Below are 72,089 nucleotides of genomic sequence, written 5' to 3'. Positions count from 1 at the left end.
AAAAAAAAGGAGGAAAGCATGGGTAGCTCCATTGGAACTACCCAAACTACACTTTCCTCTCTATAGTGGAAGAGAAAATGCCCTTTGGCTCTTCCCCTCCACTTTGTGAGGAATGTGGAAGGGACCTTATGTGTGTCATGTGATGGCACATGGCAGGCCCTGTCCTTGTCACGCATAAAAGCGGCAAAATAGGGCAAAAATGCCGCATGTGAAAAGATCCTGACTTTTGTCTACCCCAACCCTCAAATTTCATTTGCCAGTATTATGTAAAACTTAAATTCTGCCAACATTCCTTTCTTCCCCTCTTTCCAAAAAGCTCTTTACCTAATACTTTAATAAATAACAAACAAAATTCAACAATATTTCCAAATATTTCAAATATATGTCCATGGCAGCAGAAGGTCAAACAAAGCTGTAGACTACTTGGGTAAGCGCTTGCTAGAATTTCTGTATCTTGTGACTGCATAAAAGCAAGTTGTCTTTGACTTTGAAGCATCTAATTAGCAGAATACACATTAACTGCATTGAACTGGATTATATGGTAATATAATATATCATATAGTCCAATTCAATGCAATTAATTTTGCATTATATGAATCTGCACTGACCCATATAATGCAGTTCAAATGGCTTTATATGACTGTGCAGATGGGGCCAGAGTTGATGCAGAGACATAGGGAATCGTCTGGTCCATCTAAGTTATATATATTTGTTTTTATTGTATGTATTTTTTAAAATAAATAAAATAATACAAAGTAGAAGGAGGTGTTATTGTTGAAGCTTTTTGGACTTTTTGAAGATGCAAAAAAGTACCATAGTGCATAAAAGAGGCTGGTGTCTGACTCTTTGGTTTAAGCCTAAAGTTCAACTGAGAATGTGATTCTTTTCTCCACCCCTGCAATTGGTAGGTTACTCAAGAGTGAAGATATCTAGTTTAGGAATATCAGGGATTGTTCAGTTTATTTGGATCTGACGACATATCATCTTAAAGTGTTAGTGTAATCTTGTAACATTACACACCTGAAAACCTTTACATTACAGTTTACTCTTGCAAATGTCTGTAGGTCTTCAGGGTTCCATATTAGTTTTTTAGTTGGAGGAAAGGAAAAAGCATTTTACCAAGAGTCTCCCAGAAATAGATGTGAATAAACCCTTTGATAGTAGCCAATCTTGTTGCACTCAAGTTGCCCAACAATATTTTGATGGGGCTTTGCAAGAAGGGCCCCCAAGGAAGAAATATTCATTTCACCCAACCCTTCTAGATGAGGAGTAAGCCTTTTACACATTCCTTTCCAGTGTGGTGTGATTTTGAAAAGAATGCTCTGAGTTTGTCCTGAATCCAATGCATAACCTTCTTTAGTTCTGTATGAAGTTGATCTAAAACACTCTAGAATGTTTCCACTCATAACTGACCTCACAGTGTTCATTGTCAATCACTTTTGATATCAGGAAAATGATTTCTGCCTTTAACTTCATCTCTCATCTGAATATGTAGATTTCACTTGATTCTTTGTCTCTTCATATTCTACAAATGTATCTCTCATGCCACAAATAAAGACGCTGAAGGGAGATGGCACTATTCCTTCTGTCACAGCCTTAGAACTTGGTTCTTGGAGGATTTGTTGAAGGAAAGACTTTCAAATACTATATGCTAGAATACTGCCATTAATAATAATTCTACTTTATTTTCTTTACCAAAATGCTTCTAGTTTAATAAGTATTTAGTCTTTGGGACCAATTACAATCTTTGTTTACATTAAGAAAAACAGTTATAATAGATGTCAATACTTTATGTAGTGTCATTCATGATTGTGATACTTTTTCAAACTACTGTATCCCACCTTTCTCCATTTCCTCCTTTCCTTCCTGTGGTTCAGTGATTAACATAGTATTGAAATATCCTTCATCTATGGGTATTCCCAGAGAAAAACAAAAATCCCATAAAGCATCAAAGTATTTGGACAGTTTGATTGCACTGAGGCTATAATCCATGCTATTTTGATTTATCAGTTTCAGGGAATGATCTTCATAAGGTACAAACACAGCATGGATGTTCATACTTGTTATGCGAGCATGCAGACTTTAGTATTGACTGCTCATATTCCTTTCATTATCATCATTTGTTCCTTGCAATTATTGGTGTCAATACCATACGTCTAAATAATGCTGATGGTTTCACATAGGTTTTCTCCAGTGTGACCATCAATTGGCACAACACATAAAACTTGCTCCTTTATTTTCTGTTCAATATTGAGAAACCACATGTAGTTGTTCAGTATGAGAGATATCTGTTGCAAAGTCATCATGCTGGATCATTGAGATTCAGCATGATATAGTGGTTTGAGTGTTGGACTACAACACTGGGGACTAGGAACTTTATCCCACACTAAATTTCCCCTGTTTTCTCACAATTTTCTAATGCTGTTGTAACGGAGCTCAACAGATGATCTCAAGAGGCAGTCCTCGCACACCACATACCTGGAAAGACGCATTTCTTCCTGGTAGGTACAAATCTTTCAAGGTATCCTTTTAATCTGGAATAAACCTGAATTTGCAGATTCATTCTAGTTTAAACGGCATTAGCCTGAGGTGTCATTTGGATGCTTCAAGCTAATACACCCCCTACATCACATTATAGGATAGTGTAGCTGGGCCTGAGGATTGGCATAGGCCATTAAATGTACTGAATCTTCTAAGGTCGCCTCCATGTTCTTTGAGAGATTACACTCTTGCTATTGTTCTAGTTCTTCAGTATCACTGATAAGGGAGAAAGTTTACAGAATTATTCCTGGTCCTTCTACTTCAATGTGTCATATCCATCCAAATGTCTACCTCCTGTGTTTCAGAACTGGCCTCTGCTATAGATACCTGAGTATTTCTTATCTATGTCAGGTCTTGACCACTTCATATTGAAGAAAAGGATTTTCCTGGACTTTAAATGGCCCAGAGAGTGTCAAAAACATAGTTAAATGTTTTTAGAAGAGTAAAAAAAACAAAAACAAACAAACAAAAAAACAGGGGATATGGAATGCCAAGTTCTCTCTAATTTGGTCTTCTAATCTCATAATTGCCCACTCATGTAGTTCACATCTTCTACCCAGTACTAATCTTTGCTTTGACATGATGTTCACTGAGTAGCTTTGGAATAGTCATTGACTGATAGTCCCACAATTCCTAACAGCTGGTAAAATGGCTGGGATTTCTGAGAGATTAAGTCCAAAATACCTGGAGGTGCACAGTTTGAGAAACACTGCTTTAGAGAAAAGGGTAAATATAAATATAGTACAATGTGAACAATAAAAACAAAAAGTGTAGATTATGATATGACTAGGTTTTTAACATTAGCATTTACTTGTGGCTGCAACCAACTTGTTAATACCCTCATGATAAAAAGACATATGACTGACCAGTACAATTTCTTTGGTGATGTTTTCATTTAAGGTTATACTATATAACAGGGGTCCCCAAACTACGGCCCGTGGGCCGTACGCGGCCCGCCGTGGACATTTCTCCAGCCCGCGCAGCCTGGCCTGGCCATGCCCACCCGGCACCACCAAACCCTTCCAGTATTTTCAGTTGGTCATGGGAGAAATGTGTGCCAAGTTTGGTTCAATTCCATCATTGGTGGGGTTCAAAATGCTCTGTATTGTAGTTGAACTATAAATCCCAGCAACTACAACTCCCAAATGACAAAATCAATGTTTTGTGTGAAGGACATACATTGGGTTGTTAGGTGTCTTGTGTCCAAAATTGGTGTCAATTCGTCCAGTGGTTTTTGAGTTCTGTTAAACCCACAAACGAACATTACATGTTTATTTATATAGAAGTGTGGGTTTTTGTTATTTTATTTGGGGGGGGGGGGTTGCACTGCAAATAATATATGTGCAGAGTGCATAGGAATTCATTCACTTTTTTTCAAATTATAATCCAACAGTTTGCAGGACTGTGACCCGGCCCTCTGTTCAAAAAGTTTGGGGACCCCTGCTATATAACAAGTTAATGGGCTCTTGAGAAAACAGAATCTGGCAACAGTGAAACATGATGATATTCAATTTTTTCTCATCCCAATATGTCATCCTTCTCCATATGTGAATTATAGAGCAACTACTGTTATGCATCTTTATCCTAACCAAAAAGCTCCTCTGCACCAGCTAGAACTTCAGCACATAAAAACCATAAAGAAAGCAAAATTATTAAAAATCTAGGCCACTGTGATTTGTAAGACATGAAAAAAATCCTAAAGAGGTGATGATAAGTGGGAATATGATTTGATCTACAAGTATTTGAATTGCATAGACTCTGGGGAGTGGAAGAGGATTGTTTAGAGTAGGTCAAGAGGAAAAAACCAAGTAATAATAGGATGAAAATCCGCTAAGGGAAATGTAGGATTTACATTAGGAAATACTTCCTGTGCAGTCTATTAGCCTACAGTTATCTCCCTGAGGAGGAATTGTAAGTCTGTTGCTTGAATTATGTAATACTACACTGGATAAACCACTGGAAACTATACTTCAGGGAACCATCCTGCAAAGACTTATTACAAAGTAGGGCTAGAATATGTTGCAGACATGCCCCACAGAGCCATTTCATTGGATTCCTTGACAGAGCAGGCTGGAGGTACTATCTTCTTATCAGAGACTGGTGACTTTGTATAAGACCAAATTAGCCATTAACCTTCCTACATGTCATGTTTTCCAATGACTGTTCAAAGGCATCTACAAAGTGTATCAAACAAATATTTAGCCAATAGTCATATATAGTAACTGAGATGGTGATAATTCTATTTTGAATCCTCTCCTATGTTCCTCACCACTTATTCATTCTCTTACTTTGGCAGAACCAGTGTAATAATAATAATAATAATATTTATTTATTTGATCAGTCATATGACCATTTCAAAATAGAACACGAGTAAAAAAACAAGGCAACAAGGTGATAAGTCAGAACCTTATTTTCCTGGTTCTTTCAGGAAATCTGCTCTTTTCTTAATAGCTTTCAGAATAAAAAGGCTTACTCTGATGATGCTGGATCTTTCCTGCCCTTGCAAGAGGGATGTCAGAATATCATTTCTGTTGGGGGACCAGCAGTTGGATAATATTGGATGTAAATATCTGTCTCGCAGTTCAGTGTATACTGGACAGTCAATTAAGAAATGTTCAATGTCTTCCACTGTTTGTTCTCCCCAGATGCAGAATCTCTCATTTCTTGGGATGTTACAGTAAAGCCCGGTTTGCACCATAGTACCGAGTTGTTCAAACCTAACCCTAGTATATATTCTTCTTAAGGGTAGAGGAAGTGGAATAGTTAGGTAGTGCTCTAAATGAATATTCCTTTTGTGGGAAGCTAAAAACCTTGTGGCTGAAGACCTACCTATGCTCTCTAGGTCCAGCTGTGCATAGACATCCCTAATGCGCCGCTTGAGCACTTGCCCTGCCCCCGGACCCAGAACACCCAGAAATTGCAAAGGCAGACAGAATCCAGCCAGCTCATTATTCAGAGCCACCATCCACGATGACTTCTGGTCATGCTGGACTTGATCCTCTAGACATAGACGAGGAAGTCTACTGGGATCCATAGAGTTTACTTTTGACCAGTAATTAAACTGTCTCATTAGAATTTGAGCTTTTACTGGGAGTATTCCTAGCTCAGCCCTTACTGCCGCCGTCAGCATTGTTCTGGAAAGGCCCAGGAATGTGCAAAGCTGCTTCACTTGGAAGGCTTCAATCCTAGCCAGATTGACGTGCCCCCAAATTTCAGCCCCAAATATAAGTGCTGGCATTATTTTTGTTTTAAAGACTTAGCAGAACCAGTGTACTAGTGGGAACAAACCATGGAGAGGTTTCTTGTTTCCATGTTCTCTTTTGCAGAACATGAAAATGTTACTTTGTGGACTACATTTCTCAGAAGCCCCCTACCAGCATGGCTCTTGGCCATGCTGGCTACATGATTCTGGAATTTACACATGAGAATATTTCTCTCCAAACTGTGTCTCTTTGTGACTCTTTTAGAGACCTCTGTCTATAAGGTTTAGAAATGACAGAGTGGGACAAGTAGCTTTGGTCCTCCTGTTCCTCATCCTAGAAAGCACTTTTTCAGATAGAAATAAATGTTCATTTTCACTTCTATGTAAGAAGCAAAAGGAGTAATCTCAATTTCTAAAAAACAGAGTCTTGGCTCAAAAAAGCATAGTTGAGTGCAAACAGTTCAAAACTGTCATGGCTCAGTTCTATCAAATCATGAGAATTGTAGTTTGGTGAGGTGCTAGTACTCTGACAGAGAATGCCAAAGACCTTGTAAATTGTAAGCCACGGCAGTTAAAGAGTAGCATTAAGCCATGGCAGTTATTAAACTGCATTAATTGCAGTATAGATGCACTTCAGGAAACCTGAGGCCATATTTAAGCCAGGATATTGCTTGTTATCTTAAACCTACTACCATCAACTCTGAATAGATTGCTCTCCTCTTTGCAAGGCAAGAAAGAAGAATTAAATAGGGGAAACCTGAAAACACAAGCAAATTAAAAGAGTGCTGGAATACAGTCAATTAACTAAATTACTATTGATATCTGTCATTACAAAGTTCCTACGGCTGTTTAAACCCCCAAACACAGAAATAAGCAACTAAGGAACATATATTTCTACAAGCCCCAGTGGAGGAACTGAGATTATACATGCTCTCTCTAATTTAAAGAGGGACTTGCACAGTGGGATGTATTGGGGAAAAATGAGAATATTTAAATAAAAAGCAATTTGCTCTTCCTGTAATTGTACTCCCCTTGCTATTACCACTAATTACTGAAGATAGTCAAGCTTGAACTGAATTCTCTTTTTCAAACAACTTGCATGTTTTAGTATCAACCTTTCAGGCATCCAATTGAATCCATAGCATTGGCATACTATTAGTCATGCCAGCCTTAGACCTTGGCAATGTTGCATACAAAGCAGTCAGGAAGCTAACATTGATACAGTTGAAGCAAAATACCCCAGTTTTGGGACAGGAGGTTTTCAAAGAAGCAACAATGGAGCAAATTACTGAGGAGAATGATATTACATACCAAAGCATACATTCCACTTTTCTTCTTTTTCTACAACTGATAATAGAGTAGTAAAAATTACAATGGTGCAATGGTATTATCATCTTTTTCAGAGAAGTTGAAATTTCTGGGGAGAATAAGTAGCCCATTACATATACCAACCTAAGGAAACTATGGTGTTGTTGGTAGCAGTGTGATATAAGCATCATTATCGGTCTTAGTTTTGTTTACCTTTTAAGCATTCTGTTTGATTTATAACAAACCACACTGCCACCCTTGTACCATAGAAATGACATCCTTACTTTGTTGGGATTCCAAGGGCAGGCAAATAAAGTAATGTTGAAACTGAAAGCTTGTAGTTAATTTCCCCCCCTTTAGTTTCCACTTTAGCAGACTAATTGAAATGTGTAGTGTTAGCTCACTAAGAAGTTGCATTCATTTCAATGGATCTACTCCAATTGGGACTCAACAGATTAGTTTATATTGCATAATGTACTTAAAATGCACTCTCAAAGTGGCTTAAATCAATTATAAAATACAGCTTACACGCTCTCTCTCTCTATACACACACACACATATAAATCTTCACCTTATGGGATGACTGTACAAAGCCATAGTGTGGATGGAAGAGTTCTGTATCTGTTTACATGTACATCAAAAATACCTGGCATGTTGTTACAGTGAAAATGAATTTATTTAATACAATTGCATCCTAGTTTTGTTCAAATAGTATGAAGAAACATAGGATATATACATCACTGGCTGTCAATATAACCATGACTTTCCCCATAAAATATATGGATTCAGAAGTTAATGACTGCAAGTTCACTCCAGGCTTTAAAACTTATATAAGAGTTTGTCAAAAGCAGGAAGCCAAAATACGCCAAAGGGCAGATTTGATTAAGTGTCAGTCTTTCTTTTACTGTTTTTTATTAAGTGTACCAAACCTGTGCAGCAAGGTAATTTACAGCTTGTTGGGGTGCTATTGACAAGGTTGTAACCATTCTTGCAGATATTACTTCTAGGCGTAATTGACCAGCAGGGCAGTCTAGTGAAACCTGTGGGCAGAGGTCTCAGGGAAATTAGTGGAAGTGCATAAGAAGGGCCAAGAGACTCCTGAACAGCTGTCAGTGGGGCTCGTATTTGATTATGGCAATGACTCAGACTCCGAGCTGCTCTCAGTGTGACTCTGGACAAACACATTGAAATTCATACTAGATGCTGGAGTCCACCAACAGCCTAGAGCTTCATAGCAGTTCATCTTTACTTCGGATGCTTCCTTGTGGTGCTGTGTTTGAACAAAGGTTAGTATATAAAGGGAAAAAAGCACATGCCACTTGTGATCACCAAATATACTTTGAGAAAACAAACAAGATTTTGTCTCTGTTTCTAGAAACAGTGGTAAAGACATTTTACAACCTAGTGACTAGGAATATCACTAGCTCAAATACCCCCTGTTCCCTTTCCTCATTAAAAATATTTACTTCTCTCTGTGTGTGTTTCTTGATGTTGTAAAAGTAATTATTTTTATTATTTATTTGCCATATTTATTATTATTATTATTTATTATTATTATTATTATTATTAATAATAATAATAATAATAATAATTTGCCATATTTATATCACGCCCTTCTCACCCTGAAGAGGACTCAGACCAGCGCACATAAAGGCACAATTTGATGCCATACAACACACATCCAGCAAATAAACAAATTCATCAAAACAACTGCTAAAACCATTTCAACAATTGAAATCATTAAAATAACGTAATCCAATATCATAGTTCAGGGCATTCCAATTATCATTGCACCATTCCAAATTCATATATTGCACTGATAGATTATGCAAAACCTTGACACCCACATTTTCAGTTTTTTTCCTGAAGATCAGGAGGGATGGATCTGATCTGATATCACTAGGGAGGGAGTTCCACAACCAAGCAGCCACCAATGAGAAGGCCCTGTCTCTTGCCCCACCAATCATACCTGCAAATGAGGTGGGACCGAAAGCAGGGCCTTCCCAAATTATCTTAATCTCTGAGATGTTTCATAGAGGGAGATACATTTGGAGACGTAAGCTGGGCCAGACTGTTTAGGGCAGGGATCCTCAAACTAAAGCCTGAGGGCCAGATACGGCCTCCAAGGTCATTTACCTCATAGAATCATAGAATCATAGAATCAAAGAGTTGGAAGAGACCTCATGGGCCATCCAGTCCAACCCCCTGCCAAGAAGCAGGAATATTGCATTCAAATCACCCCTGACAGATGGCCATCCAGCCTCTGTTTAAAAGCTTCCAAAGAAGGAGCCTCCACCACACTCCGGGGCAGAGAGTTCCACTGCCGAACGGCTCTCACAGTCAGGAAGTTCTTCCTCATGTTCAGATGGAATCTCCTTTCTTGTAGTTTGAAGCCATTGTTCCGCGTCCTAATCTCCAGGGAAGCAGAAAACAAGCTTGCTCCCTCCTCCCTGTGGCTTCCTTTCACATATTTATACATGGCTATCATATCCCCTCTCAGCCTTCTCTTCTTCAGGCTAAACATGCCCAGCTCATTAAGCTGCTCCTCATAGGGCTTGTTCTCCAGACCTTTTATCATTTTAGTCGCTCTCCTCTGGACACATTCCAGCCCTCGCTCAGGTCAACCTAAGTCTGAAATGACTTGAAAGCACACAACAACAATCCTATCTCATCAGCCAAAAGCAGGCCCACACTTCCCATTGAAATACTAATAAGTTTATATTTGTTAAAATTGTTCTTCATTTTAATTATTGTATTGATTTTAAGTGGTTTTTTGCACTACAAATAAGATATGTGCAGTGTGCATAGGAATTCATTCATTTTTTTTTCAAATTCTAATCTGGCCCTTCAAAAGTTTGAGGGCTTGTGACCTGGCCCTGTGTTTAAAAAGCTTAAGGACCCCTGGTTTAAGGCTTTATAGGCTAAAGCCAGCACTTTGAATTATGCTCAGCAGCAGACTGGCTGCCATTGGAGCTGACGTAGCAGGGGGGTTGTATGCTCCCTGAATCCCGCTCCAATCTGGCCGCCGCCCGTTGGACTACTTAAACCTTCCAAACAGTCTTTAAACCCCATGTAGATCATGTTGCAGTGATCTTTTCGGGATGTAACAAGAGTGTGAACTATCATGGCCACGTCTGACTTCCCAAGGTACAGGCATAACTGGTGTACAAGTTTTAATTGTGCAAATGCTCCCCTGGCCACCACTGAAATCTGGGGTTCCAGACTCAGCAGCAAATGCTGATGTTGTATCAGTGCCTGTATGTATATGTGTTCATAACTGTGTAGGTTTTAAAAGTGAGGACTCTATAAAATGGATGACTAAGTGGGTGTGGTGGAGGAAAAGGAGGGCTACTTATCTGGTGTGTTTTTTCTAACTTTGCTAAAATAAAAATGTTATATATATATCAACATAAGGACTTTCTTTTTCTTTTTACTTAAGTGGGAACTTTTCAGGATCCCCAAGCAGCACAGCTTTCCTATTGCCTCTAAAATGCACCTAGCAGACCTTCCCACAATCTGTTTGCGATTCTACTCTATATTTTTTCTTCATTGCGGTCTGTAGATTGCAACTGCTTTTGGTTTTTCAGCTGACAGGTGAAGACTGATAATGGATTGTTAGTCAAGGACTGACAGGTTAACCTGGCCCAGCCAAAGAGTGGAAAATGAAATTGCCTTCTGAGTCATCAATATTACAATTTATTAGTGAACAATTCATTTTTGCCACTTGATCTTTCCGTTTATAAAATCACATTGATAATCATTTTCAAAGGAAAGATGGCATTTTTATTAAATCTGAGTCGGAATCATTGCAATCAAGCAAGGTTCATGATCTAGCATGTACTTGAAAGTGGAATATCCAAATCCCTCTTCTCCCTTCCTCCTCTTCCCTCTCCTTTTATTTTCATCTATTGAGCTGAGGATGGTTGCAGACAGATAAAATGTGCCTTTTGCTGAAATTGACTAAAGCTCAAGCAGTAATAGGGAACTGCTGATTAAGACAGGGTTTGACATACAGCTGAGCTTTGACCTGTAAAATCTACACATATACATGTTGTGTACCTGCTTCCTGTTTTCCCAATTAAGGTTATAATTATATTTTAAATTATATTAAACATATTTACCAAAAAGGATGCCTTATTAACATAAGTATGAACAGGCACCTTGTATAAAATTCAGCAAAATATTGCTCAATATATTATGCAAACAAGATAAGAGGAAAAGGGGGAAAGACTCTTCCTATTCTCATTAGTGGTATTCATTAAATTTGTTAAGATAACTACAGTTCTGTTAAAGGGGAGAGATGGGGTGCATCCTTTTCTCTTTATTTTGAGCTCTCTGTAGCAAAACTTTAAACTTTGCCACTTTGGTGTTACAGATGTGTAAAGCAACAACTCTGATAATGCCCTTCGATTGATATTACAAACTGTAGATCACAAATTCCTAAAAGATGGTCTTTTAAAACAATTTACCTTGCTGTCTGGTGCTGTGTATATCAATACTCTATCACCACGGCTAGTTAAAGGTGTAAAAAAAAATCTTAGTTGGTTTTACTGTACTAAGGCTATTAAGCAGATTATAAGATAGAGTTCCTATAGCTTTAGCTGTTCCTCAATTAGGAAGTCTTACTATAAAGTTTTGCCAAGGGGAACTATGTCAGTCTTTCTTCCCTTGATCCCTCAACTCACCTTTAAACTGATGAAGCTCTACTGGCACAAGTATCTACTGACTGGTTGAAAACAGAGAAGGTGGTGATGTGTCCTTCTCCTTGGTCTTGAAGGATGCCTGATGCCAGTCATTCAGCTAAGAAACAGAGTAGACACTTCTCTTTTGTTGCCACATCATCCCAAGACTCTGCTTTGTACCAGCCATTAAGCAGATTTGGGAAGGTGGGGACAGTATAGCAGCTAAAACACTTGGGGAGGTGGAGGAGAGCTGCTACATTTCCTCCTGACATAAGTTTAGAATAAGCCTTACTGACTGAGGATGAGCAAAATGTTAAAATAATCAGAGTGTTTTATTGTATTTAATCTGACCACTTTACATTGTAAGTATAGACGCATATCATAAAGAAAAAAAGATTTTTTCCTTTATAAAAATGAATGATGAATGATGTTTATCACAAATGTATTACTTTTTATTTATTATAAAACATTTCATTGCACTGCGCTAGGATATAACAGAACATATTATGCAAGTGACATTGTGTACTTGATAAAATGTCTTAGTATCTTGATGACCAGTATTTGACTTCTTTTCCACCAAGGGAGAATTGGACTGGCAGTAGAGTGGTTCAACTCAGTATTAGAAAACATGCATTGAAATGTGCAAGATTTCAGGTCACATTTTGCTAACACAGACCATATCTTTTGTCAGGGCTGTGAAAAACCAGGGTCTAAGGTTCTGGATGCAGCCAGTCAAATTAGTATTAAATGAACATGATGCCAAATGGCCCAATACAGTATAGGTCAATTTCACGTCTAATTCCAGCTACTTCCACAGACCCCATTTGGGTTGAAAGATCCTGGAGAATTACTTTGAAAAAGAATATTATGATATACTGAATTTATCCATAACAGATCATAAGAATCCAATGGGATCACCAAAAGCCCAGAATGATGAACATCTGATGATTGCTCTGTATATAATTATTGGGCTTATTACTAGACATACCAATTTCTATATTTAGGGTACAATAAATGATAAAAAAAACCCCCTGAGGTTTCTGGTTTATTCCCATGGCTCATTTCTATAGGCTATACACTGTATTTCAATGAGCCTTCCAGCATGTAGAGTCATGTTAGTAAACTTGATGGATGTTTATTAAGAATGATGTGAATAACGCCAGCAGTATTCCAAAATCAGTCCTGATAGATCTTGCATCGAACTACCCGCTCTCAATTTAGCTACCTGTATAGATTTCCTTACTTGGTTGTTTTTCTGGTTTCTCTCTAATCTCATTAGCACATCTCATTGGTTTTTTATTCCTCCGGCAAAAATAATATATCTCCAATTTGGCACTTGCACAAAAAGTGTTGGTGAACTAAATATCATTTCCTGTTATATTTAAAAGAGGGGGGGAACTTGAACAGTAGGATGCCTAGGCATTTCAGTAAATAAAAGGGGAAAAGACAGAAAGTTTTATCACCACTGGAGGAGGGGGAAGCAAGAACTATGTGCTGAGTTTTATATTGCAGTTCATTCCACAAGCAGATATTCTAGCTATCCAGCTGAGTCAAAGATTGAAAATAAAATGAAATGTAATTGAGTTTTTTTTTGTTTTAGATACTGAAAAGCACAACCTTCTTGTGTTTATATACTCTCAGAGAAGAAGAGAGCTGTGAGATGTGCAAGTGCATGTGTGTTTATTTCACTTATTTATTAAAATATAAATGTCCTTCTCTAGATCTAAACATCTCAGGAAGGGAAACGAGCAGTAAAAGGTTGCATAATTTAAAACAATTAAGATTGCATACAGCTCTGTATCACTCTTCCTGTATATAATGCTGTATAATAATTTATAATTCATTTTGTAAATATCTCTTTATATGCAAAAGATAGTATGGATAAGGAACATCAGTCTTTGATATTGGGAGGTAATGTATTTAATCCATACTATATTAACAGAACTTTATTTCCAGTTAAATCTATGTGTCTTAAGGCAAGTCATGAATAATACTGATGACAGTGAGATGTAAAGCTAACTAACATGAGTGCAAAACCCTACACGTATCCTAAATAAACTGCTGGCTGTTTTCATGGTGCACAGGGCTTCTGGTGAGTATTGTGGGGTTTTTTGGTTCAAAGGGATTTCCTGCAAACTTTGGAGTATTCCCTGACTTCTCCAAGCTTTTCAAAATATGTACGAGAATAACATAAAAGAACAAGATTTAAAATAATATTGAATAAAACAAAAGGCTAAGTTTGGTAATTCTAAAGGAATGAGATTTGTTTGGGAATGAGATTTGAAAATAAAAATAGATGAAAACAAATATAACTCAGTTTGGGAAAACTTACCTTGGAAGTCAGCATCAGCTTGAATTCCAGATAACATGTTGAAAACGATCCATAAATAGTATTGTTAGCTACTCAAGATACACAGGATTAATAATGGAGTATCAAACTAATACCGGAAAGAATGTGTGTAGTATTAGGACATTGGAATGATATATGGTTGTTATGTTGGAAGATACTCACATTTTGTGAAGAGGTCTTAACCTGGATAAGATGACTAATTGGAGGAAAAGTCCACTTTGGAGGGGGCATTACTGATTATCTTCTTATCTGGACAGAAATGGGAATCTACCACATGTCTGGTATATGCTGCAAGGATAGAGACAGTCAGTATGGAAAACAGAGAAAATTTATTGATACAGAATTGGTTAAATAGAATATGAGCCATAACTTTATCGGAAAAATTAACATACAAAGTAAAATTAGAGAGAGGAGAACTGCAAGATAATTTGTTCAAAGATATATGGAAATCAATTATCTTCTATATGTGCCAGAGTAATAGCAAATTTAAATCACCTTCAGATCAAGTAAAATTCTGGATAAATGATTAGTGGAAAATATGACTATTATTAATAAAATTAGACAATAGAGTAGAGCATAATTTATTAGTAAGAAGACTGACAAGATCCTCAGGAAGTAGTATATAAATGTCTGTAACTTGGGGAAGTCAGGGAGGGTAGGGGGATAAGGCAAGATTTTAGACTGTGATTCATTGCTATGCTGTAATACTATATACCGTTTATGTGAGAAATGTAATACAAATTTAGAAATCAAAATTACAGAAAAGAAGAAAAAACATCACCAGGCTGAACATGCTCTTCTTTCAACCTTTCCTTACATGTTTTGTTCTCTATGCCTCTTATCATTCTTGTTGCCTTTCTTCGGACCTGCTCCAACTTTGCTTGTACATGACACCATCTACTAAACTAGTGACCTGATTAGAACAAAATATATGATTCCTTTGGTAGGTTTTTTTCTTGAAAAACTCATGGTGATTCATACTGATGAGTCAATTGTCCTCAAGATACCTGCATGTAGTTTCTTATATCGCTATTCTACTATTTTTCTTTGTACTGCTTAACTGGGCTGATATTTCCTGAATTTTGTTTTATCCATTTTTGAAAAGCTTGAAAATGTTTGCAATTCTCCAGTTCCCTAGCACCTCACTTGATCTCCAAGACTTCTCCAAAAGGAGAATAGTTGTTCAGAGAGTACAGGCAGTCTCTGAGTTACAAACATCTGACTTACAAATGACTCCTTGTTAAGAACAGGGATGAGACAATAGGAAGTGAGAGAAATTTACCCCTAGGAAGGGAAATTCACTCCTGAAAAAGTTACCATGGGGAAAATGTGTCTCCACTGAAGCTTTCTCACCAATTCTTGTTTCCACAACAAGCAAAATTTCTCAAAAGTGAAGTTAAATCGTCTGAACAGGGGCACAGGCCACACAACAAACACAACAAACACCTTATGCTATCCAAAGCGCTCTCTCTCTCTCTCTCTCTCTCTCGCGCTCTCTCTCTCTCTCTCTCCACACACACACACACACACACACACACACACACACACACTTTTGAATGGAGTTAAACTTTAAAAATGTACTTGTTCCAACTTACATAAAAATTCAAAATAATTACAGGACCCATCTTGCTCATAGCTTGTGGATTGCCTATATATTAGCAAGTGCCTTCAATATTCTGGGATGCAGTTCATTTGGAATTTTGAACTCATTTAGATTAGTAAGGTGATACCTGGTTGTTTCCCTATCCATCTGGATTTGCAATCCAGATCTCTAGCCAACATTTCTGCTGCTGCATGGAAGCTCAAAGTCCCCCCCCCCTTTTTTTAAAAAAAAAAGAAAACCGAGGCAAAATATTTATTTACTAGTTCTGTCTTTTTGTTGTGCTCTATTAGCATTTTGTCCATATAGAACATTGACCCTAGTATCTTCCTAGTCATTCTCTTGCCTCAAATATATCTTTAAAAGCTGCTTTTGTTTTGCTCCTTGCTTGTCTAGCTAGTCTCAGCTCATTCTGAGATTTAGCTTTCCTTATGCTATTACTTCAAATTATAGTTTTCTTTGGTGATTTGTCCTTCCAGTACTTATACACAGTATTTTCTTTTTCTTTTCCTCCTTGAATTTGCTCTTCAGTCCCATGGCCTTTTTCAGATCTTTCCCACTTTTCTTCTTCCATGAGATTGTGCTTTTTGAAAACCGTTCTTCAAGTATCCCAGCCTTTTCTGTGTGCCCATTTTTCTTTGGCATGCCTAGCCATGGGACTCCATCCAGCATTTCCCTAAACTGGTTAAAATAGGTTTTCCTGAAATCCAGGGTTTGAATCTGATTATATTTTTGCAGTACTGTCCCAAAACTATAAGTTGTGGCAGTACTCCCCATGGTACTGATCAGTACCTCCCATGTTACTGATTGTTTTGATTTCAGTGATCAACTCTTCCCTATTAGTTAGGATGAATTGCTGAGTCCCTTGTTTCTTCCTCTAACATTTGGAAGAGAAAATTATCTGCATGGCACATAAGGAATTTGCTGGAGAACCTATGCTTGGCAGGGTTAGTCTCTCAGTACTTTCCTATCCAAAGTCTCATAGTCAGACGTTATCTTTTCAAATGCGTTCTTGCAGTCTGTTGGTGCCCACGTGAATAAGGAGAAAGGGGGTACTGATCTATGTTTTAAATGAGTTTTAGCAAGTTGTCAGTGACATTTAAGATATGTGCACCAGAAAGACAGCACATTTCCTAACTCATTTTGTCAGACTGGCACAAAGATGTCTCTGTAATCCTGAGCAATGAGTCTCCAAACAGCAACACCTTTATTTTCTTCTTGTTGTGGTTTGGCAATTACTTTGACTCCTTCCTCCACATGCAGTGTCCCTTGTTGCTAGTTTTCTGTTTGAACATCTTTATTGCTGCTATCTTCATGATGTTGTTGGAAGTGATTGCTTGCTTGGAGAGGTTCTAAATCATCTCTCTATGACCTGCTCCTGACAGTGACTGTCCTCCAGGGTGTTTCCTCACTGTTGTACACCACTTTTTTTCCTTGGCAGTTTCTTCCTCTTGGTTGTGAAGGATCAATTCTCTCTGTGTTCTATCTAGGTAGGTCTCATGTTCTCTGACATATTGAAGGGACTTGCTATGTAGCTGTTCCACAATGATCTTCTCTTCCATTAGAGCTCCAATTTGTACTTGCTGTAGGTTTTGTTAGTAAGGTTTTCTGGCAACAAGAAGAACATTCACATGCATTGCAACAGGCATCTATGGATCCTCCTGCCTCCATCTCTGTTTTTATGGAATATATGCAATATGAATGTGCAATTCAAAGTGCTGGCTTTAGCCCTAAATCCTAAACAGTTCTGGCCCAATTTACCTGTCCGAATGCATCATCCCTTATGAACCTGCTAGGACTTTAAGATCATCCGGGGAGGCCCTGCTCTCAATCCCGCCTGCATCACAAACACATTTGATGAGGACGAGAGACCGGGCTTTCTCAGTGGTGGCCCCTCGGCTATGGAATGCCCTTCCTGGGGACATTAGATTGCACCCCTTCCTCTTAACATTTCAGAAAAGAGTCATGACTTGGTTGTTTGAACAAGCTTTTGAAAATGCAAGGTAAATGACATAGGAATTGGAATGACTGGATGACGAGATTGGACAATATTTTTATTAGACGTAGTTGATGTATGTTTTTAATACTATTGTTATGGTTTTATATTATGTGTTCAAGTTTTTAAGTGTTTTATGGTGTATTGGGCATCAAATCGTTGCCTCTGTAAACCGCCCCGAGTCGCCTGAGGGCTGAGAAGGGCAGTATACAAATACAGTAAATAAATAAATGTGTCATTCTCTTAGAGAGATTAGAACATAGATTTATCCAAAGAAGGACTTATGACCTTTACATCCAGATGGGCAGTCCTCCTCTGACAGTTGTAAATAGCTAGGATAGACCTAGATCTAAGATACAGCCTGCAGTCCTCACTTCTCCAGATAACTCAACATAGAAGAACAAACTAAACCCCATCCATCAACACTGGACAAGTACATGCTTCAGTTACTTCCTGAGAGTACATCTTTAATAAGAAGTTCAACATTAGAATTTGTGTGAGCAAACTGTTCTATGCAAAGAGATGGAAAAATATGGATCTCCCTACAAAGACTAACTGGTTAACAAAATTCTGTGACCCAGCAGAGATGGCTAAATTAACTAATCAAATTAAAGAAAAAATATTAGAAAAAAATAGAAAATAGTGAAGGACTATAGGAAGCAAAATTGTGGAACAGAAGTAGCCTTAGGCTTTGTTGGCTAATGAAATTCAAGTAGATTAAGGTGTTAAAATGATAGAAGTTAAATAATATTTAAAAAGTGATGTAGAAGAAGAAGATATAGTAGATTGTTATACAATCATAATCTGGAAAGTCATTTATGTAGTTCGTCTGTTGTAGTTAGTTGTTAGTTGAGTATGTATGTTGTTTATATTTTTGTTTGTGTTATATGTAGTTTCCCTCATATGGTATGAATGTTTATAATACTAACTGTATTCCGATTAATTAGTTTTTCAAACAAAAAAGAATGAGTGTGAATATTTTATTTAAACAATTTTGGTAACTTCATTAAAGCATGTTCCTACAAGACAGCTTTTCTTTTATTATAAGAAATAACTGTGCCGAAGGAGATGGTGCCAATGCAACAGGCAAAGAAAAATCAGATCAGCTCTGTAGGAACTCAGTGACTGTTAGAAAAGGTAGAGATTACTTCAATCGTAGCCAAATAACTGCTGTTGGTCTGCCAACTGTTTTTCTGAGATGAAACAAGGAGATGCATCAAGTGCTAAGGATCCAAGACAGAAACATTTTTGCCTTTTCCAGTTAGTTAAACCTTTCCAGTAACTACTTGTTTTAGTCATTTCATTTTATTGTAATCAAATAATAATAATAATAATAATAATAATAATAATAATACAAAGAGTAAATACTATAAAAACACAATCCAGAGCAGAAGAGAAAACTGGCAAAAGAAGGCTCTCTGTGGACAGTTACTAGCAAAATTGAGAGCCAAATTGACAAAGAAAAAACATGCCTGTGGCTCACAAATGGAACTTTGAAAAAGGAGACGGAGGGCCTGATTCTGGCAGCCCAAGAACAAACAATTAGAACAAATGCCATCAAAGCCAGAACTGAAAAGTTGACGACAGATCCCAAGTGTAGACTTTGCAAGGAAGCAGATGAAACAATAGATCACATCCTCAGCTGCTGCAAGAAGATCGCACAGACAGACTACAAGCAGAGGCATAAACCATTGCTCAAATTATTCATTGGAACTTTTGCCACAAATACCATCTGACTTCAACAAAGAACTGGTGGGATCACAAGCCAGAAAAAGTTACAGAAAATGAACACGTCAAACTCCTCTGGGACAATCCCGGATTCAGACTTATAGAGCTGTCTGGGCTGAAAAATGCGGTATACAAAAAAAGCAAATAAATAAATAAATAAATAAATAGAGGTCTGGAGCACAATACACGCTGACCTCACAATCATGTTAAAAAAAACAAAATATGGATTGTTGATGTTGCACTCCCAGGTGACAGCAGTATTGAAGAGAAACAGCTGGAAAAGCTGACACGATATGAGTATTTAAAGATTGAACTGCAAAGACTCTGACACAAGCCAGTCAAGATGGTCCCAGTAGTGATCAGCACAATGGGTGCAGTTCCTAAAGACCCTGTCCTGCACTTAAACACAGTTGGCGCTGACAAAATTACCATCTGCCAGCTGCAAAAGACCACCTTACTGGGATCTGCACGCATTATTCACCGATACATCACACAGTGCTAAACACTTGGGACACATGTGATCCAATTCAACAGACAGCAGAGTGATCTTGTCTGCTGTGGACTCATCTTGTTGTGTTTCAAATCATCATCATCATCTATACATTATTTTGATTTCTGGTATGCAAGAAGGAGAGAAAGGTTTTCTATAGCAGCATTTCATATAGTTACATTTATCTCTGCATCTTTTTTATTATGTTCACATATAGGCTTATAAAATGAGGAAAAAAGAAAAAATGGGTTTATTCACTTCAATGGACAAGAGAAACAAAAAACATGTTTCAGTGTATTCAATAGTAGTTATTGTTTTTCCCCTATAAAATCAATTCTTCTTTAATGAATCATGTCATCTCATGCTTTGTTCAAAGCATTGTAACATCAGTTTAGTCATTTTCTAATGAGAATCCAGGCGTCCTTTGCTCTAAGTCACATTCATTTGTCTTTTGGGCAGTCCACAGTATTTTCAGAAGACTTCTCCAGTGCATTTCAAATGAATTAAAAAATGATCAGCTTATTTGGCCCACCTATGGGTCCCCTGGTGGCATAGCAGTTTAAACCGCTATGCTGCTGAAGTTGCTGACTGAAAAGTTCGAATGTGGGGAGCGGGGTGAGCTCCCACTGTTAGGCCCAGCTTCTGCCAACTTAGCATGCAAATGTGAATAGTTCAATAGGTACCTCTTCTGCGGGAAGGTAACAGAGTGCTCCATGCAGTCATGCTGGCCACATGTTGTCTTACCTTTTTTACTGGCCCAACTTGGCCTATTTTTTTTTCATGTCAGGAGCGACCTGAGAACTGTGAATCGCTTCTGGTGTGAGAGAATTGGTCATCTGCAAGGGTGCTGCCCAGGGGACACCCCTATGTGATATTTAGATAAAATTCAATGGTATATAGATGTATCTGGGATAAAGGGGAAGCGGCTGCCTGAAAAATAATGTTGTGATATTTCACTTTTAGGACAAGTTTTCTTTTGGAAATAATATAGCAGTAACTTTTTTCTAGGTAATGAATACTATTTATTTGTTACCTTGGTTCTATTTCAGGGGAATTTGGGGGTTCTGCAACTATTTACATAATTACTTTTAAAAAGTAACTTTCAAAGGTCTGCTTCAATCAAAACTGGTTTCTATTTCTTTTTTAAAAAATTACTGTTCAAGAATCTCTAGCAATGGAGTGTCCTACAATGCAGTCTATTCTATTGTCAAATGCTTTATATTGTCAAGAGACACTTCTAAATGTTTAGACGAAATCTTATAATTTGAACAGTATGATTTGTGTACCCTCAAGAAACATCTAAAAACAAATTTCCTCTATCATTTGTGTGATAGCCCTTCGGATATTTGAAGATGGCTCTTACATTGCCTCTCAATCATCTCTTTATCACACTAAACATACCTGTTTCATTTGTTCTTTGTAGAAACTGTTGTGTTGGCCTCCCACCATATCTGTCATCCACTTCTGAACAGATCCAGTTTTTGATAACCAGAACTGAATGTAATATTCCTAAAGCATTCTATCTAAAGCAAAATAGGCTCTAATGCTGTGTTCCTGTTGAGATAGCTTACAAATACATTAGCCATTTTAGCTGTTCACTTGTATTTCTGACTCATGTTCAATTTGCGGTTTGCTAAAAAAAACAAACCCTCTATATATCAGTTACTGAGTAACATATGAGAGAAGGCACTGTTGCAATTACGTCCTGCTTATGGGCCTGGTTGGTGACTGTATTGGATTAAATAGATCAGGGGTATAAAACTCATTTTTATCAAGGGCCACAATAGCCTTATAGTTTCCTTCAAAGGGCCACTTAATCTATGGATGGACAATCTGTAGATAAAGAGGACCAATAATATACTTTTAAAAATCTTAATGGCCAGTACTCTTTAGTTTTTACTCAGTGTGGGTTCCCAGAAGTGATTGAACAACAACTCCAATCACTTCTGATTGTCCACAATGTGGACTGAGGATGATGGGTATGGTAATCCAATAGCACTTGTGGCTCAGAGGTTGGAGAAAGAACATTTTAAAGTCAGACATCATGTCTTCAAACCTTGTATCTAAATTCAAACACCACTATCCCAACTAAACAGAATAAATATCCAGATGTTACTATATCACAACTCCTGTCAGCTCTAGTCATGATGTCTAATAATGAGGAATATGGGAGATATAGTCCAGCATTGGGGGGGGGGGGGTTAACATAAAATGACACATAGGCCAGATTCGCCCTATGGGCCTTGAGTTTCACATGTGTGACATAGATCTTTAGTCTGATCCTACAGGGCACTTATGGTGGTTTTATATTTGATTATTTTTTTCCATGTGTTGCTGTTAAGACAGCTGTCACCCATTCTGCATTGGTGCATTTGACTTTGTATACCTAAATAAAATACTTCATAGTAATCTATCAATTCTTATTGTTGACCAGCCATGAACTAATGAGGCCAGGCACAGAAGACATTTATTTAACTTGGAACCTATATAAATTGTTTTAGAAGGAGCAAGGGGGAGGAGCAACTTAGTATGGAGTCAGGTGAGGTAGACACCATTCTTTAACTTCCCCCTCAGCCTTTTCCTGGTTGAAACTTCTGTGGTCCCTTCTACACTGCCATATAAAATCCAGGTTATCTGATTTGAACTGGATTATATGGCAGTATAGACTTGTATAATCCAGTTCAATGCAGATAAAGTGGATTCTGTGGTAGTGTAGAAGGAGTCCAAACAATGAGGGCAACACAATAACTTTGGGGGCAACTGAGGCAGCTATCACCCCTCAGCCTTGCCCTGGTCAAAACACATGAACTTTAATGGCAACACACCTGGCTATTTACTGGAAGGCAGACTCAAAGAACTCCACCCCCAAGTCAATAGGACAAGTGAAAGCAAAACACCCAAGCCAGCCTCAAGGATCTCTATCTCATGGGTCTCAGGACCTATAGAGGCAGTTCTTTAGGTTTCACCTTCACCAATAGGAGACCAAGGTTTACCCTGTATGTTTTATTTCTCTACCCACCCATTATGGTCAAAAGACAACAGTCTTCTTAGTCCTTGGACCTCTTCACATGGGGCTAAATACCCCTTTTTGGTGCATTTGCCCACCCACATTCCTCCCAAAGTGGAAGGAAAGCATCAGAAGGCACTTCCTCCTCCACCGTGGGAAGGAAACAGAAATAAAATTATCAAAGGTTTGGAGACTATACTCTTTGAGGGGCATCTTAAAGAGCTGGATATGTTTAGCCTGCAGAAGAGAAAGTTGAGAGAAGACATGATTGTCATGTTTAAGTATTTGAAGGGATTTTATGGGGAAGAGGGAGTACTCATTTTCTGCTGCTGAAGACTAGAACTAGGGGCAATGGGTTCAAATTACAGGAAAGAGATTACATCTGAACATTAGGATGAAGTTCCTGACTGTAAGAGCTGTTTAGCAGTGGGACTCTCTGTCTCAGAATGTAGTAGAGGCTCCTTCCTTCAAGGCTGGATGGCCATCTGTCAGAGGTGCTTTGATTGTGCTTTCCCTGCATAGCAGGGGGTTGGATTAGATGACCCATGTAGTCTTTTCCAACTCTATGATTTTATGGTTCTATCACTTCATTTGTTGTTGCCCTCAAATATAGGACTTTTAAAAATGGTAAAGAGGAGGCCTCTGGGAACATAAGGGTAAAGGAAATCCCAAAACTATCTTTATATTTGAAGTTTGATATCTTTCAGGACAACTGAAATGCTGTTTGCAAGAAAAGCAATTACTTTCTGCACAGCTGTGAACATTTCCCCCTCTCCCTTGGTAAAGAAGTATTCACAAGTAAATAGAAATATGAGGTGTATATGGGAATATGAGAAAAAGAGGGTTTTTTTTTTACTGAAACCTCTTGGTTTTTCTTTAGCACAGTTAATGAATGATAAACTTGTTCTCAGCATCCACCCATGGTTAATATTACTCCCCCTTTTTGGTAAACAGATTCATACAACATACAAAGCCAAATCGAACCCATGAATTGTGACCTACCGGATGCTTGACAACCTTATGTTATTACTGCCCCAGGCAGATAGCAAAGTCAGGAAGTGTATTGCGTCTCTGGTGAGCCACTATACCTGGCTGATAGGCTATGTTCAGCTTGACAGGTCACACATGTTGCTGGCTTACTTATAAATAATGAAAAGTAGAATAAAGTGTTTGTATACAGAGATGATCAATTTGCTTACAATCTTGTCAGTCATAGCTGAAACTGTACATCTTATAAAGATACTTTCCATCCTTTCTGCCTCTCTCTCTCTCTCTCTTTAGTCTTGGTCTTGCTTCATACAAAGTTGTCAGCCATTTTCTAAACTAAAACTGTACATTGCTTCTACAACTATCTACAAAGCACCGAGTCTGGCATGTGCATGCTTGGATCTCTGAACAACTGATTTCTCAGTTCCTCTGAGCCCTTACTTTAGTTAAAAATATCAGTCAATATTGGATGAAAGTCGTAAGGGATTCATCAAGGCATGCTTCAAGGTGGTTTGAATGTATTGCTACTACTTAGAGAAAACTTACACTGATCAATGGCTTATGCATCAGAGTGTTAGGCTACCAGTAACTTTTGTAACTGTCCCATTGATTTTAACGAAGTGTGCTGGGAAAATAGTTCTAACATTTGGCTTTCTGTTAAGACATACTACATTGAAAAAGCTTTCCCACTGTCCCCTTCTGGACAAGGCAATGGCAGCAAGTTGGAACAGTCCTAATATATGGTATCCATTGATAACATAACACATGGTGGGTGCCACGTTTTGAACAAACATAACAGTTACATGGATAACCAGAACCAGATGGAGACAGAAGAAGTTGAAAGACTTTTCTGTTCATCTGGGTTTTGAGGCATTGTCTTGACTGCTAAGGACAGGGCTTTATGTACTAGGTTTGCTTATTATTGCTTCCATTGAACAATTGTAAAAAAAGTATTAATTCACTTGTGTTCTGCCTTATTTTAATATAATTTATTGACTTAAATCCAATTGCTAGTCTCAACTATAATGGACCAATGGAATAAGTGGGTTTTATTGATTTGTATATTCACTTATTTATTCAATGGCTGTCATGTTGTGGGAACTCACAACTGAATTTTAGGTTGAAGTTGTTATTGTGGGTCCACTCCAACTGAGACTAATAATTGGACTTAGACCTCAATATTTCCATTTGTTCTGTTAACTAAAATTATTTGACTTTGATCCCAGTACTAGTGAAAAGGGAATATATAAATCCATAGATCTCAAAAATGTTGGTAAAAAGCTAAGTTTTATTCGCAGTAAGCTTTATACGCAGACGTTTGGAGACCAGGGTATTACAGAATTTGACTTCAACAGCCTCAATAATGACTATGGATTAATTAGTAAGTATGAAATCAAGACTTGTATGTGTTTTTAATCTGCTTTATTGTTCTATGTTTTAGTTGCTTATGTGTTTTAACTGTTTTATAGTTTTATAGGGTACTCTTTTATTATTTTTATTGTTAAGTCTATATGCGGCATTTAATTTTGCCAGAGTCTGTAAGCCGCCTTGAGTCCCCTGTGGGGTGAGAAAAGCAGGGTATAAATGAAGTAAATAAATAAATGTATTTGTTTATTTGATATGGTAGCAAAATGAGGTGAACATGGGCACCAAATGGCCCATGAGGAAGAAGCACTCTTTTTAGTAGTTGTTGGGTATGTGTTTGTGCTTTGATAAAATATTGGCTTCAATATTTTTCAGCATATATGTGTGTGCTTTGGGGGAGTGCTCTTCATAAAACAGGAGAATATTCTTATATCACATGAAAGGGAACATTAAGATGAGAGACATGAAAGGGCTGAGAGTTGCAGGCATTCTGTATTTTTTAATTCTCTGAAACTACAAATGCAAGGTGGTAGTGAGAGGGTCCTCCAGTTTTTTCTTGTTGTTGGAAATATTATCGTTTTTCTCTACTTTGAAAGTGCAGTCACTCCTTTGGATGTAGCACCAGTGGTAAATGGAGTCACTATTTAATGTTGCGCTTAATCACCACTGAGCATGAGCCTCTTGAGACCTTAAAATGGAATGCAGAGAGAAGCTGGGAAACAAACAATAGTAAAATGCACAAATAACCTTTCTACTTAGCAGCATTGTGGTTCTCTTTAATTTAATTATGTATTCTTTATGTCAGCTTCATTACAAAATAGTTTAGTCCATGCCAATACTCATCTTCAGTCTTTAATTGATTCTTCCAACTGTGGGCATTCAAATCAATTAAAGATCTTCATTGAACTGTGCCCTTCTGCTTTATGTCTTTCATCTCATCCCATAAATCCTCTTCTTTGTGACAACTTCATGCATATTTATATGTGCTTGCTTGAATCCTAATTTAGTTCATTTTTGGGCTGATACTCAGGGTTGAGCTATGCAGCAGAATGAAATGTGAAGAAACTAGATGTGGTAGAATGACTAAAACCATTTCCAATGGCATATGGGTAGGAGGATCCTATTCTGGAATGTTATCTATGTTGCAATAATAATAATAATAATAATAATAATAATAATAATAATAATAATAATAACTATTATTATTTGAAACAAAATAAGATGAGTCAACAGCAAACAAGATCACTCTGCTGTCTGTTGTATTGGATCACACGTCGGACACTTCCCAAGTGTCTAGCACTGTGTGATGTATTGGCAAATAATGTGTGCAGATCCCAATAAGGTGGCCTTTTGCAGCTGGCAGATGGTAATTTTGTCAGTGCCGATTGTGTTTAAGTGCAGGCCAAGCTCTTTAGGCAGTGCACCCAGTATGCCGATCACCACTGGGACCACCTTTACTGGTTTGTGCCAGAGTCTTTGCAGTTCAATTTTTCAATCCTCATATTGTGTCAACTTTTCCAGTTGTTTCTCTTCAAGTCTGCTGTCACCTGGAATTGCAACATCAACGATCCATACTTTGTTTTTTAACACAATCGTGAGGTCAGGAGTATTGTGCTCCAAAACTCTGTCTGTCTGAATACGGAAGTTCAAGAGTAGTTTGACATGTTCATTTTCTGTAACTTTTTCTGGCTTGTGATCCCACCAGTTCTTTGTCACAGGCAGGTGGTATTTGTGACACAAATTTCAATGAATCATCTGAGCAATGGTGTTATGCCTCTGCTTGTAGTTTGTGTGCGCAATCTTCTTGCAGCAGCTGAGGAGGTGATCTATTGTTTCATCTGCTTCATTGCAAAGTCTACACTTGGGATCTGTCATCAACTTTTCAATTCTGGCTTTGATGGCATTTGTTCTAATGGCTTGTTCTTGAGTCTTCTTTTGCCAGCTTTCTCTTCTGCTCTGCATTGTGTTTTTATGGTATCAACTCTTTTTCTTTTGCAGTTTAAGCAGTTTAATACTATTGACTTCCCTCAATGTTGGTTCTTGACTGCCTTTCCCATAATCTGCCAGTGTATGTTTCTCTTCTTCTACCATTTGTTTCACTTGAAGAAGCCCTCAGCCTCCTGATGCTCTTGACAGGTAAAGTCTGTCGACATCACTACGCGGGTGTAATGAGTAGTGGATTGTCATTAGTTTTCTTGTTTTTCTGTCCAGATCATCCAGCTCTGCTTGTGTCCAGTTCACAATTCCAGCAGTGTATCTAATGATGGGGTTGGCACAGGTGTTGATAGCCTTGATTGTATTTCCACCATTTAATTTGCTTTTCAAAACCTGTCTGACTCTTTGGAGATATTCTTTGTTGACCACATTTTTCACATGCCCATGCTTGATATTGTCCAACTGTAGTATGCCCAGATATTTATAGGCATATTATAAATATCTATATTTATATTTATATTTATAAATAAATTATATGTATAAATTATATATTATAATATAAATTATTATATAATTATAATTATTATATAAATTATATAAATTTATAAATAAATATTTATATTTATTTACATTTATAATATCTATTATTATTATTTTATGTCTTACTTAAGGCATATTATAACAAAGAGAGTAGTGACATGACTACTTTCATGTGTTTATTAAAATAATATTTCAAAAACTATCCTTCATGAGGGTCTTCAACCCCACCCCTCCACCCCCAGAGCCTGAGGCTTTGCCTGCCAGTTGTGGGTAGGCCAATTTGGTTGCAGTTCTGGAGGGATTCTTAATTTTTGCTTCTCATAGACTTAGCATGGGGATTTGGTTAACCAGTTGAACCCGTAACCCCACCACCACCACCACCACCGCACCTTGGTTATGGGCTTGAACCCAAGGAAGATTTAAAATTTATTTTAGTAATTTCTCATTTTAAATGACTCATTTTAAATTATATATAATGGCATTAGAAGAATAATGTGTTTATCTAGTATATCTTTAACCCAAAAGAGAAATTGTCAGTGAAAAGAAGCTGTTACAGAATCGGTGAACTGGTGTGGGTCTCAAGCAGTGATCCTTGCTATGGAAAGATAGATGCAAGGAGCAGATGAACACTCCATCTCTTCTCTGTGAAATGTTGGCTTAGATGTGACTTATGCGCTTACTTGTTGATCATGAAATCCCCAAAGTGTCCCTGACTTCTTTAATATGGAAAAGACTAAACTTCAGGAATGTTGAGCTAAATCACTTTTCAATTTGCTTTTGTTTTGGCACTCACTACTTTAAAACTCTTCCTCCTGGGTATATGTAAGACTATGCAAATGACTCTTCTGCTCCTTTGTCTTTCTATGTTTCCTTTATAATTATTGAGCTGGTCAACAAATAATTCTCTACTTCTGTGTGTGTTTTCCCCCCTCAGCTGCTCTTTGTCATGAAGTTATGGTGCCTCAGTGGAAACAACAAAGAAGCCAATAAACCCTAAATTACTCAGATAGAAAATGTGCAGCAGTATATTTACATGTTTCTGTTTTAAAAGGGTATAAACAAAACTCCAATGCTTTGATGTTATTAGTGCAACGATGCCCCTCTTTGGTGAATAAACTCAATTCCTGCTTATATGCATTAAGTTGTTCAAAATTGAATACTGAAGACTTCCTACATAAATTGTCTACATAGAAGACCACATAAAATGTAATTTTAAATGTGTCTTTACATTTAATGTGCAGATTTGAAATAATGTGAAGAGCAATGTGAAGAGCAACACTTGGGAGGGGTTGGGAGGGCTAATTATTAGAATCACAGCAATTGTAGGGGAAAATTTTAATCATTTCTCTCCTTTCTGTGATGAAAATCATTTCTTTGAAGATGCTATTTGACTGGAGTAAAGGAAGGGAACATAACATCCTTAGTCTGGCTCCAAAATATACAGAATTTCACATGTGACTGTTTATTTGTAGCCTGTGACCTTGTGGGAGGAAAGAGAAGGGTGTCCACATTTGACACAGCAGAGAAAAAGTATTGAATTCTTCACACCTCCAATATTTCCATCCTGGTTGTGGGAAGAACCAGGATGGTTAGTGTCTGGATGAAAAAAGTACAAGACAAGGAGCATGCAAACTACTTCACATTTCTTTTGCTAAGGAATTTATTTACATTCTCTACATAACCTAAGTAGTATCTACCTTTTTCTGTTTGACTGGTTATTCTTCTATGCATTACTTTGTGTCCAGTTCACATATCATGATTGCCTCCTGCTTCCACTTCTACCACCTAAATCTTAGCATTTTAGCTACATATATGTTGTTGTTTATTCGTTCAGTCACTTCTGACTCTTTGTGACCTCATGGACCAGCTCATGCCAAAGCTCCCTGTTGGCCATGGCCACCCCCAGTTCCTTCAAAGTCAAGCCAGTCTTGCCCTTTGTCTGCCCCTCTTCCTTTTTCCTTCCATTTTCCCCAGCATCATTGTCTTCTCCAAGCTTTTTTTGTCTTCTCATTATTTGTCCAAAGTACTTCATCTTTGCCTCTAATGTTCTTCCCTCCAGTGAGGAGTTGAGCTTTATTTCTTGGAGTATGGACTGGTTTGATCTTCTTGAAGTCCAAGGCACTCTCAGAATTTTTCCTCCAGCACCACAGTTCAAAAGCATCTATCTTCCTTCACTCATACATGCATGTGTGCATATACTTCAGAGATGAGATAGGCCCACTCATGGGATATCACAGGTCAGTGCCTATCAGTGAAGTGGATCTGCATACTCTGAGATATGAAAAGTAAAGAATCCACTTGATGCATTTCAAATTGTGTCCTGGAGTGCTTAATTAACTATGTTTGAGAGATATGCACTTGAGACGTGACTGGGTAATAGATGTCACCTTTGCTCAATAAAAATGCTTTCCTGCTAGAAAGGCTTAATTTTAAAGAGGTTTGTCAGCATTTGTACAAAAGCATTTCCTCCTTCTAATGGCCTGATGTTAATAGCCAAGGAAGACAAAACATGTCCTCCATTGAGCTATTAAGAATATCATGAGGTTTATTTGCTATTGTTTCTAAAGGTATGATGAAGTTCTTTGGCCAGGATATAGAGTTTGACATGGCAGATGGCATTTATAATTCCTTCCAGTCTAAGTTAATTGAACTCTCATTCTTGAACATTTGCATCTATCTCCCTTCTCTGCCAATTAAATGCAAGTGGCACATTTTTATGGTTACTAAGAACCTGCAAATTAATACCAACATGGGACCCAGTATTGTGATTCTCTAACAGAGGTTGCAATACCATTTTCACTCAGTTAAAAAAAAGTTGAAAATGGATAAAACACTGTTTGGTTATTTATTAAATAAAATATTTATATCTCCTATTTCAGAAATGAATTCGGGGAAGGGTAATTACTCTTAGTTACTCTTCCTTATCTTGAAAGCTAAGCAGGGTCAACTTTTGTTAGATGGGAGACTGCCAAGGAATACAAGGTACTGTAAGCTGTATTTCAAAGACAAGAACTGGCAAAAACACCCCTGAAATTCTCACTCTGTCAGATTTAGAGGAAGGCAATGGCAAACATCCTCTGAATAAATTTTGACATGTCACAATCGGGTTGGTATAATTTGGAGTTGACTTGAAGGCAGAATAGTCAATTTCATTTTTGCTGCATTCATAGTAGCAATCAAATTCTTTGTTAATTGTGTTCCTTTCATTCTTTTTTTGCATAGAAAACCCCATTTTCAATACTATAAAGTTTCTGTACAGATCTTGTAATGTATTTCTTAAAGGTTTCTCCATTAGCAAAACCTACAGAACCTATGTTGTTTGTAACTTGAGGACTGTCTGTATACTGAAGGACCTGCTTATTGTTATTTCACATTTTTCTCATTACTGAAATCCCAGAAACAATGTCACTTCCCTCTTGAGTGCATGGAGAAATTGGTATGCTTACTATTAATAATTACTCCATTAATAATTACAGCTATGCAGTATGCTTTTCAGTTTCATTGCTAAAATTAGCATATCAACACAAATTATTAAATTTAATATTCACTTTGACAAACAAATGTTTATAGCTTCTGTCCATTGTTTCCTTTGTTTGGAACCTCTTTTCTCCATCCCCTTCACTTTTTGGTCTCATTTGCTTTCTCTGCTATTTAAAAGTAATTGGCCACAATGTCTCTACGTGATATATTCACAAGGGCCTGTTGTGTAAACTAGGCCTGGGTAACAACACAAAAATTTGTTTCTAAAATCGATCTGTAATTGGGTTTTTTTTTTGTTTCGATATTTAAAATAATTACAAAACTTTCCCAAAAAAAAGTTTCGGTATTTACGAAATTTCGTAAATATTTACAAAACATTTTGTAAAGATGGCGCCCTTTTTTTTCCCAATATTTTTTAAATATTTTTTAAATTTAATTATTAATTTAGTAGAATAGGGATTAATTATTATTAATTATTATTAAGGAGGGAAGGCAGGCACTCACTCTGGCGGGCCCTCTCGCTCTCCGCTCGCTCGCCGCTCGCTATTATTATTAATAGGCAATGCTAAGCAAGCTGGCCAATTGCAACATTCAGGCAGGAAGCAGCCAGACCATGAAGCTGCAAGGCCATTCGATGCTCATCAAGCTGGCCAGCTGCAACATTCACGCTTGCCTCCAGCAGACAAGAGTTCTTCCTCCCACCCTGAACATTATTCCACAGATATATCAACCCCACTTGCCTAGTTTCCAACAGACCTCACAACCTCTGAGGATGCCTGCCATAGATGTGGGTGAAATGTCAGGAGAGAGTGCTTCCGCCCCTCTCGCTCGCCGCTCGCTCGCCCCTCTCGCTCGCCGCTCGCTCGCCCCTCTCGCTCGCCCCTCTCAGCAAGCATCGGCAGGCGGCCATCTTACGTATTTCCGAAATGGACGGAAATACAAAATTTTTTGGCGCCTGCCGTTTCGATATTTAAAAACACTTCCAGGTTAAAAAAAATGTTTTGTAATCGTTTCGTAATTCAAAAATTAACGAATTTTTTAACGAATTACAAATTAACGAAACGAATTGACCAGCCCTAGTGTAAACTCATGAGCACCATGATGTCTTGTGAACATTGCATGGGTCATCAGAGTTGTTTAGACTGGATAACAGTGAGACTAAAGGTTTTTATGTTACACTGCTTAGCCAAAGATATTTTTATGCTTCTAATGATTACATTGATATCAATTCTCTTCATTGCATCTCAGGAGCTACTCTTTGTCAATGCAGTTCCATTTTTAGTTACTAAATCTAATGTATTCATGCTGGGATGCCCGTTCTCTGCATTTTATATTTTTGCACAGAGTACACACTGAGTTCCCTTCTGTGTCAACAGCAGCAACAACAACAACAGCAGCAGCAACAACAGCAGATATCTGTTTCTTCTACAGGGTATGTCATAAGAAAATCCACCCTTGCTAATGTTAGTAGGAGAGAAATTGGTTTGTCTCAGCAGTGCCTGAGGTAGGTATGGGGTGTCACTTTTTATAATAGGGTTCTGAAAGAATGACAGGTCAAAGGCTTGGTTTTCAAAGTACTTATGCAGAGTGTCAATCATTTGCTCATTGCTAGTTCAAAATGCACAAGCTTCCAGGTATATCTTTAAGGGATATTCATGACTTTTCATCAAAAATTCTCTCTTTCTCTTTTCTCCAGCTCTTAGGATCTCCTACTAATGACTCTAATTTGAAACCAGAACATTGACAGATTTGAAAGTCGGGTCATTCTATATACGTTTTTATGCAAAAACCATTCGACTATAATTGGTGTCTCGTTCTCTCTTTCCCCTATACCCTTTTACCCAGTTTTCATTTACTATATTTTTAACCTTTCAATCTGTGTGCCAATGGGGACAGTTTCATAACACATATTTTCCAAGAGAAATTATTTTGGGGGGCCCAGTTCATGGTTTCAGTTACTAAAATTTGCATCTGCAGAAATACAGTTCTCTGGCTCTGCAGATGAACACTTCTCAAGCCCTTACTTATGTTATAAGGCTCTTTCATGCTACTCTTTTATAGTGCTATAGTTCCACTTTAACTGCTATGGCAACAGTTGGGATATGAAGTTTGAGGGAAGAGTATTTTTTTAAAAAGTTGACCAAGAAGCTTCTCTAGTGCCACATCAAACTACAAATCCCCAAATGCCTTGCTTCCAGAGTCTTTAAATTGCAATCTAAGTGCTTTAACTGTGATGTATGAAAGGACTCATGTTCAAGAATTTGCCCAAATTCTAAGAGTTGTAAAGTAGAAACTCTTGTTCATTTAACCCTCTCTTAACTTCTAAAATTTGAACATTGAATAGATAGGGATTTGGAAAGCAGAGTATCTCTTTAAGATGAAGGACAGATTTAAAGACCCCCAAAAGTCTGACTTATATAAACAGGCAAAGCTTTGGAATGGCATTGTACATGTGCCATTTTGCTTTTTTCCAACACCACTGAGGACTAAACTGCAAGAAAAAGTAATTAACAAACTATTATTGGCAGTGCATAGTCAGAATCTTCAGAATGGGAATTGTGCATGTGGCAACATTACCCAAATTAGAAATTTCAGCCTCCCACCTGGACTTGTGGTTTTGCCACTTCACCTTGATCCAAGATTAACCTTTGGACCCTAGTGCAGAAAATATGAGATTAATGGGCAACTGGAGCTGCCCATTACATAAATATTGGTTAAACAAGTGTTTCTTAACCTAGGGCTTCTGTAAATAAAGATTGCCTAAGCCAGGGTTTTTTCCATTGCAACACCTTTCCACCGGATAATATTTTATGTGATCCTGGATATATAGGTATATAAAATAGGTAAGGACTTCATCACTAAGGCCAATGGTTTTGTCATGCAAATCCATGGGGTCCCGGCAGGGTGTGTGGAGACCTCGTTACTCTATGATCCACATCATCTGTGTTACTTTGACCCCCATCCCACAGGGAGATGTATCACTGCCCGGTTTCCCCCCATTGCTCCTAAGGCAACATAGGAAGGCTCCCGTGTTACCGCTGCCATGGCGTACGCTGCTTGCTTTCCTCTTTCATCATGGACCCCGGCCAGAAGTACACATGGCGCACAATGGCCAAAGTAGCCCAACTGATCAAGTCATAACAAAAAATACTGAGGATGACTGGAAACCTCTATTTTGGAGGATCTTGTTTGAAGGTGGTTAGAAATAGCTGTAAGACTGGAATGCATTCACTTCCAAAGTTAAAAGCCAGGATGACTGATTGACTATTCCATTTTCTAAGCATCATAGCTGATATTTACGAGAGTTTTTTTGTTTGTTCATAACAATCACACAGCAAATGACTAATCACCAATCTTTTATGATGAAACTAGCATTGTCAATTCTTTTAAGGCAATATGCAATTATTAGGCAAGCAAACAATGGCCTACAAGTGCCCTCTCCCAATTAAAACAGCAGATAAGTGCCTGTTGTTTCTGAGAGCGTTTTATATGGGAATTATTTATAACTAGATTCCACAGTCATAGTTCAAATTAGACATTAGCAATTTGTTTCCCTTTTATTACATCCTGTTTAATCAATACCATTTAAGTCAGAGGGTGATGGTAGGACTACACTTTAAATAGTAATAACTCCTCAGCAGGCCCAACCTTGTCTCCTTCTCCCATCAGTTTTTTTGCAGACAGAATGCCTTGCAATATAACCACAATATCTTAAAAGTACTGTTCGTTATGTTTATACTTAACAATTTCCTAATTGAAGAGCAATTTTTGACTACAAGCCCCAGAATCTTCCAGTTGTCATGGTCAATATATGTTTGCTTGCATTAAAAAGGTGTTCTTCAACTACCAAATATCTAATTGCCAGAAAAGTTGGAAATTGAAAGTAAAAAATGTAATAAATGAAAAGAACCATTGAACCACACACATATGGAGACATACCATAGATACATGCACTCCCTATACAAACAGATAAATGTTAATGTAAATATACAAGAACATACTTAAAATAAGAAAACAAATACATTTTCTTAGTAATTCTGTGACTTTAATATGCCTTTCAAATGTATTGCCTGCCAACCCCCGAAATAACGAGGCCAGACAACAGTATTTGGATTTAACTATGGACAATGAAGGAGGTTTGAGAGTCTGCTGCCCTTTACTGCAACCTTTACTGCAACCTAAGGGGTTTTTTAAAACTAGAAAGCTAAACAATTTCCGTCTTTCCTTGTGCATTTAATATTTATTTTCAGTCAGATCTCCACATTTATCAGGATTAGGGTACACCACGAAAAAGAGGAAGCAGGCTTGTTTTTTGCTGTCTTGGAGACTAGGACACGGAGCAATGGGTTCAAGTTACAAGAAAGAAGATTCCATCTTCCTGATCATGAGAGCTATTCAACAGTACAGCTCTCTGCCTCGGAGTGTGGTGGAGGCTCCTTCTTTGGAGGCTTTTAAACAGAGGCTGGATGGCCATTTGTCAGAGGTTCTTTGAGGGTAGGGGGTTGGACTGGATGGCCTGTACAGTCTCTTCCAATTCTATGATTCTATGAAAATGAAAAAGGATTAAAAAATAAAGAAGGAAAGTTACCTCCACAAAAATAATTAAAATTTTGGACAGATGATATGTAAAAGCTGTGGCTTGGGAGGGGGGAGGGGAGCACAGCGGTGAGGGATAGATAATATGTATAAGCAGAAAAATAACACTAGATGCCAAAAGTATGGTAGGTTGTATCGAATAATATGTATCTGCTGTAAAACAAACAATGTATAACAAATGTAAAAAAACAGAAAATAAAGAAAATAAAAATGTGTAAAAAACAGAAATTGCTCTTTTACTTGTGAGAACACCTTACACCTTGGCACCCCTCCATACTGGGGTGAAGGGGGAAATTTAGGTTAATCTCTCTAGGCTCTATGGCTTTGGGGGGGGGGTTCCCCAAAATATCTCCCGTAGGGCTTCCCTTGGTGGGGGTTTGCCTCTCTCGTATGGGGCTTTATGGTCTAGCGGGGGGGGGGGGGGGGAGGGTTCCCAGGGACAGCCTTCCAGTAATGACTGGCTGGGATGGCAAATCATCAATCTGGAGTGCCCCTGGGGTCAGTTGTTTCGCCCAGTGGTTGGTTTGGCAGGTGGTCCCAAAAAGATACCTGGCCTCACACCATTACCCATGTCACAGTGCTGCCCCCACAATTAGCCAATTAGCTCAATTAACATTTTCTAATTAGGTCAATAAATGGCCCATTTCTTTCTCCACATCTTGTGTCTGGTTTCTTTATTTCATGGTGGGGATTCAACACCTCTTTGGGAATGTCTAGGTCTTCCAGCATGGCTCAATGGTCAACTTCTACTGGAAGCTGACCACAGAATCATAGTGGACGACCTATACATTCCTACTGAGGCACTCTCTCTAGAAATCTCTCTGCCCTTCAGCATGACTGGAGAAAGTTTATAACTCACTCACACTGGAAGACCTAGAGATTCCAAGAGAGAGCATTTTAATCAAATCCACAAATAATCAAATCTGAAATAGTCAAAACTGCAACTGTTGGGAGAACAATTATACATATTTACAGGGCCCAAACTGCCATCAACAGTTGATTAGATTCCTAGATGACAGGCACTAGCAGCAATGTATGCTTGCATGTGCATGTGTGTGAGAGAGACAGAGAGTGACTGAGAGATAACACTACAGATTTGTCACCCTTTCTCACCTACTGCCCAATTTTTCAACCTGTAGCAGAGATCTGATACCAGACAATACTGCAAACCAGAGCACTTTTGTAAACTACAGCTATCATCATCATGAGTCAGCTCTAGTTGTTGAGTATGATTGTCTTCCAGAAGCAGAGTCTTGGCGGTGGGTCATGGATTTGTTTTATGTGTTGAGAGTACTGCACAGCTACCAACACACAGTCTTTACAGAAAGGGGTTTTTGATCTAATTGTATGGTTAATATGATTACCAATGGTTTCTTATCTGTTGAAGCCTGCATCCACTGTCATAACCATTGTAACATGTACCATATAATAATTCACCTGCTCCACCATTGAGGTCTTGTTCCTTCAGACCGTGCTTCATCTGGTTACTCTTCTGTGATCTTGCCACAATGGGAGACTCTTCTGGGAATATATGACTCTCGGTGGCTTCACTCACTAGTTCACTGGAATTGTCACCTTGCATGGTGAGGGGTCTTGCGTGTTCCAGTGAACCTGTAGGCATAACCACCAGAGTCATGCACTCCCAGGAGGGCCACAGGGGAGGTCCAGGCTGAGCACAATATGAAGACCTCACATCAAATCAGGTGGAAGATAACATGGTAAATGTTACAATGACTGTGAAGGTGGAAGAAAGTTGCAACAGATTGAGAAACCACCGTCATTATGTTAACCATGCCACTGGTTGGGACCTTCACTCTGTGAAGACTGTGTGTTGATTGGCTGTGCCCCGACCTTCACATATTAAAAAAAACTCATGTACAGGCATTTTCCAAGAACTTGGAGGGCCATCATATTTGGACAATGAGGGATCACCTAAGTGAAGTCACTGGAACATCCAACCCCCTCACCACAACTAGGTGACAATCCAGTGAGGAAGCTACAACCTTCAATATCCAGTGTGAAAAAAAATATTGGAACTGTTGTGAGCAGCTCCTCCTCAGCTTTCCATTTTGTAACATAGAGAAGTAGTTACATTTCCTTTTGGATTGCAATAACAAGGCTATTTTTAAATGCTTAATGGCAGATAATAAGATGGTTTTCTCTGTTCTTATATGTGGATATGACTTTTCCTCATCTTCTGTTTTTTTTCTCTTTCCCCCTAAGAATGTAAAGGGGGGGGGGGAGGAGGAAATAAGTTGAGCAAAAAGGAAGAGAAGCATGATCATTACTTGCTCTTTCTCTTTGGCCTCTTTGTACTCCTTGCCTTTCTTTTAGCTAAACCTCTTTCACTAGAATAGGTATCCTATTCTGCCAGTTTATCAGTAGTCTTGTGAACTGCTACAGCACCACCAATTAATTCAATTTGGTCCCATCACACTAATTTTCTACTCCAGTTGAGTGAATGTTCAGTGCTTTCTAAGCATGCTCTGTCCATGTTGTCCTGTTTTTAGCCCTGGACAAGTACCTTTGACACCCCCAACCTTTAACTTCCGCCAAGCATAGTAATGCAAATGCTTTCTCTTGTGCATATGCTGTGCGGTTTCAGCAAGATCAAGATTATCACTCATTCCTGAATTTTACATATAGATGACAAAGAAGATAGGAAACAAACAAAAATGAACAACAGTTTGCAGATTCTATGGTGTTTTATTCTACTAGTCTTGTTTCAATTCAAGAGACAAAAGAGACCTACTTAAGGATTTATACTCTGAGCATCTCTACTTAAGCATTAGAATATTAAAATCTAAAAAAATGAACTTAAATAAAAATCAACCTGGGGGAAAAACGCACACACACATACATTGATGAGCAAACTCTCCTGCTTGTTTAAGTTTCTTCCCAACAAAATAGAATACTTTGTTCATATAACTGACCTGCAGAGAGGATACAGTTGTACATTTGGGTGCATTTTTAGCTATATAGTTATTTCCAGATTGATTTTGTGTGATATAGTTAATTTAAAAGTTGGAGCACATCTCTAAGAAATATATGCGGATTTGAATTGTTGTTATGCATCATATGTTCTGTTAGCTTCACAGTGCCACATGAAAACTTCCTTCTTTGTGTTTTAGGTGAAATGATCTCAAATCTGCTTAAACAGGTTTAGTAATATGTCCTTTGATTTTGAACATTTCTTCTTACTATATATTTTTAAAATCATGTATTGAATGGACCACATTTGTTTGAGTGCCTGGCTTTATAGCTTTTAAGCAGATCCTTGCAAGAGTGCAAACTGCTTTTACTTTTTTAGAAGTTCAAAAAAAATCTTGCAGAAAGATGAACGCAAAATAGCATGATTGTGGTCAGAGTTGGTGACTGATCAGGTTTCACGGGCTTCTCTATGGATGCATTGTCTTGGTATGGAATTTGCTCCATTTATTCCACATAAACAAATGTATATTTTTTCCAAATAGATTTCAAACTTAGTTTGTAGCTGGTTACAGGATAGTTTGTATTAAGTGCAATGTATCAACAATACTGCTTCATTCATTATTGTGTTATTTACAAACATGACCTAACTGATTTTCCCCCTTAGCTTTGAGTTAATGTCTGCTAGTTATTATGTTGATAAAACTCAGGTGACAGCTTTTTCCCTTCTTTATTTTTTCCATAACTTTACATAAGTTAATGAGATTGGCAGTTACCTTTTCTGTTCAGAATACAGATTTCACTAGTATAAAGTTTCACAACACCAAGAAGTTCCTCTGCGAAATCTTACATGAAAACTTTAGAAGACCAGTGCCTGCATGTTCATTTCAACAGTGCTTGTGTCTCTATGTAGTGTCCTTCTGGATTGTTTTCCAAGGGCCTCATCACAAAGGCCATAGATTCACCATGGGCTTCTGGTGAAAGGTAGGAAGAACCCATTGCTCCATGCCCCCTATCATGCAACTTGCCTTTGACCTTTTCCCATGGAGGGAAGCATCACCACCACCTTGTTGGTAAGGCAACATGTGAATGCTCCTATGTGGCCCCGGAGGTGGCATGCACTGCTTTATCTTCCCTTTCTGGATGGAGCCCAGCTGGAATTCTACATTGTGTAATGGGCTCCATTCTGAAAGGGGAAAACAAATAGCATACAATGGCCTGTCTGATGAGGTTGTAAGTCTCTAAACCAGACTCTACCTGAAACCTTTTAACTCCAGATGTTTATTTCAAGACTTGATTTGTATAGATAATTCTCTTCATTACTGTGCTCTGTTAGATTAGCCATAGTTGTTGCTAGCTTTGATCTTATGAAATATACATGCCTTTCTATTTTTATTTATCATTCTGGCTCAGTTCTGCATATGAAAAACATCATGGTGCCTCTTAAGTATTTCTCTCATTCATTTGTCCCAAGAAGCAGAAAATTTAGTCTTACACACATTGAAAAGCTGAGTGAGGGCAGCTCTGTTTACACCTACATTAAGATGGAGATCCTAAATGTCTTCTGCTTTGGAGACTAAACACACATTGGGAAATATAAGTGGTATGAATGGTCTAAATTCTATAGTAATTCCAACAATTAAATCACTAAATCACTAGGAATACCATAAGTGTTACCAAAGAGGACCCATTTATTAAGAGAGTTCAGTCTAATTGGGACTAGGCCACTTTTTTCCAGACTATAGCAATCACTGTGCAAGAAGTGCTTATGTCTGAAATCAAATAATGAACGCTTGTACTTTATAATAATTTCAAATATCTTTTTTTCCTTAAGAAGTTGCCACAATGGAAGCATAAGCATAATGTTATTTGGCAATTCCATATCCTTATTGTTCTTTTTTCTCTATGTGCATCCCACTTACTATTTCTACATTTCCCCTCTCAATTCAAGGTATTGGTTTCTTAGCCTTATGTCCTTTACTACCACAGAAGCACAATTCTGGCAGGTCTAGACCACAATACCCATGCTGAAAATGTGAATTTTCTATTTTTTAAAGAAATAACTTATTTACATGCTTTAATAAAACTCAGGAAGGGAGGACTCCAACCCCTACCTCTAGTGAGTCTTTCATTCTCTCTGTATGGATACAGATAGCAGCCAATAGGGTCATTCTGCACTTGCCCTCATAGCGTGTTTTCCACATTACCACATCAACCACCTAGACGTGTGGTTAACTACCTTTCCTCAAATGTGGAAATGAACCACTGGTGGCAAAGAGTTTTACAATATTTCAGGTTTTCAGATAAGGGAGCCTCAACCTGTGTCACCCATTTTTTGCACTGAGAAATAAAACTTAGTACAACTTTTTCTTGCTCTTTTTTCTATCTATTCTCTTTTTTCTTTTTTTCCTTTTTGGACATAGATCAATGATGCATGTAGTCTTAGATCTCAACTACAAACTGCAGATAAATGTGTTTGATGGTTGAATTAGCAATATTTAAAATTTCCCTTAAAATGACTGCATATTTTATTTTCTCAGCAAACAACAACAACAATAATATTTTTTCTTCCTATCTGCCTCTTATTATGCATCAAGGCAAGGTACAACATTGTTAAAACACAGATAAAACATAAAACCATAAAATGCATAGATTAAAAAATATCCAGCACATATTACAACACCAATACTAATACAATTACCTAATACAATTATTTTTTAAATACTTTTTAATTGTGTTTTAAATTTTGACAGTTCATTTAGCTGTCAAATCTCTTCTGGCAGGTCATTCCACAGTCTAAGGGCAAACAATGAAAAGGTCCTCTGACCATTGCCAGTCAGGGACTCAAACCATGTATGGCTTTAAAGGTCAAAACCAACACTTTGTACTTTGCCTGGAGACTAATTGGCAATCAGTGGAGTAAGTTTAGTATACATGTTATATGCTCACTCCTAATTGTGCCAATAACTTATCTGGTCACCATATTTTGAATTAATTTGATTTTCCACACTTGATACCAATAGTCCAGTATACTGTGCATTTTTTAAAAAATGTATTTTTATTCAAAGATACAAGGAAAAATAAAAATAAAAATATGGGATTACAAAACAGGAAAAGATGAAAAAGGCCAAATAAGAGTACAAGAAACGAACAAACAAACAAAGTAGAAACCACCAAATTCTTCTTTTCCATGGCCTCAATTTTCTGCTTTATCTCTCTTCCATGATAATTATGTGTCTTTGTAAAGAAATATAATAACTGGTACACTTAGGGTGCATCTACTCTGTAGAATTAGTTCAGTTTGGCACATGTTAGCTACCATTGCTTAATACTATGGAAGGTCATTATTAGCATACTTTGATAAAGGGTCTCTGTGCCTCACAAGTCTCATGATTCATAGATTGAGCCATGACAGTTAAACTGATGTCAAACTGCATTATTTCTACAGTGTGAATGCACCCCTAGCCTTTTTAAGATAGATAAATAACCATGGGAGAATTTATATATGTGTGTTGGAGGGCAATAGAGCCCTACATGACTCACTGGTTCAAAGAAAGGTGTGAAACCTATAATTCCAGAAGTTTAAGAGAAAGCACTCGTTCATCCTCGCTTATGACCTCGTAGTTGAAGATACTTATAAACGTGAACTTCCCACTCCAGATAGATTGGTATTTGGTCTTATTCCCATGGGTCAGTATAAAATATCATTTTTTTTGTTGACAGTTTGACTAAAAGGTCTTTGAATGTTTTTCCCCCTCAGAATTTTGCCCAGCTTGTCAATGTCAAACAGATTGACCTTTTGTGATTGTGTCTAAGAATCCTAATTGAAGCAGTTTTCCAGTAAGAGAAGGAAAGATGATTCTTCCATGAAGCCCTAATAGGTTTAAAGTGGCTGGTGCTTTATTTGGTCTCTAGCCCGTGCTTTTCCCCTGTTCAAGGATCAATGGTCCAAACTGTACAGTTCAACCACAGTCAATAAACTTTTAGCTGGAAGACTAATGAGGACATAGAGTGTTCTTGCCTCTGACTGCCATATCTATGTTCTTAGCAACTGTACAAAGTGGTAGGATGTACCTATGCAGTCACACTCACAACTGGAAAAAGAAAACACAATTAGTTTTGTTCATGCTTAGAATGGAGCTTTGCTTCTTTTGCTGCTGGTTTTGAAACATGCTCTATATTATCACTGAAGATGGAACAACCAGGAGAGCAGAAAGGAAGCTTACTGTGTCTTCTTGTATTTTGTGACAAAGAGTTGTGGGGTGAGATTCTGAGGATTGTCATCCAAAAATATATAATCCCTAAATTCTACCCTGATTTCTGCAAAAGTTTTTAGACTAGATTTTTACTTGGATGGACAAGGGGATCCTAAGATGTTTCACACAATGGCTTTTCTTTTCTTTTCTTTTTAAAAAACAACTCTTAAGCTTTTCACTAGACTGCAAAGCTTGTGACCCATTCAGCTGAATTTGCAGTGTCCACTTCAGTCTTTATCAGTATGATTATAATTGAGCAAAGACATTTGCCTTAGTGTAGTCTGTTCAGTAAAGACAATAGCAAAGAACAAAACCATACTCTAGGGACCATCTGCAGTGGCCACTTAATGCAGTTTCAAACCAGTATTGAAGAAATTGGTTTTGATGTGCAGATGATTTCATAGGAAATCCTGAAACCAGTTTGAAGCCTGGATGATTATTACACAAACCACAGAGCAGGGTTTACTTTCACACACTTTCATGGGAAATTATTGGCTGACTGCAGAGAGAGGCTAACTTTGAACTGCATTAAATGTTTAGTGTAGATGGGGTATTTGATTTAATCAAAGAAATGATGGCCCTGTGTTTGCAAATTTAAACAAGACTATTAATAATTAGATCTCTTAGAGGCCTGACATTTGTAGGGATAGTATAAGGTAAACAGAATCTGATGGCACATTAACAAAAGCAAATATTCAAATTTGGCCAATCATTGAGATGAGTTCCCATATTTTCCATTACAAGTATGAGGCATGGTGAGATTTGGGCCAGGAATTCACTTTTTTTTACATCCATATGATATAGATGAGATACTTCTGCTTTTAGATTTAAACTAATTCCAGTTCCCTATAATATATAAGTGAAGGGAACTATGTTGTTGTTGTTTTGTGTTTTCCACTCATTTCCAATTTATGCTGGATCTACTAGACGTTTTTGTGGGGTAAGATTTATTCAGAGGAGGCTTGCCATAGCTTTCTCATTTAGGATATTTATTATTTATTATTATTATTTATTTCAAGGTTTTATATACCGACCCTCTCACCTTCAAAGAGGGATTCAGACCAGTTCACAACATGTGTTAACATACAAAGATTATACAATAACAACACAATGCCACTTCATAACACAATTAAAATATCAGAACTATACACATTAAAACATTATCATGAGGATGAGAAAGTGTGATTTGCCCTAGGCCACATGGTGGGTTTCCATGTCCAAATGAGGATTCAATATTCTCTCTCTCTCTCTCTTTCCTACTCTCCCTCCCTAGCTCCCCCTCTCTTTCTCTCATCTGTTTAAAGTGCACTTTATGAGAACAAGCAATCAACTTTTTCTACAATACAACAAAGTTTATTTTTCAACCCACTACCTCATATGAAAGAATGAGATGGAACAATTTGTGAGCATTAGCTCTCAATGGCATTTGTTGTAGAAAAGCTGCCCTGTTGTTTTCTTGTCAAGTGTGATGCCAAAAGAAAGTTCTTCACTGACTTGCCAAGCTGGCTAGATGTAGTGTCCTAAACTCCAGATCTTGTCTGCTTAGTGGCCCAACAGGGACTCTCTAAGCTACTTCAGAGGTGGCATGGAATCCTTACTGCTTAGTTTCAATGAACATGGTTTGTCCTTACTGGGCAGCCACCAAAATTACACACACTCCTCTCATATCACAGCTATTGCCCATCATGACACCCCAATGTACCTGAGTCTTGGGGCACGCTGGCAGCTGGGAGGAGGAAGAAGGAAGGCACTCCCTGCTCAGCCATCTTTGCACTGTCAGGCTGAGGGCAGTCAGATCACCTAGAAGAAGGAAATGGTGGTGTCGCAGCTGGGGACAGCCATGGAAGGAGATAGGAGGGACCCCAGGGAGTGTGTGGTGGCTGTCAAGATAGCTGAAGCTGCTTCAGATCAGGAACTGGCCCACCTTGATACCCACTAACTTGCAGGACAACTAGAATCATGGCTCAGGATTTGAGTTTTCACCTGATTAATCTAGATCAGACTTGTATAGCATTTAGCCCTGTGTAGCTGATCCTAGATCACACTAATTTAAATATTCAATATGGATGTGCCCTTAGATTCTATCTTCAAACCCACAACAACCACTGATACGTTTGAGACATGTACCAGTTGATGTAGATATTCTATTTCACAATAAGAGCTGAATAATTATGGTTGGATGAATATGGATATCAGTAATTGTGCAACATGCTCCCTTTTCAAAAGCAGAACGTTTTCTTTAAGCAGTATATTGCTGATCTAAATAATCATTGCTCCTCCACCAATAAATATTGTCAAATAGGCAGCCTGTTTGGAATATATATATATGACAACAAATATGCTATGGCACAATGAGAATGGAAAATCATTCAAACCATTGATATTAGCATGGCTGCCATAGACCATGTCAGCATTCCTTGACTTTTGTGGATTTTACAAGGTTTGTGATGAAGAACTTCCAGATATATAATTCTCTTTCTCTTGATATATCTAAAACTAAATTGTAGGTGTAAAAAATAGACACATCATCTCTCTAGAGTAAAGAAAGGACAGAAAGTGACATTCATGAATATTTGAGAAAGGAAATATCTTTGACCAGCTAATTAAAAGTTAAAGAGTTCATGATTTTGCTTCCTCTGCAATTTGTAGAGTTGACTTTAGAGTTGGCTCTGGTGGACAACATGACATTATGTGACAGCTTATGTCAGAATAGAAAGCAGGCTTCGAAGTCATCAAATATTCCAGCACAAAAGCATAGGGTTATGCCAAAGGGGGAAAAATGTATTTGACGGAAGGTTGGCATAACACATCTCCCTATAAGACAATGAGTACAGATTATGATCTTTAAAGAACATGAAATAAGGATTTTTTTTTAAAAAAAAATCTAACCTGCCTCTAGAGGATGGGATATAAAGCTCTTAAATGCTTTATGCTTCTTAATTCATTGCACTACACAAATAACATGTCATAAAAATGTCCCGTAGATACTCTGAATTTTCAAGGACAGAGTGATTTCTGTGAAATTCACAAAAGAAACAAGGGATATATCTCAAGATAGTTTATTATTGGCAGAGAAATCTGATGTGTTTCATCCTATGTATACTCTTAAGACCTCTTTCAGGGGGTAAGGACCACACCTCAGACACTTCTGGACCCAAAATTTGTCCACAGATGGTTCAAGAATCCCTGTCCCAGAAATTTCTGACGTTTGATTTTAAACCACTAAAGAAGGCTTTATGAGTACACACTGCCTTAGAATACTTGGACTTTTCTACAAACAAACAACTATATTTGTTCATCTTGAAATGATGCAACTGTTTGGTTTGCCCCGCCTCACTGGTTTAAAAATCTTTGAGTACCCAATTAGGGATGATCTATCTGTTGTTAGTGAAGCATGGAGCAGGTGAGGAACTGTGTACCACGAAACAGCGAGTTACTGCTTAGAATAGATGTAAATTATCTCTACATTTCTGTTTTCTAGGCTTGATTATCTGGAGGCAAATACTTAACCGCTTTAGTATTCTTTTCAAATTCATCTCCAGAGCTAACCATCCATGTTTAATCATTGCACATAATGAGATTCGTATACTTTTAAAAAATTCCTCAACTTAAGCATCATGAATAAGCCTCTGCATAAAACTGAGAGTGAAAAAAAACAAGACTATGCCATGTATAAAAGAGGGATTAGAATGTCCTCTGCTGTTGAGGAAATAATATGCCAATGGCCTTAATTTTTAGTAGAAAGGATACTGTCAGTGGTCCAAGGTATTGAGTAGTTTGAGAATGGAGCTGGAGAGAATGGTGAAAATAAAACTCCAGTTTGCGAATAACATCTGACCAATTGTATATTAGTCAATAGGGCAAGCTTGTTAATAGGTTCTTCCATAGTCACTTAAGACAAAAGCAAGACATATTTCCAGGTGCAATGTCTCCAGAAGCTGTCCTTTCATAATAAAATTCATTTTACTTTGGAAAACCTTGAAAAGCCATGAACTCAATGAAACAGGTAGCAACTTCATCATTGTTCATTGCAACTATTTCAGATCATGATTGTGATAATACCTGATTTGAAGGATTCCTTACTTTGTGACCAACATGTTGATGATGTGCCTCTTTGTTCTTAGGTAGACTATTCTTCAAATGTTAGGCAATATTTCACCAAAGCTTTCCTCTGGGCCAAAAATACCCTAGCTAGAACTCCATTGGTATAACCTTAGAAAGACCAGGATTGTTGGAACTCAGATGCCTTTAAAGAACCAGACACAGTATTGTAAACAATCAACAGTTTATTAAATCAAAGAAAACAGAGTTCAGAGACACTTCCTTCAGTGTTCCTGGCTAAAACTCAAAGTTTGCAGCTTAAAAACCAAAACAAGCAAATATACTGGCAAAAAATCTGGGTTAAACAAGAGTTTAAGCAAAATGCACCAAAATAACACAATTCAAAGATAAGGTCAAAACAAAACACTGGGAAGAAAAGCTGTTGTCCAAAATCAGTCCAAGGTCAAAGAAATCCCAGTTGTAGATAACAGAATCCAAAAGCAGCGTTGTCGTCAGTAAACAGTCCGTGGTCAAGGAGGGGGGAAATCCACACTTACGAGAGTTCAAGCCGGTCAGCACAGGAAGAATACAGCAACCTGCAGTTCCAGGACCCAAGCCCAACAAGAGAAATGACAGCAGCAAAACCCAAGACACATAACCAACACTTTACCTACTGCAAAGTTCCAAACTTTCAGTGCCTTCATTTATCCTACAACTCATCATCTGTTGATGAGCTGTCCTCCGCCCTTTCTTCATTGCTATCAGCTGTCTTACCCATTAAAGCTGAGCTCCAACACCCATCTCTCCAACTCTTCCACCTCCTGTCAAGACTTCAGTCTCCCCATGAATCCCTGGTATCTCCAGACTGCCAATCCCCAGAAAAACCCTCAAATGTATCACTGGATGTGGGTTGCATGCACACATTCCTGACTTCTTGTACTTGAGTCCAATCTAATGGCTGTTCTTCATCCTCACTACTCCCAGAAACATTACTTCCAGTAAAGCCAATGAAATCCTCATCTTCAGTGGGAGCATTAAGTATGTCATGGATCCTTTTCCACTGACGCTTTTTGTTAGACTCCTGCTCACGAGTAATCCATTTGACACCTCTACTCCCATCTCCCTCTTCCTCCTCATACATTTCACTCTGTGAGAAGCCTTCGAAAGAGTCTTCATCTGTGGGAGATATAAGTATCTCCCGGATACGCTAACTTTGTTGCTCTTCCTCAAGCACCTGAGCACACGTTTGTCTCCTCTACTACTCCCACTAGTAGTAGTATCATTGCCAGCAGACTCTACTATAACAAGGACCATATCCACACAAACAGACAGACAAAACGCAGAATTTGCAAGCTTGGTAGTTGATTAAATGTCCTTTGACCAGTAGCTGGCCACTTGGAGTGCCTCTGGTGTTGCTGCAAGGAGGTCCTCCATTGTGCATGTAGCAGGGCTCAGGTTGCATTGCAGTAGGTGGTCTGTAGTTTGCTCTTCTCCACACTCGCATGTCGTGGATTCCACTTTGTAGCCTCATTTCTTAAGATTGGCTCTGCATGTCCTGGTGCCAGAGCGCAGTCTGTTCAGCGCCTTCCAAGTCTCCCAGTTTTCTGCGTGCCCAGGGGTGAGTCTCTCATTTGGTATCAGCCATTGATTGAATTTATTGAAAGGAAGAATAAAGGTGAAATTAAAAGCAAACTGCTGTGTCACCATTGGCACAATTTAGGAGTAATTGGCATGGGTTCTGGATTTGATTTCGCCTTTTACCCTCCCATGATCTCCTGGGATGGATTCTTCCAACCTTGTGTCTGGGGCACATCTGCTCTTGGAGCTAGGAATGGCATTGAATGGTGCCTGCACAGTGCCCCCTCTTGTTGGTTTCCATCTCTGTTTGGCTGTGGTCATTAGAACTCATGCATTGGCCTCTTTCTCCTTAGTGTCGTCAGCCCAGCAGGCAGGCTAATTGATGACAGGACCCAGGACTCATATATGACTCCCAACTCCACTTTGACTGTAACCAATAAATCAAGTTGTGACCTTTGCTATTCTAACTGGATTTTCTTTTTTGGGCTAGGGGGCTCATTGCATTGCACACACAAATACTTTTAAGCATGCTATTATACAGCACAGAAGAACAAATAATATAAAAATACAGAAACAATGCAGCTAATTAGAAGTAGTAGTAATAAAACTAATATCAGTATTTGGACTGGATAAAAGAAGTACCGTGCATTTGCTCTGGAACCAAGAGCAAGGTTTCAAGTTAAAATGAAAAGGTTATACTAGTGTGTCACCACAAAAAAGGTGCAGTTCCTGGTTATCTTAAAGAGAAGCTTGCAGAGAAAAACTAAGGTGGGCTTATAAAGGAGCACATGGTCCTTTGGAAAATTGGAGAGGCACCTACACTGTAGAATTAATGCAGTTTGACACCACTTTTATTCCCTATGAACCATCTAGATGCTTAAGATCGTCTGGAAAGGCCCTGCTCTCAGTCCCTCCTTCTTCACAGATCCGATTGGCAGGAACGAGAGACAGGGCCTTCTCAGCGGTGGCCCTCCAGCTATGGAATGCCCTCCCTAGGGATATTAGATTGGCCCCCTCCCTCCTAACATTTCAAAAGAGTTAAAACCTGGCTGTTTGAGCAGGCATTTGCAGACACAATATAACTGATTAATTGAGACTTATGGACGATGCAACGGAAAATGATTTTAACGATGAGATGCTGAGGACTTGTACTTTATGGTTTTAATTGTTTTATTGCTTTTATATGGTCTATATTATATGTAATGTTTTTGATTGTATTTATTTTGCGGGGCATTGATTGCCAAATGTGAACCTCCTCAAGTCGCCTCCGGGCTGAGAGGGACAGTATATAAATGCCGTAAATAAATAAATAATAAATAAATACTCCCATGTCTGAAGACTATGGATTCAGAGGAGTCATATTTTAATGAGTGACTAGCATAAGCCACTAAAGATATTGTGAAGTTACAACTTCTATGATTGTGCATTAATTGTACAGGGTAGATGTACATGCTGTAATCAGGGGCTGTGGAGGACTTTTCTGTGATGATTTTATTGCAGGGAGTTGGCAAACTAGCAACAGGTCTTGCACTGGTTTCCACCTCTGTGCAACCAGTCTTGTGTTGATTTCCACCTCTGTGTTATGTAGCAATCTAAAGTAAGACAGTATGTTTTGCTTTTAGAGAAAAGAACATAATGATGACCAAACTACTGGGAGGGGGGAGGGACGTGTAGGCAAGCTGCTTTTGTGAAATTATTTGCATACCTTCAAAATTTCAGAAAAGCAATGATCATACATCCCTAGAAAGCCTGTTTTCAGTGGCTCAAGTTCTAGGCCATTTGGTGATAAATGCTGACTATCAGATGGCTTTAATGGACTAGTAAACATTTTCATCTGTATGTGTCTTACATTAGAGTCAACATGTTGAGCTGGGTTCATAATATAATTAGCCAGATCTAGATGACAAATAGCATATTCTAAAACTAGGCCTGGAGATATTAATCAGTTTCACTATTAGAACAAGGAATGAATTCATCAACAGCAGATTAAAATGTGCATTTTAAATTTGCCAACACATTTATGCTTATTTGCCAAACACATCTTTTATATAAATTAATTGAGAGCAACTGATTATTGCTAAATAACCCAAATATAATTTATCTTGCAATGCCGCAATATTTATTTCAATCACTTAACTATGCCAGCATTTTTCAGTCTTGTTTCCTTTAGCATTTGTAGAGGACATTGGGACACAATGTTGGGCACATACTAACTTTGCATGGGGTGCATATCTTCCAACATTTCTCAGATGAAACCTAGGATGCTTATAGACAAGTAACATCAGAGTGTTGTCAAGATGGAAATATTTAATAATAAGGAAGAAAGATAAACTAGGAGAGACTGAAGCAGTTTGCTTTTGTCCAAGTCCTCTTGAAAGGACAAGATCCCACTCCCCCCCCCCTTCCTGTGCAACTAAACTTTTTTTTTTCATGTCAGGAGCGACTTGAGAAACTGCAAGTTGCTTCTGGTGTGAGAAAATTGGCCATCTGCAAGGACATTGCCCAGGGACATCTGGGTGTTTGATGTTTTACCATCCTTGTAAGAGGTTTCTCTCATGTCCCTGCATGGGGAGCTGGAGCTGACAGAGGGAGCTCATCCACACTCTCCCTGGATTCAAACTTACAACCTGTCAGTCTTAATTCCTGCCAGGACAAGGGTTTAACCCATTAAACCTGGTTTTTCATTTAACTCAGTTTGCAGAAATTAAAGTAAGCTGAGGAAAAAGTAGAAAAATGGGAGGAGAAGGAAAAGCAAACTGGGACATTTTGGAATCAGCTGAAAAAATGGTAGAGAAGAGGATTGATAGCAGGCATGTAGCCGGGGGGGGGGGGCACTTTGGGGGCTTCAGCCCCCCCAAAATTCTCATGGTGGTCTGCAAAAAGGCCTTACTGGTACATTATTTAAACTGTTATGTTTATTCATATCATGATCTGATCACCATACTCAATATATCTCATATGCAGGGGGGTATTGGGGTAATGATACAAAAAGTTTGCTAGGGTAGACCCTCTTTCACTCAGACTCAGCCCCGCCTCCCCCGAATCAAAATCCTGGCTACGGGCCTAATTGAAGGTAATTCTTCCAACCAAACTGGAGCATTTGGAAGTAATCAAGGCAGTGATCAGCGGTTCTCCCTATTTACCACATATCTAATTTAAGAGAACTGCAGAATCCTATACAATCCACCAGGAAAGTTTGTCTGCTATTGCAAATATCTTTACTGATGAACAGCTGGTAACTTTCGCTGCAGTTTTAAGATTCCCAGAAAGACAGAAACCACTAAATGAAACAATTTGCTAAATGCAAGAAAATATGTCTACTCAAAGAATGTTACCAGTTAACAAACAGCAAGCCAGTTTTTTGATTTTATGTTTATGTTTTAATTCCCTTTATTATTTCAGATCTTTGCAGTCAAGAGACACGGAATCTTAGTTGGTGGGTGGGAGATGAACAGAATCAATCAATCAATCAATCAGTCAACCAATCAGTCAGTCAGTTGGTGAATTGTAAAAACCAATTGGGGCTTTGGGCGAATGACAAGGCTATTTATTTTTATTTAATAAAATATTTTAATCTCATTCTTTATGCTGAAGTCTCAATAGGGTACGCAAACAAAACAATTGAAAACACTTCCAGATTCAAAATAATGGAACACTGTAAATAAGAATATATATTGAACAAGTTGCAACAGTTTAAAAGCTTAAAAACATGTATATGTCAAGTTGAAATGTAGATTTAGTTGCCAAAGATTCTAATATAATGTCATCGAATGCCTCCATTTTCACACAATTCTAAGACTTTTCAGGAGGAAAGTGCAATGGAGCCCTTTCCACAACTGGTGGAAACAAGAGAAAACAGGGGGAAAATACATGGGATGGAAGCTGTCAGATTCCCCATACCATTTCCATTCAGTGATGTGAAGCAATAGGCATTCCCATGGGCAGTCTCATAGTAAGCATTGACAATTAACTCCCCAAATTCTGCTTCCTGAACTTGGCATGGTAATTTTAAAATTAATTTAAAATTAATACTGAAGTTTCAAGGTATCACCATTCTGTTTTTCCTGTCATTTCTCCATCATGGTAATTTTGGCTTTCAAAATTGCACGACTGTTAGCTTTTCAACAGTAAAGTTGTAAAACAAAATGATATATTTTAAAACAGAAAGGGGGGGGTTATATTTTGCAAAGAAGATTATTCCCCCCTCCTTCTTTTTGTAACACATCTAATGAAGTCCTTGGTGCTGGAAAGAAAGTGTGCTAGTGAAACTGACTATTACGACCCTTTTTTGGTTCATCTGATTAATAACCTATTGTGCTGGTACGGCTGTACCAGGAGCTCCAACTTTATTTTCTTTCTGTTAAAGTTTGCAATCATAGGGCAGGGCTCCTGTCCATCATAATTAAGCTCTGGTTCCGCCCCTTGTTCTGGGCTCTGGGAGGGAAAGGAGCCATTTTTTTGGGCAGTCTCACACAAGGTAGTTAAGTTATAGGACGTAGACCAGCTCATCCCATAGAAAAGCTTTCTTTCTTAAGAGCATCCAAGGAAAAGGAACATCCGGGGAAACAGAAACAGAAATTCCAGGGAAAAGGTCCCAAAAACTCTGGCTGAGAGCTCATAGCCTCTCAGCCTCACAGCAAGCAGAGGGAAAACAGCCCTGAAGTTCTCAAAGAATTCTCGGAGGGAGGACAACATTACAGATCCACTGAACTCCAGCTGAAATATCTTCAAGCCTCGGTTGGTAGGTAGGTCAATACCCAGACACATTTGGAATCGGTAGTAGCACCCACACCGAAGAGGCATAGATAGAAGGCAGCCTGGGAGAGGTTTTTTTTTTATCGTGTCATCAGCAACCATACCATTTTGTTACAATTCTAACAGAACAAAAAAACACACAGATTAAAAAAAACAAAGCAAAACACAGATTTTGCAAACTTGGTAGTTGGTTAAATGTCCTTTGACCAGTATCTGGCCACTTGGAGTGCCCCTGGTGTTGCCGCAAGAAGATCCTCCATTGTGCATGTGGCAGGGCTCAGGTTGCATTGCAGCAGGTGGTCTGTGGTTTGTTCTTCTCCGCACTCGCATGCCGGGGATTCCACCCTGTAGCCCAATTTCTTAAGATTGGCTCTGAATCTCGTGGTGCCAGAGCACAGTCTGTTCAGCGCCTTCCAAGTCGCCCAGTCTTCTGTGTGCCCAGGGGGGAGTCTCTCATCTGGGAGAGGTTAAAAAGGGTTTTTCCTACAGAGAAAGTTTAGTTAATCAAAGTCAGGTGCAAGTCCATTGAGGACTAGACTAAGAAAGCCTTGAAGTGTTGTTTGAACCTTTGAAGATTTGTTGTTTGTTCCATAATAAAGACTTTGTTGTATCATTAAAGACTTCAGACATCACTTCAGAAAAATTCCCTGGCTTCCTGCTGGGCTTAAAGTATACGTCCTATAGAAAAGTACAACGGTTACAGGCCCAGCACGTGACAGAACACCTATTCCTGGAGAAAGACAAGAGAATAGCTGTTCTGTTGATTTCCCAGGATCTCTTGGTGGCTTTTGACAGCATTGATCTTGGTAACTTGTTGGACTGGATCCGCAGGGGTGCACGTTTATTATTGGGACCTTTCTACTCTCCCAAGGCATATATCAGAGCACTTCCCACTGACAAAATGAGGATATTGTCTTAATTATTGTATCCATGTACACCAGAATTATGTGAGTAATTAGCAGTATTAAATCAACAATGATACATCCAAATCCCAATAAAAATCTGCCACAGCCAAACTTTAAAAATTGATTTTAAAAAAGCATAGCTATAAAATATGATTTCACTTTGATGTAACTTGGATACTAAAAAAGGGACAGTTCTCAGATAATCACAAATGCACAGATGTTAATTTATGATTTGGGTATCATATACTTGTAGTTTTTGGTAAACATAGTTTTAACTACATCGAATTTTCATTAGTGAAAAGCAGATAAATAATGTGGCGGCACTGTGGCTAAAATTTCTAGGAAATCCACATGGACCTCATTCTAGATTGTGATTATTGTTATACTTAGTATTCACATGATAAGAAGGCATAATTAAATTGTGCATTTATTATTTGAATCCACTGATGCTGGTACCCATGCAAGCATACACTAATGCATAAAAGAAAATAGCCAAGGCAAAAAGAAATCCACCAGAAAAAGCATTACGAAAATACAGGGCCGTTTAGTTCAGTAGATCTTACTCTGGGATAAATGGTACTTTGTGGGTATTTGTATAAATAAGAAGAGCTCAGACTGGGATCTATTCTACAATGTGAAACTGCAGTACTCTAAGAGCTTGTCTGCATGAGCCTCAAACATCATACTCACAATGAATGGACCATTGGACCAATGATATACAGCTCCTTCCAACAAGCATTGTGGGCTTTTCTGGCTTAAACCAACTTTGCCCCACTTTTTGGGCAAAATGGGTAATATTCCAGAGCATTTGGGCAGTTTAGACAGTAGGGTCAGGTTTGTTTGAGCTGTCACCCTTCCCTACACTCATCAGCACAAGGATTTATATTTATTTATTTATCTTGTCAGAAGTGAACTGAGAATACAATTATAATGCATAAAAAGCACAAGGTTAAAAATTTGGCACAGGGATAAGGAATGCATCATGCCCATGTCACTGCCATTCTTAGTCAACCATGCTGCTCTGAGTGAACTCCTAACAGTCACAGCTACCTTGGCAGATGTAAAAACAGGGCACAGACACAACCAGCAAAAAAAAGGGGAGATAATGCATCCATGTAACTAGTTAGGAGCAGTAACAACAGCAACATGGAGGTGGAGACAATGGGATGGATGCTATCCCAGGGCATCTGGACAATAGCATTGGATGCAGCATGAACCCAGGGCTGCTTTGGGGTAGATTTACATCAGATTAAACTGTCAGGTGTAGATAAGTCCTAAATGTTTTTAGACTACAACTCTCATCAATCTTTGTGAACATAGTCAAGGTGCAGGCATTGAGGAGCTGCAGTTAAAACGATTTGAAGGACCACACTTGTCCATAAATTGGCCACAGAGAAGCACCCAAGTTGCTGAACTCTGCAGGTCAGCATTCTGTGATTGGATCATTGCTGGGTCAGATGCTTCTGGGGAAGGACATAATCTGGCTTAAAGGAAACCTTTGACTTTGCTCTCTGGCCCAGCATGTGTGTCATTCTCTGCTTCATTGTCTAACTAGGGAGCCCATGATCAGGGAAAGAAGATGGCTGCAGATGTCTACCTGCAAGAACCTTCTCTTCTTGACTTAAAAGGGTGAACCATCTTTCCACTTAATCAGGCACTTTGAACACCAAGCAGTATTTTTCTGTGTACGTCATATGGATTATCTCTTTGCACTATAATTTCCAAAATCCCACAGCCAGCATGGTCCCTAAAAATATTGACTGGGGATTCTGAGAGCTATAATCAAAAAGTAACTTTCCCTTGCTTTGGTGTGTGTCTATATGTCTATGACCAACAGACATGGAGTAGAAAAATACAAGAGAGAATATTGAAGTGTGTATGTGTTCCCTATATATGTGTGTGTGTTTGAATTAATTCATGGATAGGTTTGAATATATGAAAAAGAGAAGAAGAAAATAATGTGGGATGGTAGCAATTTCTTTGTCCTTGACAAAGAAAAAGAAAACAAAAATGTCCTCACTTCTAACTTAGAACAAGAAACAACAAAGTGCAAAAGGCCTCTGTGAATGCTTTAGTAGTGCATCCATACACCGTGTATATGCATGAGGGAGAGATTTGAATTACTATATAGATTTCTGTTCAAAAACATCACTTTCATCTCAGAGAGGCTCCCTGCCTTCATGTAATTTAAATGCTACATGTCCCATTTTTAGAACACACTCCCATGGTTTCTGAGCGGTCTCAAATATAGCAGTGACAGGTGGTAGTGCATTTGCAGGAAGCCTTGGCTGTTTGGACGTCTGGCATTTGGCTTTGCATTCTTTGAATCTTCCCTTGACACAGATGGTGCTTTATTTTGCCCCTCAAAGCTTTTACCTCTGAAAGTGTATTCTTATTTATTTTTTGACAAGCATACCTTCAGGCAATAGCGGCAGGGAGGTGAGGTGGGCAAATCCTTTAATTTTCACTGTCAAAACTGGCCTGCTGTAAGGAATTCTTTCATGCCTCTTTTGATGAATTGTTCAACAGGTCTGTGCTTGCATCTGCCTAAATGGCTAATGTAGACCCAGGAAATGGGCTGGTGGAAGTGGCAACACCTTTGGCCCCATCTACGCAGCCCTAAAATGCAGGCAGGGGAATGGATTAGCCTGAGGCGTCCAGATGATGTTTCAGTCTAATCCATCTAAAACTAGAGTAAACCAGATTTTGTAAATTACATCCAAGTTTAGAAAATACTCTAAAGGATATTTGCAGGTAAGGGGCCTGTGAAACAGACGCCTGGGATCATCTTCCAGGATCACAGTGTCTGTTTCCACAGCCATTTCTCCTCCCCAGACTTGGGCAGCTTGGAGAAGAGAATTAGCACTGCCAGCACTCCTCCCTGCCCCCCATATTCCCTTCAATTTTCTGGAGGAAGGCTCCAATTGATGTCTGGAGCCTTTTTCTTTCTCCCTCCTGCCTTGAACAGCTAATAGAGGGCATTAGAGGAGGAATCCTTCTCCCCAAAGCCCTCTGTTGCCCTTTTGGGAGATGAGAGAGAGAGGAAAAAAGGGTTCAGGCCTCAATTGGAGGTTTCATCTCATAAATGGGAGGGAATGGGGGGCAGGGAGGGGAGGCTGGCAGAGTCTTTGCCCAACTGTGCTGATCTCAGATCAGCACGGGAGGGAATGTCACCACACCCTGCAAAATCCTGTGGTTTGGGTGAGGAAAACCACCTGTTTAGAAGGGCCCTTTGTGGGTGGGAATGAAAAAGGTGGGAATTTGGAGCAGTTGTTGTTGGGTGGAAGAGTGGAAGAATCGGGGATTTTGTGAAAACCAGGAAGCCCATAAATATTCACATCACAGAGCACAGGGAAATGGAGGGCACTTTCAGGAGTTTGGTGCTTCCTGACTCTCAAAAGGAGAGGCCAAAATGAAGCGGGGTAGAAGTGGGGAAAGGACGTGGGATGGCCGCTATTCCTGAACATGGAAAGGCATGGGACCTGGTGGTAGGGAATGAAAGAAGATGGTTCCCTCAGTTTTTCCCCACTTTCCCTGCTTTCATGGGATGAGGTCCTAAATGTAATGAGACAAGAAAAGTACAATATAGGAATAAAAAATATAATAATTGATGGGATTACTGGAAAATAAACCAGAACAAAAAAATGTTGTTTGGGTCTCAGAAATAATAAACAATATGCACAGCAAATAAAACTACCATCTCCAAATACATTTGGTCAGTCCCAATAAGTCCCTATTTTGTAAAACAGAGAAATCTGATTTTTATATTGACATTCTTTTTTAATAAGAAAAAGAAACAAAACAAATGATGCTTAGTTTTTGAATGGTGTACAAATAAAAGTGGTATGTTTTTACCTTAACACAGAATTGGTGTTTTCTGATTTCTGCTCCAAAAATGTAACGTTTTCTGGCAATGGTACTTGGTCTGTGCTGCAAACTGTAACCTAAAACTTATGTCACTGTTGAAGTTGACAAGAAAATAAATACCTTTTTAACGTGGAGAGCAGCATTATTTCCTCCCAATGTAGCAATGCTGCTACTAGGCTTGTTTGATCAAGGAAAAAAATGGTTCAAAACTTGTTTCGGATATAGGGGACACTGACAATTTGCTTTAGAAATCATTTCCAAATTTTTCTGAAAAAAACCCCCAGAATTTTCTGAAATTTCCGAATTGCTTTGTTAATGGTGGACGCGATTGTGCAATACACGAAAAGCTGCAAATGGAACAGGGAAAACATCTGGGTATTCCCTCTCCCTCATTTTTTGACCACTACTGACAAAACTTGCCACTGGTAGAAAATATCCTCCTCTGTCAGCATACTAAAATTCAACATGTTTAGATGATCCATGGGTTTTAGACAATTTTTAAAGTAATTTCAGTAATCTAATAAGATGAATCTAGTAATCTGACTGTTTGTGCAAGGAACGTATTAAGAGACAAGGGGATTTCTGGTATCCCAAAGTACAAAGTCTAACCCAAAGGGAAAGGGAGGGTATTCAAAGTTGAATGTGCAAGGAAACTATTAGGAGAAAAGTGTATTTTGGTACCCCAAAGTTCAAAGTGTAACCCAAAGGTAAAGGAAGGGTTTCCGAAGCACAAACTATTAGGAGAAAAGTGGATTTCTGGTATCCCAAAGTACTAAGTCTAACCCAAAAGGAAAGGAAGGGTATTCAAAGTTAAAAGCACTGCTTCTAAAAGGGAAATTGCCAGTGGCAGGCAAGAGAACACTTTTCCCAGCTGCCCTTGTGTGCTGCCCTGCCCTGCCCTTCTTCCCTCCCCACACACAAGCGGAAAGGCAAAAAAAAGCCTCGCAGGCAACAAGCCTGCTAAAAGCCGTTCTCCTCTGTTGTTCCCTTCCAAAAAATGTTTGTTCTTTTCCCTAACCCTGTTGTTCCCTTCCCAAGCAGTGGCACCTTTCCCACCCAAGCTCCCTCCGCGTTCGCTTCCCGGGCTTGCAATGACCCGCTGAGGCACGTGCAGCCCTTTTTAAAGTGCAATGGCTGCCTTGCTGAGACCCCGCCCCTTTCCACATGGTTCCCACTCATTGGCTGGAGGCAAACATCCAGCATGCAAGCTGCTGCTTGCCTCCAAACACTGAGTCATTTCCGATTCACTTCCTGAGTCGGAACAAAGATGGCAACAGTGGCTTCAAAAGGACAAGGATACTTCTGGGTTATGAAATCGCTTTGAAATTGCTTCAAAAAGGAATTTGATCTGAATTTGATCTGAATTACGAGAGTTCCAACCGGACCTAAACATGCCTAGTTGCTACTCTCTGGGTGATGACAGGTCAGGAATAGCCCTTTAGGGTTTAGACTGCTGTTGGATAAGTAAACTCTGGAGACTTATGTTTTTTTTTTGTGAGACTTGTTTTCATGTGCAAATAGTCTAGCATATCACATGCAAGCAGAATAGGACTGCTGAGTGGTTTGAGGAGGCTCTCTTGTGGGTCACATATTTTAGATGGTTCCACAGGATATTTGAGGACACAGTCTGTGAACTGTGAATTTTACTTAAATGTGCATTTGTCAGTGAATTGTAGCCTGCATTTTAATTCTGTGTACATTGTATTTTAATAGTGTTTTCTCTCTTTGTTTTAACGATATTGTACCCTGCCTCAAGTCGCAAGGAGAGGATGATGATGATGATGATGATGATCGTTATTTTTATTAGCAGGCTGTGGGGCATAACATTGCACATAACTGAATACATGATGCCACACCACATATGTAGTTTTCTGTCACCACTCTAATACCTGGGACGTACTCTGTTTCTGTCCTTCTACAGATGCCTTTCTTTTTGACTCAGTGAGGGGAAAAAGAATTTACTTTCTAAATCACTTTACCGCCTTGTACTGCTGCAGTTTCCCTTTTAAATTGGCTGGGGCTTTCTTGTGAGCTGTTAAACCTTTGTGCTTTATATCACAGGCTTGAGACACTCTGGTAAGCAACAAAGTAACAAAGTTTATTTATAGCTTCTGGTTCCAATGCTTTATGGTTACATTTGTGTTTTGTTACAGTTCCGAGTCTTACATTCAGCATCATCCACTCAGTTAACTTTTCCTATGAAACCCTCACTGTCCCACATCAATAAATATGTTACTTTCTTCATATTCCCTTGGCTGAACTATATTCTGACTTAGGCCACACTGGCGCCTTCTTATTTTTCCTTAAACCTTGAGCTCTATTTCCCAACTGCTTCTCTCTAACCGAGGTTCCTAACTGCTCCTCCCTTTTTTTATCTGACAAACTCTAACTTCTTCTTTCAAACTTGACTCCGCCCCTTTAGAATGTTCAGTTCTGTGACTGCCATTCTGGCTCAGCGGCCTTTTCAAATCCTGGCATACTCTCATCTGCATACAACCAATCGGCTTCACATATGCAAATTAATCCTGCCTTCACTGTTGCTACCCTATTTGAGCCAATTCTTCCCTATCAGCCATATTGTAATCTAGAGCTACACACCAAAAATACAACATAGATCATAAAATTCACTACACAGGCTTTCTCATTTAAATGTTTTTTTCATGCAGAAAGTCTTCCACAGAATTGTGAAAAAAAAACCCGGAGAAAATTGTGCAAGAGTCTTGTAATATTCTTCACACACAGGACTCCTAACTGTTGGGATCCCATTTTTCAAACTGGGGATGATTAATAATGAGTATCCTTTTCATTATTACTACCGGACACCTTATTATTTTTATTTTTTCTACAGTAGAGGTACTCTGATTTTTGACAATATTTCCACTGCATCTAAAAGGGATATTTTATCTTTCTTTTCCCAGACCCAATGTTATTGATACTCACTGATTTTCTCTCACACACCTCATTCACATGCTTTTATTATGGGTTTATATTTAGGAACCCACATGAGGGAAATTTTCCTTTTCAGGTTGACTTGTGTTATTTAAATTATTCAGTTCTGACACCTGAGAAACTACTTTGTACAGAAGATAGAAAAAATAAAAATATTCAATAATTTGTGTTATATATTTCATACTAATATGCATCATGGTGAATGTTTTGCCAAATTAATTTACTTTATGTTAGTCATCTGCCATGGTAATCACTGCAATCCATCTAAGGTCAATTTTTGACCTTAAAAGCCCTGAAAAAATTATGAATTCTTTTTCAAGCATTTACTACATCAATAAAAATCTTTCTGGACCCTAAGATAGACACAGCTCTCTTTTTCCATCAAGAGCCAGGCACATAGAGACAAATGGCTGTAAAGGATATATACGTAGATATATCAGGCAAACTTCAAAAGAGAGAGAGGGCATTTTCATATTTGAGTCTTTTCACATTTGGTCTGGTATATTGGACTTTTACAATTCTAACAAATATTAAAGTTGACCATTAATTTTTTTAGTGGATGGCTCATTGGCTTAAACTTTTGTGCTTCATCTGGTGTTTCCTACTATACAACCCACCAAAAACAAAACCCAGTCCTGTGTGTGGACAGCCTATCCTACCCCCAGGAAGCCCATCACATTCCAATGTCATACATTAATTCTTTACACATATCAGTTAAAATCAAGTGCGGAACCAGAAGATTTAATTGATTATTAATGTATAGGAGAGAATGAGGCTAGACAACCAAAGAAGCCTAAAGGTCTTGTTAGGTGTCCAAACTCCCTTCCAAATGAAGGGCCTTGCTCTGAATTGCTATTCATGGTCTGCCTAATGTGCAGATCTTTTTGTTGGATCAGTTTCTTAAAGGCACGATAATGAAGTCTCTTGAAGCTGTTATGCCTTCAGGGAGTTGCTCCAGCAAAATGCTAATCTGTCCTGAGCAATGCTTCACCGAGTGATTAAGGCTTCTTTCTGTGGCCAATGTTTGGAACAACTGTTCGGTTTTTCTCCCAAACCATGATATCATTAAATTTAATTTGGCAAAAGTTTTGTTTGGATAGAAATAAGTTCAAGATTCTAAACATGAAGAATATGTATTGAAATAATTCCAAAATGGAATTATTACTAAAGGAAATGTGCACAGCTAATTCCACAGTTCAAAATTTTGATGACATACAATAGTGCCAAACCGATTAGTGTGTTTACTGGGGGCAAATGAAGATGAAATTTGTTTTCATAGAGTGTACGTACATATAATATGCATTCCTACATTAAATCTGAATAGACTTCTTTTAGACAGGTATAACCTAATTGTTTTTATTAAAGATATGTGCATGTTAAATTATTGAACTACTTTTGAATAATTCAGATAATTGCTTTTAGTAGTTACCCAGTCTGATAAATGTCTAACGGAGATTCAGATAGAATATTTCCTTCTTGCACTGGACGACCCCTCCCCCTTTAAATTCATAAAATGTTGGGCCAATTTGCATAATGGTACAGCTGTCACATCAGGTTACAGGTGATGACTTAGAACCTAACACTACCTAATGCATAATGACCTACTCTCTACTCTACTATGCATTCTGTTGCTAATGGAATCTGAACTGCCAAAGATTTTACAATTAGAAAAATATTTTAACATATATTTAAAAAAATATAAAGTGATGCTACTTGCTTTTATCATTCTTCACTGAAAACAGGAATAATTGTGTGGGGTAGATGGGAATCCAGCCTTACTAGGACCACAGTGTTTTAAAGACCCTATAAATAAAATAACATTTCCCTTTAATGGTTTCCATGTGAATAGGAATTATTGGATTGTCTTTCTTATTATTCAGCCCCATTATTTCATAATGGAAATATGGAATCATTTGTATAAAAGTGGTGACACCTCCACTGGGATTGAAATAGGTTCTCTTTGGGTTGATTTGTTGCAAACATCCGAGACATGTTTCAGTACTGAAAATGCGAAAAATAGAGACTCCCTGGCTCTCGTGGAGTTAATTCACTCTTAATATTGTCATCATATTGATGCGTGTAATTCCTTATTGGCTGCCATTACTTGAAGAACAATAAAACTAAAAGGGAAATGGTCATTAATGGAGAAGCTAAGAGGGAGGAGATAGCTGCTCTGTACAATCCTAAATACAGATAAAAATAAAGAAAGGTTTTTCTCTAGGGCGTTCCACTCCATCAGCCATAACTTTGATTTAAACATTAAATCCCAGCCATTATCTCTGAGTAAAATAGGTCATACTTGGAGAACACATAGCTCAGGAAGTAATATTCACCCAATTAAGTATGTATAGGACAGTATAGTAATCCTATTATACTAGTTACTTCTAGTATAATAGAGGAAAATGGTCCACTGTGTAATCTACAGCAGATTTTGCAATCCATATAGTGGACAATGCAAATTCATGAGGATGTCAGTTTGGTTTTTGTGATAACTTACTAATGTTCACACATTCCTTTATAAATGTGATGGGAAGAACTATTTTTTTTTTTAAAAATGAGCTTGATAGAAAGTGCAATTGGCAGATTCATTCATCCATAGTTGCAGGCAGCAAAATACCAGTGCTGACTGGACATTTGTATTGGGGACAGCATTAGTTCCACTATCCGATTGAGTTCTATGTGAGAATTGTGTGGATCTTCCTACCAGAATATCTAGTTTAAAAACCTGGTAGGAATTTATAAGTCATGTGAAAGTGCAATCCCTCTTCCCCCAAAATGAGCTTACATTTCTTGATGGATCTATTCATTCTAATATTACTTGACATGACACATTTTTAGATGTGATACTGATGACATGTGTCACGCTCATTGGTGACAGCACATGGTATTTATCTGGAAAGCAAATAGAGAACAAATTTAAGTATGATAAATTTAATATAGCAGCTGGAAGGTAAGAACTGTCAGAAATTGTGGTAACAACATTTCCTAAAGTATCTTATGAAATAATAATGATTTGAATCATTTGAAAGAACAATGTCTACTTTGCTTTCTAGCTACAGTAAATTAAAAGGAAGAGGGGAATGCAGAGGGGAGAGAAAGGTTGAGTAACTATGGTGTGCATGGGGGGAAAGACTAGTAATAACAAAGCAACAGTTTTAGTTAACAATGTTTGTGGAAACTGTATGCATTGAATAGCAATGAGTGCAACCAACTCCAACTTTTGGCATAGGGCAAAGAACAGTTGAGCTATAGAATCTGTTAAAGAAGGCAACTGGGACATGGCCAACTTGCTGGCTAAGGATAAAAAGACTTTTTTTGGAAGAGCAACACTGAGATCAGCTCCCAGCAGGAACTGATCAAATATAATCAAGAAAGCAAAGGAGATAATTTTCAGATTATGAATAGCAGGGCACAGCTAGAGCAGCTATTCCCTCCTTCCTTTCCCTCAGATGGACTAATAAGATTTTAAAGGAGGTGAGGAAGACAGGAGAGGAAAAAGGCTGTCAGATGTTTTGGCTATCAAAGCAATAACTGACCTGGTGAACTCTCTAGTGGGTACTATTTCAAACTGGAGGAAAAGGTTTACATAGAGAGGACAGAAAGTATAGCTTTCTGGCATGCTAGTTTTGTGTTTGTGGGTTTGACAAGTTTTATTATGCTCCTTCAAAATCCTGAGACGTGATATAGACAAGATACATGTTTACCATCTTAAAGGACTCTATCTCATGGGCAGAAAGAAGGGGGAGGGGGAGCAGAGGAAGTGCGGGAAGTCATCCTTAAGAGTTGGGACCTGACTTACCTCAGCAAGATCTGCTTCGGGTATGACCAGCCATCTCACAATGTTTCCCCTTCTTCTGCTTCCTCTCTCTTTCTTCAGTTAGGAGTCTAGTAAAATCCAACTCACCTCTCCATGTTCACACAATGGCAAGATGGATTTCCATGGGCAGCCACAGGACGTGGCTGTGTATTGTGAGAAGGCCTCCATTGGGATCAGTTTTGCCATCATATGAAAATGATAAAAAACAGGGAAAATTAGAATGGGATAAGGTCAAAACAAAAGAAAGGAATTCCAGCGAAGAAAATTGGGCTGTGGGCAGTATCTCAGGAAACTGGGTGAACACTGAAATGTCCTTGGCACTTTATCAACCATATGTAGTTGAGAAATACTTTTTCAGAAAGAAAACGTACAGATGCAAACATTAAGTACTCAAAGGATCTCACCTTCCCCACTGAAACAGGAGAAGGGGAGAGAGGAGGGGGAGACATCATGCACCCCAGTGACATTGTCATGTGAGCATATGCAGACAAAGGCAGCTCTGATTCACTTCTTAAAATACTATATCTAGACAAGGCTGAAAAATGAACTAAATCTGCTCTAAATTTACCAACTTCATGGACAAAAACATATCTGAGAAGTAATCTGTATTTTTTTCTCCATTGGAAATTGTAGAGATAAGAAGGACTTTAAAAATCTAATTAGTGGAACTATTCTTCAAGAATTTTCAAAGTCTGCCTGATGGAACTATCTGGTGAGAACAATTACAAAGGATGAGAGAGAATTAATTTGTTAAAGATTATATTATAGGAACGGTGGGAATTAAAATTGTTTAACATGCCTAAGAACGCGATAGCCATAAAAATCCCAGGACTACATGGAGCCTCTGGAGTGAGTCCAAACATCAAATAAGACAGGAAGTGACCTGAACTATAGAGATGAACCATAGAGATAAAACCATAGAGCTTGAAATATAGCATGGAATACAGGAAACAGAGAAACAACTAAAACAGCTGTAAGCAACAGCATACTAAGAGTGAAAGTGGCCAAAGGAAGCATTCCAACAAATCTTCAAAAAATAGAAGTCTGTTTTTTTTTTTAAAAAAAAAGACAACTTGATTACAGAAATGACTGTAATATCAACAAGATCAAGATTCAAGGATTAGAAAGACCAGAATGAAGCTTCCAGGAAAGGATCTTTTCCACATTAAGAAGATCCAATGAGGGAAATCTTGACCCAATTAAGAACCATTACAGATGGATTTTTTTCTTGTCAGGAGTGACTAAAAAAATGCAAGTTGCTTCTGATGTGAGAAAATTGGCCATCTGCAAGAACATTGCAAAGGGGACACTCAGATGTTTTACCATCCTGTGGGAGGCTTCTCTCATGTTGCCACATGGGAAGCTGGACATGAGATTCAAACTGCTGATCTTTCAGTCAGCAGTCAGCCCACTGGGGGTTCCATTCAGATGGATCAGGTTTATACAAATTGATCAGGTTTATACAATTGCCAGAACCCCCAAATCTGACAAAGAAATCTAATACTGTAATAAATAGAGATGGACAAATTGACTAGGCTTATACAATTGCCAGATCCTTCCAAATTTGAAAATGACATCCTTTTAATTATTATGTAAAAGAAGAAATGAAAATGAATTTTTTAATAACATCAAGAAAAATTAAAAGTATAAGAATGTAGGAAAAAATAGGGAAGTTGGTGACAAGAATAACAGCATACCCAATCATATCCACGGGATCCTGGAAAGTTAATCTACCAGAGATAAGAAGTCTTATAACAAAAATAATAGATTTTAGAGGACAGCAGGGGCAGTAGGAAGCATTAGTTAGGGCTTTCTATTTTCAATTTCTCAACTTTTCTATCTCCTCTGTTTCAAAAAAACTGTATATCAACTTTTCTATTCTTCTGTTTTAGATTAGAAAATAAATGTTCTTTATTATTATTACTTCTCCTTTTAATACATAGAAACCTTTTTTTGTATTAGACAACAATGTAGGAAGAGAGAAGTGTAAGATGCTAAAAAAGTCCATGTTCTGTAGCCCTCTTGTACCCTCCCAATTCCACATATATTTGCAATAAAAATTGTATGGGAAAAGAAAGAAGGAAACCAAATATATTCAATGTATAAATCTAGAAAATGTAATCAAAGAAATGAATAAAAAATCTGGGTTGACTTATCAACTGGTCAATATGAGTACTGTGCCTAAAATCCTATAAAAATGAGCGAACCTCTTCTCTGAATAGAGTAACAAAAGACAACTTAGTCCATCTCAAGAAAGACTAAAAGAAGCAGTGATCCCCTCTATTCTCTTTGCCACAGCATCATTTCTGGTTTTCTGAATGCCTGGGCAGAGAAATTGTGGCAGTTGGGGCAGTCTGGGATGGCTGCCCCTCTGATTCTTAACTTATCAAAATCCATAATTTGGGCCGCAAAAGTTGTCCTCACTGTATACATGAGTATACAATAGCTGAGTGAATAGCGGAGAGCCAGCGTGGTATCATGTTTCAGTGTTGGATTATGACTCTGGAGACCAGGATTTGATTCCCTCTTAGTCATGGAAACACAATGGTTGACCTTGGATGAGTTACACAATCTCAGCTTCAGAACCATTTGCCTCGGGGTTGCTATATATAAAAATACTTGAAGGCATTCAACAACAGAACAGTAGCAAAGTCTTCCTTGGATATTATTATGAGCCTCTTTCTAATATATTGCATTTCTTTTGCTTAGCCCAGCCGTGGAGAACTTTGACAGTCCTGGGAGCTTATTTTCTGCAATTAGAGTTAATCTGCCAAATATGTTCCACTTTCAGTTTTAAGAAGGGGAATTTTTATTACAGCAACTCTTCAACCTATTTGTATGTGGATCGCCACTCAAGGGAATGTCAAAGATATATGGTTAATCCTTTTTGCCAGAATAAGAGTGACACATGATGTTTTGGTGGTCTGGGGATCACCAAACCAAACTTTTGGACTGTGTACAGCTTCTTGCTTGTGTCAGTTTAATGTCTTAGGACCTTAAATGTCTAAGAACCTTCTCAGCCTCATAACATGGAGGTTGAACAACCAGGGGCCAGCAGGGGCCAGCAGGGGAATCGTGAGACAACATACCACTTTGTCCCCATACAGTGGTTGGTTGTGGGATTCATTTCCACAATGTTTCCTCACTGTCCTCGGCTTCCTCCCCCATCCTACCCAGCTTCTTCTATCAAGAGTCAGTGTACACCCAACTCCTTAGGACTTTGAGTCTGCGCTACTGGCATACAGCCAGCATGGAGCCCAATGGAGCCCCGCTGGAAGTCGCCCTGCATCATCTGATTGATTCCAGCAGGTTCCGTGTCAGAAGCATGCTAGCAGCCCCAAGTAATGAGGAGAAGACGCTTCTCAGCCTCCATGTGATAAAAATCATTAGACAAGTACTGCAGGTGGCACACAATGCATGTCAAATAAAAATGAAACTTGTCCCTGCCTAAATCAGACTAATGTTTTTCTTGTTTACATCTTTTTTATACTGCTAGTAAATTTGATAATTTAGAGAAAGATGTGAACAAATTTAGTGGGGAGAAGCTGATTTCACTTGATTAAATTTATGCATATGCTTTCAATTTTCTTTATATCATCATTGCTAAAGTCAAAGAAATCTTTAAAATACTTTGCAATACAATGCTAGTTTACCTTTGGCTTTCCAGTATAATATATGGAGCTCAGACATATTCAATATGGCCATGATTAAGATGAGTCTGAAATAGCTACTGGATCTGGCATCCCATTGAGCATTTGATTGCTTTAAATTGATGCAAGGCTTTGCAATCAGAAGATCTTTTGACAGTTTCCATTTTGTTGATAATCAAAAAAAAAAAAAAAGGAACCAAGTTGTGTAAGAGAGAATCTCTTTTACAAAGCAGTATGGGATTGTTCTTTAAAAACTTCAGTTTACAATTGGTGCTCAGTCTATTTATAACAAAGTGCTTATATTAGATACAGACCTCATAGTTGAGTTTATATTTTTGTTTTGTACATTGCTATTAACTGCTATCACATCAACTTCATCTTACAGCGGTCCTATGAATGAAAGACCCCCAATGCCCCCTGTCATCAACTGCCATTTTCAGGTCTTGTAAACTGAGGTCCATCACTTCCTTTATTGAATCTACACATTTAGAATGTGGCCTTCTTTTTTTCCGGCTACCTTCTCTATCATTGTGTGTTCTAGTGTATCATCATCTTACGATGTGACCAAAGTATTGCAGTCTCAGTTTACTCATCATCTGCATCTTTATATTGAGTGATTTCATCTATTTCCTGTCAGCTGTTCTGTATTTGAAATGATTGGCATCCCAGTGAGGTAAGCTTCTAGTCCTGACTATAGCCATCAAGTGGTCTGAGATCTAATCTTGTTATCTTCAACACCTTGTGATTGTGAACTACATCTTTTAAGTTGTCCTTTCATTATTAATGCGTATAGGGGTTTTAAATGTGTTCCTTCCCTTTTGTTTATGCCTTTATCTGATATTAGGTTTGACTGACATTGCTTCTTCTCTTCTGGCTTTTGTTGGTTCTGTGGTAGATATATTTGTTTTAGGTTACAATCCTAGAAGTAAGTAAGCCATTGTTGTTTACTATACATTGTGAATGGAAATATTATTGGCCAGTCATTCTTGTCAAGTAGCACTGCTTCCATTAAATAACTTTAATACTGTTTGTTTTTAAATATAATTATATTAGCATTGCTATATTATTCCCTGTGACTTTGACCTTTATTTTGGTGATGCCAATGGCAATGACAATGTGATATCAATGGTGAAGATAAAAAGCAATGATAAATGAAAAGTGGAGAGGGGTCAGAAAGCTCTAAATGAGACAGATTGCTGTTGTAACCCAGCAAGGCAACATGGAAGTTATGATCTTCCTTTGTTTGTCATAATTCTCTCAGGTGTAAATTTCAGAAGACGATAAAAAGGTGAATTTTGGTTCTTACTGCATTCCATGCCTATAATCATCACATAGACTAAAGTGACACAAAATTATATACAAGAAGGAAGAATATAAAAGAGCATACAAATATATCTTCTGGAAAGATGAGATCAGGGCTCACACTTAATATCAACAACATAGACTCATGAGAAATCTATTTCAGCAATGGACTGATTGACAGGTGTCTAATGAGCCCAGGAATTCATCCTTTCATCAAGTATATATAAGTGACCATGAACGACATACTGAGACAATAATACATGAGCAAAGGTCACTCTAAATGCAGAAAATAATAGATGTACTGGTCAAGGACCAAATTGTTCCATTAAATTGATTTTATGGTACAAACAATCAAAACAGGCCTTACAACTGCAGTTTTTTGTATGGCACCCACCTATCATGGATGTGCTCTTTATATCTAAAAATTCTAAAAACAAGCACGAACTTTGCAGTATCACAATTCTTAACCACTGCCCTATTCAAATAAAGCAACATAGTGATATGGAATAAAAAAGTTAGAAGTCCTGTGTCGTCTTTATCCTCTGGCAAAATAAAAAATGAAGAAGTTGAACTGCATGTAGGGCATAGATAATCTAACATAAGAGTTCAGCAGGGGTTTTGAAGGGGAGGGGACAGACCTAGGACAGATGATACATGAAAGGGCAGAGTTTGACAGTCACCATTATGGCAATAGGAGAGCTTCTCTAGAGTCATGATGGCATGCTAGGCAGAATGACAGGAGTTATGGTAGATTCTGTTCCAAATGCTTATGCAACTGTTATTTCATTTGGACCACCTTGGGAACGATGACTCTGTACTTGACATTGTCATGTTATCTTTTGTGCTTTGATTACACTGTGCTCCTTCACTGTGAACATCATCATTTGATTGTCATTGCCTGCTGACAGTCTGCTCTTCATACAGTTTTGCCACCAATATTTCACTATGGAAACTATCATTCCATCCTGAACATGTTTTCAGTCTAGCTGGCAAGCTGTCATTTTGCTCTTCAGACTGCCATTCCACTGTTCAGTTTGGGATCCTGCCATTTAATCGCATTGCTACTTTACAGTCTGTCATTCCACTTTGGACATTTCATTCCCCAGCAACCTCCATGGCATTCTATTCATTCTCCATAGGATTTTATCATCTTCTCAATTATTTTCCGTATCAAGGGGTTTTCCACTAATCTTTCCCATTGTAGTTCGGAAGACTGGGAAATGACCCAGGGCAGGACTAAATGTTACAGGCAGCAACATATAACAAAATATAATAGCTTTTTACCCTCTCCCCCACCTCAGGAAAACTGCTCTGTGAACAGCTGATTTATAGCTGAGAAGAAATTTCATTGGACTTGACTGTCATGATTACAGTCACATTTCCAAACCTCCTGACATTTATGGCAAGGTAATGCACATCTCGCTTGATCATTCTAACATGTCCAAGGTGCATAGATAATTTTTGAGAAATAAAGTATAACCATAAAAACATGCCAATTTCAAAATTCGAATACAGAAAATAAGTACAATATAAAAAAAAGCATACACTCTTCAGTGAGTTGGGCAACTGTACATGTAAAAGCACATATTAGGAAAATACATGAAACTGGGCACAAATAACAGTATGATATATCACACTAGAGAATAGTTTGAGCTTTGGATTACGGCCCCCATCTACATAGGCACTAAAATCCAGATGGAAACCAGATTAAATATGAGGTGTCACACTCCCCCTGCCCCATGGACCCTCCAACTCACATCCAGTCAAAAACTGTGTGTTAAAAATCTCAAATCAGGCCATAAAATTTGCTGAACCTGAGTTAAAACAAGACAGTGCTACAAAAAAGGATTTGTAACTTTCCTCATTTTTTGAAGGAAAGAACTCAAATTTGTTATTTAGCTAATTTTGAATTAGAAGACATTTTTAGTGTTGATCCTATTAATTGACTATGATATTTATGGAACTTATTACCTGTTTTAACAATTATTGTGTTATTTTTAATTTTAATTGCTTATTTTAATGTTTTTTTTTTACTGCTGTTTATTTAATTTTTGTCTTTGTAAGCAGCCCTAAGTCCCTTCGGGGAGAGAGGGAGAGTTATAATAAAGTTGTTGTTATCATAATCATCATCAGAGTTGTTTTTACAAATAGTAACAGCAATTAAATTATTTGAAAGCCTTGGGAATTTAGACTCTTTCTCCCTAAGCTTTGAACTAAAATCGGTTGTTTCCACT

This window comes from Anolis sagrei, chromosome 3, assembly GCF_037176765.1.
Source record: "Anolis sagrei isolate rAnoSag1 chromosome 3, rAnoSag1.mat, whole genome shotgun sequence".
NCBI classification, from domain to species: Eukaryota; Metazoa; Chordata; class Lepidosauria; order Squamata; family Dactyloidae; genus Anolis; species Anolis sagrei.
This window is presented reverse-complemented; position numbering follows the sequence as displayed.